This window comes from Bidens hawaiensis, unplaced genomic scaffold, assembly GCF_021521415.1.
Source record: "Bidens hawaiensis isolate Kalapana, Puna unplaced genomic scaffold, B.hawaiensis_p1.1 tig00000296_1, whole genome shotgun sequence".
NCBI lineage: Eukaryota > Viridiplantae > Streptophyta > Magnoliopsida > Asterales > Asteraceae > Bidens > Bidens hawaiensis.
The window spans coordinates 4,288,670-4,357,137 of record NW_027491024.1 but is presented as its reverse complement, the minus strand read 5'-3'; the positions used below and the strand labels follow the sequence as shown (position 1 = coordinate 4,357,137).

Below are 68,468 nucleotides of genomic sequence, written 5' to 3'. Positions count from 1 at the left end.
GCGAAGATTCGCCACTTCGAGTGGGTGTGCCGGATTCTGGGCATTGAGCCCTTCGTCGACCGCCTGATGACCTTCTACTCTTGGAGGTGCATCCAGGGGTGGTATACGCTGATAACCCGGATTAAGGGTTTAAAGATTTGCGCAACCGAGCGCAGTCTTCGCTCGTGGAAGCGAGAGTTCTTCTTCATCTCCGCCCGTGCCATCCCCCTTGCCATGAAATTTAAGAATGGGCAAGCTCTCCCAAGCCTTCACGCCTCCAACTACCAGGAGGCGGAATGGTTCTCGAAGATATCCCGGGTCCAGTCTCCGGTTTACCGGTTTGCGGAGTCCGGGATGGTGATGCTCGGGATGAGCCGGGTGTGGAAGGATGCGGATGCGCGAAAGATCCCGATCGTCCTCGAATACGGTTTGAACTCTGTTCCTTACGGTATGCTCTGTTTCTTTTTGTTGATTTATAATCTCTTCTAACTTCTTTCCTGTTTATTTCAGAGGGGAACGACTTGCAGTCGCTCCTGTATCCGCGGGAGGCTGACGGTCCCGCTCGGATGGGTACTCGTGCTCTAGATGAGAACGAGTTGCCCATCCTAGAACAAACGGCGGATCGGTTCGTGGAGGTCTACCCGCAAGGCCACGAGATCCTGAGCGCCAGGCGGCCAGGTAAGGCGCTATTCAACCCTCGACCCCTCAATGTTGAAACCTCTGCTGGAATTCCTCTAATCTTATGTTCTGATGAGGAATCCGCAGATGGTCCTCCGTTGGTGCGGAAGAAGAAGGCCGCCGGCGGGAAGGGGAAGGAGAAGGTGGCCTCCACTGCCGATCCGGTGCCTCGGTCTGACTCAGAGGCCGAGAGCGAGGAGGTGGCGGGGAACCCCGGTGGTGAGAAGACCACTGCTCCGGAGGCTGTGACGACTGTCACCTCCGGAGAGCCCCGGATGACGACGGTGAGCGGCGCAAAGAGGCCGGCTCCATCGGGTTCATCCCCGCCTGTCCGTACTTTCAAGCTCAAGAAAACCCGTAAGTACAAACTTTATTTTTAACTTCATAGTTTTCCATCTTTAATACTTTATCTTCCTTGTGCAGGCGTGGATGTTGACGCATTCCAGGGTGGAGCGGGGAGGAGTACCCCCCCGCCAATGACGGTAGGCCTGGTCAGCCTACCTGAGGCGATGACCCAGGCGGCTGCGCCTGCTTCCGCTGGTTCAGTTGCTCAATCCATTGAGCTAACTGTTCCAGCTGTGATGACATCACCGCCGGCTGTCAGTGCCATTTTTACCGCATCATTCACTGAGCCGGCGGTTACTTTTGCTGCGGATTCCGCAGCGGCGACCACGGCGGCCGCGGCGGCCTTCACCATGCCTCCTCCGTCATCGGCAACGACGGCCGATACTTCAGGTATGCATGGGGCTTCTCGCCAACCTCTGCCTCCTTCCCGTCTACCTGACCTCTTGGACGGATTTCCCTTGGGTTCAGGTGATGGGTTTGGCGGCTATCGGCCTGTTATTGACCCTACAGGTGCGTAGGGTTCTTTTGGCGTATTTTTTTTTTTTATATATCATCTTTTCCTAACTGCTTTTTTGTTTTTTGCAGTGTCGGATTCCAATGAAGTGTATGTTCCGCGATGGAACATCCGCCGAGGAACAACCCTTCGCACACCTGTGGAGTGCGTGGATTGGGCTCGTCACGCAGCTCCCAGTGGTGCGTTGGGGGAAGCCATGGCTAGCTACCAAGAGGGTAGGCTAACCAATGAGCTTCGGGTTCTCCTAGCCCGGATGCAGCCGCGCGTCGAGCTGCTTTGTCGTGAAAACGACAAGTTAAAAGCAGCTCGCATTCAAGAAGTAGCTCAGGCGCGGGCTGTCCGGGAGGAGAATAGGAGGCTCTCCGCCGCGGCCGCGGAGAAGGAGAAGGCGCTCAAGGCCCTTGAAGTTGAGGTTCAGGCTCGTCTCGAGGCCCGTTCCAAGGCTGCCCAAGCTGTTAATGAACAGCTTCGGCTGGCTAAGGAAACTGCTAGGAACGCAACTGAAAGGGCCACCAAGGCTGAAGCTGTTGCGGAGCCTCTACGCGTGGAGAATGAGGAGCTTAAAGCCAAATTAGAGGCTCTCCAGCAGGCTCATGATGCCTTGGCGATGGAGGACGCGAAGAAGCTCCAAGAGATCCTGGACCAGAGGGGCGTGGTTGACCATACTGAGCGGAAGCTAAAGGGCGTCGAAGAGGCTGCTGCAAAGGAAGTGTTGCTTGCCAACCTTAATAAAAGTGAAGCCGAACGCGCCTGTAATCAAGCTCAAGCCGCCCTCCAAGAAGCTCTGGTGGCCAAGGAATGGCTTCTTCGAGAAGCGTTGTCTCAGGTATGTTTAGCTTCATTTCTTCACGCTTTTCTTTGTAAATAGAAAAGGTTTTGATACTTGTATTTTTTTTTTCTTTTTGTAGGTTGTGCATCGGGTCTTCACGGAGACATCTTATGACGATGCTATGAGCACAGCCCTCAACGCTTCTCATGAGGATGGGGAAAAGGCCGGCTTCCTGCTTGGTCTAGGGTTTGTTGAGAAAGGCATCCCGCCTTCCAACTTCCCTTTGTATAATGTGGATACTGAAGCTGTTTATGACCAAGCAGTGAATCAGTATGCCTCCTTCCCGCATCCGGTGGTGGAGAAGGTAAACGAAGTCGCTGCTGCTGATGATGGGCTAGCTATTCTTAAAGCTTTCCTTGAACCGCCACGCTCTACTGATGGTGCGGGTCCAAGTGGAAGTGGTCCTGAAGCATGATCCTGAAGATCCCTCTCCACCATTAGCGTAGATTTTTGTTTTTGTATAGCTTCTTTTGTATGCGGGTATGCACCCAGCAATCTTTGTAATATTTGAATTTGATGGAATAAAGATTGTGTTAGTTCTTTGCCTTGTTTATTTTACGCCTGTTTTGATCTAACTTAGCAATTTCTTTAGTACTTAGATAAGTTAACTTTTGAACGTGGTAAATTATAAGTTTGTTTCGCTTCCTCTTTCATGATTGTGCGGGTATGACCGTCACTTACACTTAGTAGGATGGCTCAACTTTACTTATATCTGACCTGCGTGGAAGTTTTCCTCATCTTTTCCTTTGAAATTTTCTAAGTGTTCGGAATAAGTTAACCTTTGGACGTGGTAGATGATAGGTTGAAGTTTTGCTTCCTTGTTCGTGATTGTGCGGGTAAGACCGTCACTTGCACTTACAAGGATGGCTATACTTTACTTACATCTGACCTGCGTGTAGGTTTTCCTTAAAACTTGAGATTTTTAGCGTTGTGTTTATGCGGGTTTTGCCGCCTTCCACACGTAACGACTTACTTCTTCCCCCATTTATGCGGTGAATACCGGCACATCAGTGTGGGAAGTTCATAAGTATAAAGGTAAGGCTATCAACACATTGTGAAAGGAGAATCATTTCCATTAGAAGTGGCTCTAGGCCTTTTCTTTACAAGTTTGGAATTGATCTACATATAACATTTGCGTAATTGAGCTCCATTCCATGTTCTTGGGATGGGAGTGCCATCGAGCCTTTCGAGCCGGTATGCGCCCTTTCCCAGGACTTCTTTGATAATGTATAGCCCTTCCCAGACCGGGGCCAGTTTTCCTGGGCGTTCTTGGTTCGAAGCCTCGTTGTTACGCAGTATGTAGTCTCCTACATTGAAGTTGCAGAGTTTTACCCGCGTGTTGTAGTACTTTTGCATTTGTCGCTTGTAGTTCTCTTCACGCACTGCGGCTAAGTCTCTGCGTTCCTCGGTTAGCATAAGGTCCAACCGTCTTTCCGCATCATTGTCTTCTGGCTGAATCAAGACCCTTGGTGAGGGTAAGCCAATTTCGACCGGGACCATGGCTTCAGTGCCATAAGTGAGACTGAACGGGGTTTCTCCCGTACTGGCCTTCTTCAGCGTTCTGTTTGCCCAAAGGACGTGCGGAAGCTCGTCCACCCAGCCGAATCTGTGTTCCAAGAGTCTTTTCTTTATGCCTTCGACGATGCTCTTATTTGCTCTTTCCACCTCACCATTACCTTGCGGGTGTGCCACTGAGGTAAAGGTGTGGGTGATTTGAAGTTCTTTTAGCCATTGTTGTAGCTTCTTGTCAGCAAAGTTGGTGCCGTTATCGCTCACCAAATTCTGTGGAAGTCCAAAACGACAAATAATAAATTCCCAAATAAATTTTTTGATATGTTTCGCGGTTGTTTGGGCTAAGGGTTTTGCTTCTATCCACTTGGTGAAGTAGTCGATGGCAACACTAGGAACTGAACATTTCCTGCTGCTGTAGGAAATGGGCCTGTCACATCGATGGCCCACTTCTGAAATGGCCATGAAGAGGTGACTGGAACAAGTTCATTCTTCGGGCGGTGCGTGTTGGGTGCGTAGAGCTGGCAAGACCTGCATTTTCTGATGTATGCCAGTGCATCCGTATGCATCCCCGGCCAAAAGTATCCCGCGTTGTTTAGCTTAGCTACAACAGCGCGGGGACCTGCGTGTACTCCACAGATGCCTTCGTGTACTTCCCTTAGGAGGTAGTCAGCATCTTGGTTGTCCACGCTTCTTAAGAGTGGGCCAAGAAAGTTACGTCTGTAAAGGATGTCATCGATGAGTTGATAATTCAGTGCTTTACAGCGTAGGTTTCTTGCCTGTGCTTTTGACTCTGGTAGTGTACCTGCCGCAAGGTATTTTATTATTGGTGTCATCCACCTTTCCGTGCCGGTTTGGATGACACAAATTTCCTTGTGCGGGACCGAAGGTGTCTCGAGGAGTTCAATGCGGATATCCTTTCCTAAGTGGGTGAAGGCTAATGATGCAAGCTTGCTTAACGCATCCGCAGATTTGTTTTCACTTCGCTTGACGTGTATGACTTTGCAGTCGCTGAAATCGCGCATAAGGGATTTTGCTTGTGCGAGGTACAGGGCCATTGTGTCGTTCACGGCCGTGTACGTCCCGTTGATTTGATTGGCCACTAACATGGAATCCACGTGGGCTTCCAAGTTTTTCACTCCCATCTTACGCACAATTCTCAGCCCAGCCAAGAATGCCTCATACTCGGCTTCGTTATTCGTACTTGGAAAATCCAGTCGAATAGCGTAAGTGTATTCTTGGCCTGCTGGGTTGGTTAGTTTCAGCCCTGCGCCTGAACCCTCGTTACTGGCTGCTCCATCAGTGTAGAGTCGCCAGACATCATTGATGTCTTGTGCTGGAGAGGGTTGAGCCTCTTCCTGGCACTCTTTTTCCCGCGATGCAGGCACTTCCGCAATAAAGTCGGCCAAAACCTGGCCTTTTATGGCTGGTCTTGGCTTATACTTTATCGCGTACTCCCCCAACTCAATTGCCCATTTGGCTAGGCGTCCCGATAATTCGGGTTTGCCTAGAACGTTTGCAAGTTTGAAGTTGGAGAGAATGGTGATTGGGTGACCCTGGAAATATCGTCTTAACCTGCGTGAAGCGTGTATAAGTGCTAAGACTAATTTTTCGAGGGTAGAGTACCGGGTTTCTACGTCTGTTAGGATACGGCTGACATAATAGATTGGCATCTGGATGCCTTTTCGCTCTACTAGCAGGACTGCCCCGGTTGCTCTATCTGTTGCGGAAAGGTATAGGATTAACTCCTCTCCCGCTTTTGGTGCTGTGAGCGTTGGGAGTTCGATCAAGCGTGACCGAATCTCCTGAAAAGCTGCTTCCGCCTCTGGTGTCCAGCGGAAGTGCGTTTTCTTTAAACAGTTTCTCAACGTTGACACGAAGGGAAACGACTTATCCGCGTGGTTTGCCAAAAAGCGATTAAGTGCCACTAGTCGTCCATTCAGTGTCTGAGCCTGTTTGATAGTAGTAGGTGATTCCATTTTGATAATGGCTTCGACCTTTTCAGGGTTCGCTCTGAAGCCATCTTTAGTGACGATGACCCCCAAGAACTTCCCTTCTTCCATTCCAAAGGCACACTTGCTCGGGTTGAGCTTCATGTTTATCTTCCTGAGCGTGTTGAAAGTTTCTTCGATGTCTTTCAACATCGCTTCTGGGTCAGGGCTTTTGATGACCAAGTCATCCATGTAGACTTCCAAGTTCCTCTCAATTTGGGCATGAAACTGGTTGTCCATCAGGCGTTGGTATGTGGACCCGGCATTCTTAAGTCCGAATGGCATCATTTGGTAACAAAATGTGCCATCGGGCATCCGAAAAGTGGTTTTGTCCTGATCATCAACGGCCATGTGGATTTGATGGTACCCCTTATACGCATCCAAGAAGCATTTAAGGCGGAACGGTGCCAACGAATCCACCTTAAGATCAATTTCGGGTAACGGATAACAATCTTTGGGGCATGCTTTGTTCAAGTCCTTGAAATCTATGCACATGCGCCATTGTTTGTTATTCTTCGGTACCATAACGGGATTTGCAACCCATGTTTGATATCTACTAACGCGTACGATGCCTGCGTCAAGGAGTTCCTTGACTTGGGTTCTACACGCGTTAGTTTGTTCTGGCCCCATTACTCTGCGCTTTTGTACGATTGGCGTAACAGCCGGATCGCATTTGAGCTTATGCTCTGCCTTACTTCGGGGTACACCAGTCATGTCAGCTGGTGTCCACGCGAAGATGTCAGCGTTTTTCTGTAATAAGCGCTTGAGTAAGGTGCGTGTGGGATCAACAACTGTTGGGCCAATGGAAACTGCCTGGTCAGGGTACTTGCCGTTGAAGGCCCATCTTTCTGGCTCGGTGATGGTTGGTTTAGCCATCTTTGGTTTGGGTTTAGATGAGACAGATGCGATGCATACCTGGGGAATGCCGGTGATCATCGCTACACCCTCAGCTGTTGGCCATCCCATCATGCCGTGGACTGAGGATACCACGACGTTGAATCTTGCCATCCCGTCTCTTCCGAAGAGAATGTCGTATGTGTGGTGTGACTTCCTCATTACGACAAAATCCACGTCTTCTGTGCGTGAGTGATTCCCGTCCGTAAGAGTGACGGGGAAAGATAGGATGCCCAGGGGGGTGTTTGTGCTGCCATCGAACCCTTCCATCGAGGCGCAGATCGTTTCCAGGCGCTCTTTGTCTTCGTCATCTAGCTTGTCGAAGAACTGCCTGTACATCACCGTTGACGAGGCGCTGTTGTCAGCAAGAGTGCGAGAAGTGATGTAGTGCCCCAGCTGGCTTTTGATGACGATAGGGCCTTCTTTGCTGGGTCCTCCTGGCACTCGCGGGAAGCGCACCTCAGCTTCCTTCCACGCGCATGGTTCTGTCGTTCACCTTTTTCTTCCTCTGATCTTACCATGAACCATGTTGATGCTGATGTCAACGGGCTTTCGTCCGTTGCCTCGGTACCGGTTATCGTTCCTTCCTCCCTTCTTGATTGATGCCACCAGGTGTGCAAGTCTTCCATCCTTGACGAATGCTTCAACAATATCCTTCAAGGATGTACACTCTTCCGTACTATGACCTTTTGTCCCGTGGAAGTCACAGGATTTGCTCTGATCCGCATTGGGTCGCTGCCGGATCATTGGAGCTTTTGGCCATGGTAGCTTTTTAGTGGCAAATATCTCCGTGACGCTTTTGGTGAGTGGCGTCCACCGGTGTTTTTGGCTTGAAGGGTGTGTGTTATTTCTTCCGCCAACAAGAGGGTGAGAGCTGGATGAGGTGTCAAAGTTTACCCTTGACTGCCAAATACCTAGCTTCCTCTTTTTGTTCTGCCGGGCGATCCGAACATTGTTTTCTCTAGTCCTCTGCGTGTAGAGGTGTGTACTCTGGGGAAGATCCCTTCCCAGTTGCTTCTCCGTCTCGGCAAAGCGCTTGGCCGCCGTCATGATGGCATCCCATGTTGATGGCATGCCGTCCTTACCCGTCAATGTGCGGATAAGCTCTGGGTATTCGGCGCCCTGGATGAAAGCGGCGCGAACAAGATCTTCACTTATGTTGCCGAGACTTAGCTTTTTGGAGTTGAAGCGAGTGATGAAGTCTAGTAAAGATTCATCCTCTTCTCTAACGCAGTTGAGGATCGTCCACTGTTCTTCAGTATATTTCCTTTGCTGGCTGAAGTGCTGGCTGAACTTGTTCTGAAAGTCTGCCCAATCATAAATGTGGTGGACCGGTAAACGATCGAACCATGCCCTGGCCGCTCCAACCAGAGTCATCTGGAACATATAACACCACGTGGGTTCCGTCCAGTTACTGACGGTTGCCCCCGCAATGAATCTGTTCAAGTGGTCGTCTGGGTCGGATAGACCATCATAAGTGCCGATGTTGGACATTTGTTTGGCACTTCTCGGGGCGATTGCTTCCGCAATGTCCCTTGCGAACTTAGACTTTCCTGCATTTGCAGCAGTTGGTCTAAAGGTTTTGGAGAAGTCACGCGGGTTTCTCTCCGCATTTGTTGGTTTAAAGGCTTCCCCAAAATTCCTTGTCGGTTGGAAGTCCGTTTCCTTACGCTTCCCTTTTGCCTTATGGCGAGGGTTTGCGTCGGTATCGGATTCTTCCCGCTCATCGTCTGAGTACTCGCACTCACTGTTCATATTGAGATGTTGGCGAGTACTGCCGAATTCGTCAGCCTGTTGAACTGAACGCAAGCGTTCATCCAACTCAGCTTGGAACTCTTTCTGAAGTGCTTCGGCCCACGCCTTAACTTGATCTAGTGTTTGGCGAGGGACCCTCGTTCGTTTCTCCAACTGGGCATCAGTGAACCCCAGTGGAATATTTACTGCACTTGCCCCGGCTTGGGTAACCGGGGTAGTGTTCGTAAGATTTGTATAACCGCCGGTGTTCCCCCCAGTTGCTGGGGTTGTGGTTACCGGGGTTTCTTGGTCGATTACTAGCCTTGGGACCGGAGTAACGTTAACCATTTCTTCAGAAATTTTGAAAAAACTAAGAATTAGTTCTAGCTTTTATGCACGGATGGCGCCAATGAAGAAACACTAAGTGACCCGGGGCAGATTATGGATAATCTGGGGGTTAAGTAATGTTTCCCACGAGGATGAGGTTCAGCAGAGAAGGTTATTCTTCAGGTGACCTGCAAAACAGACACCGTAAGCTCGTCACCGAGAAGGGGGGGGGGTTCCTCCTTGTGACCACCCTCCGGCGTGAGAATCAGACTAGATTGCTCTGAATATAAGTGTATATTAAGAGATTGCTAGATAAGAATGAGATATCAGATGATGTCCTTACCATTCCAAGGTGTTGGAGTATTTATAGCCGAAGGTAGGTTTCCTCGAAGGTACAGCCGGCTGAATAGTATTCCTGTTCTACCAACAGTGGACTATGCACAGGCCATGCTGGTTGGTGGATAGATTACGGCCGACAGTAACAAGGTCGGCTGTATACTGTTCCTTTACTGCCGGCTATGCACTGTTCCACCAACTGTAGGCTGCGCACGTCCCATAGTAAGGGTTGGTGAGTAGGCAGCGGCTAATAGTGACAAACAGTACTAGAGGGTGCTCCTCCTCGTACTGTTGTCGGTGAGCTGTCACCCTGTGATTGGTTCATGGGCTGTTCTGGTCAGATCGTCTGTTCTGCCCATACCTTAGTAGGTATAGTACAAAAGATCTTCCAGAAGCATACGGACTGGCTCATTTAGGCGGGAGTATTCCCGCCTTGCTCATTCCTTCATGTGACTACTGAAGTAGCTAGTGCCTTGTGCGTGTAGCCTTGCTGTTAGTGCGGGTAGCCTTCCCTGATGGCTTGTATCCGCAACTGCGGGAACAGGCGGGGTACTTCACCATTGGGAGGCTTTCCCTGCGGGTACAGCTGGCGTACTGCGCGTAAGGTTTTCTCTGAGCATGGTGGGTCCTGCTGGAGCAGTTGGTCGTTGCGCAGACGTCCCTGTTCAAGGTGAGTCTTGCGGGTCCAACTGGGCTCTGCTGGGACCTACCTCTTCAAGCACATAATTAGCTTCTGAAATATATATGTATAAACAGTTGGTTATTTTTTTATTTTCCAAGGACATGATTAGCAAGATAAAAGGTAGAAAAACAATACAATTAACTAAGAGGTGGAGAATCTTTTGTCGTCATCCACTATGCACACCTTTGCTAAACAATGATAAGGTCCCAATCAGTATGACACCTTTGCTAAACAATGATAAGGTCCCAATCAATTGTATTCTTCCTTCGTTTTTATTATGGAAATTTTTTTATTCTTAATTGTGATTTTAAATTAGAAATAAATAATCTTACATTTTGTGTATTGGCCGATAATAATCTCATCTTTAAAAATCTTCGTCAACGGTCCAACATTTCGACTATTTTATACTCAATTGACATCCGTTAAAAAACATTAACGTCGTAAGGTTTTTTTCCGAATTTCATACCGACGTGTTAAGCTTTTGATCGGAAGAAAGATACAAGCCAACTGATGTATACCTTATCTCAAAACGGTGATCCAAATGGCTTAATTTTTGTTAATTGAAAACTTAAACACCCGAATTGAAATATTGTTTCGCCGTTTGGATCACTATTTCGATATAAGTTTTACATAAGTCGACTCGATCGTATCCTTTTTATTTTTGCATTTCGCCTTAAAATCTTTGACCAGTGTGTATGTTATCATAGATTTATCTTGTTTATATCATTGCTCGACCAATCAATAAATAAGTTATACATTTTTCATCGCTCCATAAATCAAATAAAGTAATGTTTAGCTAAATTTTACTGCATTTATTGTAAATGAAAAATACCAAATATGATATGAATTTCACGTTTGAATTCATTACAAACTACACCATCATACTTAACATTCATATAAAGCTAGATACGTGGTTGCGTACATGTGATTCTCATATTGGTGAAGAATGTTAATATGGTTTTGTTTAGAAGATACACACCTCTATTAGGTATTCGTACAGTCGAACTCTTGAGTCATAACCCGTGTTCGAGTCCATATTCTTGCATGTTTGAGCCCTTGACTTCAAACCAAAAAACATGGAAACTATTTGGACAATGTACGTTAATAAACATAGGCTTTGTGCTATTACAATCATAGTTAATTGATGCATAACACTAACAATTGATTTATTTGTAATAAATTTAAACAATTTGAATAATTTAACATAGTGTAAAATAATGAAAACAAGGTGGGCATTTGAATCCTTTTTATTGAACAAGTTATATGGATATGCATGGAATAAAGTGGAAGGGGAGGTGGGGTGGGGTGGGGTGGGGTGGGGTGGGGTGAGGGACAATTAGTAATGGAAGTTGCATGGTGTATGTACTAAAAATTAATTTATAAATCATCAAAGTTTACACCATGGTCCTCATAAAGATGGACAATTTTTTGTATAACATTAAAAAGGAAAGGTGATATATTTAGGCAAATGGAATATATGTATATGTATTATTATTAAAATAAAATACTTTATTTCCGATTTCTTTTAATATGCTTAGTTATAAACAAGTCTGAACATCAATATATAAACTACTGAAAGAATTTGAGAGTAAAGCGACTTCTTTACTTTTTTTTAACAAGTGAATTTCCATATAAAATAAAAGGCAGAAAAGTTATATTTGTAATTGACAAAATCAAATTGTTATTTACCATGTAAGCATATGATCTATTATAAAAGTCTAAGAAACTATTTGGAAACAATAAGGTTGCTTAATAGTAATCTACAAATGAATTTTATTCTTTTACATTAAAAAAATACCCTGTATAACAACTTAAAATGATAACTTTCTAAACCCAAATCCTATAAAAACTTTAAACCAAACATTTTCTTCCATAGTTCTTTAGTTCTTACTAGTTACAAGAATACAAGTTACAACTAGTTTAAAAGACGCTGTGTTGTGGGCATTTAATGGATTGGTTTCGGTTAAAAGCCGGAAAACTTTGATTCAACCGAATGCATATATTATTTCCTGTTTGTTCCTGGCTAGCAATTTGAAGAAACGTGGATCTACTCACTGGTAGCAGATCTACTTTCCTCGGGTGTGATTATGCTATTTCACCGATGGTTCTTCTGGGTCTGTGTTCTTCCACCTACAAAATGAACAGCGCCGTTACTTACCCCTCAGAAAGGGACAGAGGGGTCCTCTTTGGGGTAACCCTCCGGCGTGAGAATCAGTATATTTGTGGAGAAGATAATAATGTGTGTCAGAGAGTCTCAAGAGTATTGCTGAATAGCTTAATACCCCCTGATTGTGAGACTGTCTGTTTTGTATGTAACTGACTGTGAGTGAATGTGATTCAATATGATTGAATGTGTTATCCCTGCTTGTAACTGTCAATGATTGAGTATGAATGTGTCATCAAAGTGGAGTTGATGCTGTACTTATAGTGCTAGGGTTACCACCGGTTGGGCTCAACCTCGTTGGCTTCCTCCAATCGCACTGCGCCACGTGTCCTCTGGGACACCTGGCGCTTTCTCGTTGGTTGTAATCACGTGGTAACACATGTGTCATGCTGAGTTGTCGACCTTTCATTTGGCAGCTATCAACATCAGCATATTCTTTCTCCTTAAAAAGATGCCTTCTGGAAGGTTGTCTGACGTGCACAATCAAGGTTGCCCTAATCCTGATTTGGATAAGGACGAGGTTGATTATGCGCACGTGTGATATGCGCCCATCCTGAGGATGCGCGAGGTCTTCTCTTTATTCTCACGCGCAGATATTTCATGCGCAGATGTGATATGCACGAGCATGTGATATGCGCCGCGCGCTGATGCGCTGCGCGCATATGTGATGCGCGAGCATGTGTGTCTGGGCAGATGTGATATGCACGAGCATGTGATATGCGCCGCGCGCTGATGCGCCGCGCGCGTATGTGATGCGCGAGCATATGTGTGCCTGGGCATATGATGCCTGAGCATGTTTTGTATGCGCCATGTGCATAGGTTTTAGCTTTGTGCCTTCATAATGTCTTTATCTTGTGGGTTGACCCGCCTTGCTCGGTGTTGAGGCGGGTACATACCTCTTCAAGCCCCCCCAGTCTAATGTGTGTCTTAGTTCGCGCGAGCGCGGTAAGATGGATATTAGACTTACTGATTTGGTCTTTAAAGGGGTTTTGTCGTTTTATTGGTTGTTTCCGTCGTTGCGCGAAGTTCTATCCATTTGGTTGAAAACGAAGGGTTGAAAACGAAGGGTCGAACACGTGGTTAGTTGGTGGTGACGTGCGCCGTAAACATGTCAGACGTTTCGTGTGCTCGAGGTGCTACAGTTGCCTTTCACGTCCCCTCACACAGCTGTCTTGAACACGTGTCGCGCTCGCATTGGTCAGCACCTGCGAGTGGGGGCGCGTCTCTGCTCCGTGGCAGGTCCGTTACGTTTTTATGTCCCCTCAACAGTGTTAGGGACACGTGCCGCGCCCTCGTTGGCTTACACCTGCGAGTGGGGGCGCGTGAAATCCCATCAGTTACCACTTTTCTCTCTCCTGGGCCTATAAAAGCAGGCCCTTAGGAAATTTTTATCTTCATCTTCATTGTTTCAAATTTTCTATTTTCTGCCTTTCATATTCTGAATTGAGTATATTCATCTTTTCGATTTTTCGATTATCTGCTGGTGCAGTTGTATGTCTGATAGTTCAGACTCGTCTAGCCCCTCAATCACCTCCGTTGCCTCTCGAAGACGCCGTGTGAAGTCTGTGGTGATGTCGACATTGAAGCAAAAGGGGAAAGGGAAGAGGGTTGTTGAGACCACATCGGAGGAAGTAGGGAGGACCAAGGCCACCAAAAGGTGGAATGAAATCCTCTGCAAATTGAAGCAGGCCGATCTCGACAACCTCATCGCCTCTCAGGGCTTTCCCACCCTGTTTGGCTGCATGTTGCCTAGGTCCGGGCAAACGGCGGCGGACCCGCCTGCCGGCTATATATCCCTATATAGCCACTTTTTCACCCACTGCAACCTTCGTCTCCCGATGACAAGGTTTGTGGGTGCACTGCTGAAGTTCTATGGGATTCATATATCCCAAGTCCATCCGTTTGGACTCGTGCGCGTGACTCACTTTGAGTTCATGTGCAAATCCCAGCGCGAGGAACCCACTCCTCGGCGCTTTCAATATTTTTACAAGCCCAAGATCCAGGACAATTGGATCTCTTTCATTCCTCGCAGTCAGAAGGTGAAGTGCTCCACTGTTTCATTCAAGAGCCTTCATGACTGGTCTGAGAGGTTCTTTTACATAAGGGCTGGTGTGATCCCTATCCGTATGACCATGCGCTCTATCTCTTCTGCGCCTGCGGATGAGGGTGTCCTCAAGAACCCAACTGGCGCCTGGGTTAAGAAACTGACCGCCGAACCATCCCCCGCGAAGAAAATTTGCGAGGAGGCGCTGGTGGGGGTCGGCATGAGTAAGCTATGGGCCGACAGCGCGCTTGAGCCCGTTATCCAAGTCGACGGGTTGTGTAAGTTTATTTCATTGCTTTATTTTTTTCTGCGCGAACATAATTCTTTTGCTGATATCACTTGACTTGTTTTTGCGCAGTCACCAATGATTATGTCCTTGCCGCCTATGATGAACAAGTGGAGGGTGGCTCCGTCGCGCTTGGCGCTGGGGAAGTTGGTTTCCCAGATCGCTTCGATGACATGTTCATCCCAGTGGATCTGGAATTTGACTTTGACAGTGACGCGCCTGGTAAGCCTTCGCACTTATGCTCATTCCTTTAGAATACCCAAGTTTATTAACAGTTCTGTTGGTTGTTTTTGTAGATGCGCTTGAAAACTACGAGCTGGAGCTCGCGGAAGAGGAGGAGGAGGAAGAGGAGGCGCCCCTACTAAAGCGCAAAGCTAAGGGGAAATCTGGCGCAGGGGCCAGTAAGAAACAGAAGAAAAATGACACCCCTGTTGCTCATCCCCATGCTCAAACGAAGGGACCTAAGGAAACCCAGGTGTTTACCACCAAGGTTTCTTTAGCTTCCCTGCCTGTGAAAGTGGGCAGACCTCCTGTCCACTTGAGGTATGGTGGCGTCACCTCCTCCGTTCGCGCGGCTGAAGAGAGAAGCAGTGCCGCGCCTGCAACAGGTATACTTTGTTTATCTTCATCTGGCTGAATTGTTATTAAACCTTTTCTCCTTTGAATGTTTGCAGAACCTGCGACGGTAGCAGATCGGCCACAGGCGCCACAAGGTGCTGAGGCTGCGCCGGGGACTGCTTCGGAGTCCCCTGTTCTACCCTCTGAAAAGGGTAGAATGAACTTTATGGCGATGTTCGCCGCGTGAACAGAATTGCGCCAAGGTATGTTTTGCACACTTGTCTTCTTTATTTTTCTTTTGGATTCAGTCATAAACCATTTTTCCTTGTTGATTTGTTCATAGGAGTTGTAGCTGGCGTACAAGTTGCTGGCGACACTCCTGGCGCCGTTGGCGGCGCCGCTGGTTCTGGTCCCGCTCCTGCTAGTGTTGATTCTCCCCTTATTGGGGTTACAAAGGAGCAGGAAGCCGTATTGCGCGCCGAACTGGCGGCGTCGAGACCTCCCTCGCCTCCTCCTACGCGCAGCCCTCTCCGCGAGGCTGGTTTGGAGCCCCCCAGGTCGCAGGAGAAGAAGCCTATTCAAGAAGATGAGGAGGATGAGGGGGCTCAAGCTGAGGACTCCTTGGGAGACCGCGCCAGCCCTGCGATGCCACAAGCCTTCTCAGCGCATACATCTGGTGGGGCTGGCGCTGACTTTTCTGCTTCATCCCCGCAGGTATGTTTTAATTTTTTGCTCCGCTGCGCGTGCCTCCATATAAGTATGTTTATGACTTATAACATTTCTTGTGTTTTGTAGGAAGGTGACCACGTTTATCGCCCGAGATGGAATATTAATGAAGACAGTTCCTTCCAATCCATGGGCGTATGCGAGGACTTCTGGGCTCATGCCGTGCCTCCTACTGAAAGGAGGTATCAGGAGGAGCGCACCCGCGCTGACTTGCTCAACGATCACATTTTCGCTGGGTCAGCTTTCTTTGCTGCCTCCCAAGAGCTTCATCGCGATTATATTAAAGTACGCGATGCTCTTGTGGCAGCCCAGCAAGAGGCTAAGGTGGCCGCCTGGAACCTTTCTGATGCTCGCGCACGAGCTGAGAAACTCCAGGCGGAGCTCAGCGAAAACCGAGCAAGTGCCAACACCGCCTATATTAAGCGCGGGCATGAGCTCCAAGCTGCGCGGGAGAAGCAGCAGTTGGCGGAGGCCGAAGTTGCCAAGTACGCGCGTAGAGTGCGTGTCTTGGAACAGCAGGCTGAGGCGCGTGACCAAGCTATCGTCCATAGTATCACTGAAAAATCATCACTGGAGAGCGAGGTTGCGTGCCTGAAGAGGGATTTGGCGGCCGCGCAGGCCGATAGAGATGAGGCCTTGGCGACGGCGGCGTCCAGCCAGGAAGCACTTGGTGCTGCGCAGGCGGAGAAAGAAAAAATATTGGCGGCAGCAGCGTCTGATAAGGAGGAGCTACAAAAGACTAAGGAAACTGTTGAGTTATTAAACTCCCAGGTTCCTGTCCTCGAGACGTCTGTTGCTGGCCTCGCGCAGGATCGCCAATGGCTGGTGTCACAGGGCATAACTCGCTGCACTTTGGCGATGAAATATTCCGCCGAGTTTCAGGCCCTTGTGATGGACTGCAATGCCGCCGCGCGCTTGGTGGGCCGAGCTGAAGGGTTTACGGATGGGTATGACTATGGCATGTTGAAGAAGAACCCATCCGAGTACCCTTACAAGAGCGACGCGGCCTGCGCGGACATGGCCGCGGTGGGGGAAAAGTACATGAATACTCCCATCCCCATCCTTATGCAGGTACCTTGACCTTAATGATTTTTAATTGACTAATTTTTCCAAGTGTTTTGTACTCAATACTTTTCTAATGATTTTGCAGATAGCTGCGCTTGCTGACCAGCCCGACCTCGGCGCGCTAAAGAAGTTGCTCGATGAATGCGAGAGGGCTGGTAGCGATGATGGTGGCGCGGGGGATGTTGCCCCTGCCAGCGGCTCTGGCGCTGCGAATAAATCTGCTCCTGACACCGTCGTGATAGAAGACTCCAATGAGGAGGAAGAACTTGACTATGGTCAGTTCGGAGATGAGGAGCAGGCCGCGTCAGATGCTGCGGGAGATGATGAAGGTGATGAAGTGGCTGACGTCGACGTGGAGACTTGAGAAGCCCTTCATCAAATTTTACATATTTAATTTTTTATACTTGTAATTTGTAACTCATCATACTTGTAAATTTCAATCCAATGGAATGAAACTTGTTTTCTCTTTTTCACATCTTGCGCATTTCCATTCATCTCTTCATGTTTGCTTGTATAAATATAAGATATGCTTGCACGTTAAAATAAGAACAAGGTTGTAAGGAAATTATTCACTTAACCTCTGTTCTATTTTGTTTGTGGTTTCGCAGTATCTTGTTTATGCTGACATGCGCGCTAACTTTTCATTATTTCTTTTTTGCGCGTCGTTGTCGCGCGGTATTTATATGGAAGTATGAGTTTAGCCATTACATGTCAGCGTGTGTTACTCAGATATCCACTATGATTCCGCGCGCGACCTCGACCTGAGACCTTAACATGATATGGCATGTACTTTGCCTTAGTTGTGTTTAAGGATTTTTATGATCAGGCTGCGCGGGATGTAAGATGGATGTTTGTGAGTGTTTTGAGCTAAGGCTCTTTGTTTTGGGCTAAGGCCCTGACGTTTTTAGAGTTAAGACTCATTAACGTGTTTGAGATAAGGCTCGTAAGTTTGGGCTAAGGCCCTGGCGTTTTAGAGTTAAGACTCGTTAACGCGTTTGAGCTAAGGCTCGCGCATGTATGTTTTACTTCGCTTTGAAGTCAATATAGTGTTGTCATATTGTTCCAAATTAATAAAGGAAGTGTGAAACATGTATGCAAAGGTAATAGAACAAAGATAGCGCGAATCATCATTCATGATGGCTTAAAAGCCTTGATTACATATTTGAACATTTACATGAAGCATTTTCTAAGCTGTGCTGCGTTCCACGCGCGCGGTATCTTTTTGCCATTCAAATCTTTTAAAGTGTACGCGCCTTTCCCCAAATCTTCTGAAATTTGATAAGGTCCCTCCCAATTGGGGGACATTTTTCCTGGGGGTATTGCGCGACTAGCTTCATTGTTTCGAAGGACAAAATCATTTTTCTTGAAGTGGCACTCTTTAACGCGCTGATTATAATATTTTTCCAGCTTTTTCTTGTATCTGGCTTCATTGATGATAGCCGCTTCTCTGCGCCCTTCAAGCAAGTTAAGGTCCAATCTTCTTTCTCGCTCGTTATCAGTTTTGCTCATCATGAGAACCCTATGGGATGGGCATCCAATTTCTGCTGGGATCATAGCCTCTGTCCCATAGGTTAGGCTGAACGGGGATTCGCCATTGCTAGTTTTGCTTAATGTCCTGTGCGCCCACAGGACATTAGGTAACTCTTCGACCCAAGAATGGGATTCTCCCTCCAACCTTTTCTTCAGCCCATTTAGCAAACTTTGATTCGCGCGCTCCACTTGGCCATTCCCCTGAGGGTGGTAGACCGAAGTGAAGATTTGGTTGATGTGCAATTCTTTGAGCCAGCTTGATATCTTCCTGTCAGTGAATTGTTTGCCATTGTCGCTCACAATTTCCATAGGAAGGCCAAAAAGGCAAATGATGTGGCTCCAGATAAATTGTTTCATCGCCTCAGCTGTGATTTTTGCTAGTGGCTTGGCCTCAACCCATTTTGTGAAATAGTCTATCGCCACTACCAAAAATTTCACTCGCCCTTGCGCTTGCGGCAGGGGCCCCACAATATCAATGGCCCATTTGTGGAAAGGCCAGGCAGAGGTCACCGGAATCAAGTTGTTCTTTGGCCGCATGGTGTTTGGCGCGTAGCTCTGACATGCCTTGCATTTTTGTATTTCTTTTAGCGCATCCAAGTACATGCCTGGCCAATAGTAGCCCGAGCTCATTGCCTTGGCAACCACCATGCGCGGGCCAGCGTGTATGCCGCAGATTCCTTCGTGAATCTCCCTAATCACATAGCTTGCTTCTTCAGCATCCAGGCATTTCATGAGCGGTCCAAGATAAGAGCGTCGATATAATGTACCATCAAGTAGTTAATAGTTCTGCGCCTTGTGTCTTATCTTTCTCGCCTGTGCGCGATCGTCCGGTAACGTCCCCTCCTTCAGGAATTCCATTATTGGAGTAATCCAGGATGAAGGGGATGTATGAATTACAAGGACCGATTGCGTTTGCACTGACGGGTTGCTCATCACTTCCACCCTGACATCTTTGCCAAAGTGATCAAAATTAGTTGATGCCATCTTACTCAACGCGTCAGCGGACTTGTTTTCGCTGCGCGAGATGTGTATGATTTTGAAGAAGTCAAACTGCTCAACGATCTTTTTTGCCTGCTCTAGATATAGAGGCATGGTGTTCTCCTTGGCATCATAAAGGCCATTGACCTGCGCAGCTACCAAGTAAGAATCAACATGTGCCTCTAGCCTTTTAACTCCAAAGTTGCGCGCAATGCGCAGACCAGCCAGCAGGGCTTCATACTCAGCCTCATTGTTGGTACTTTTGAAGTCCAACCTAATAGCATAAGTATATTCATGATTATCAGGGTCCACCAGTTTGAGGCCCGCGCCGGACCCTTCGCTGTTGGAGGCTCCATCAGTGAATAGCCTCCAAACATCTTCCTCATCGTTTGCTCGCGGAGGGTCTACCTCGCGCTGAGCTTCTTCAATCTTTCCATCTGGGATTTCTGTGATGAAATCCGCTAAAACTTGACCCTTTATTGCTGGACGAGGCTTATAGGTGATCGTGTGTTCACCTAATTCCAGCGCCCACTTTGTCAGCCTTCCGGAGAGCGCGGGGCGTCGCAAGACTTGCTGGATGTTGTAACCAGTCAGAACTTCAATAGGATGACCATTGAAGTATCTATGGAGCTTGCGCGACGCGTGTGTTAGTGACAAAACTAACTTTTCCATGATGGAATAGCGCGTCTCAGGGTCTGTGAGCACCCGACTCACATAGTATATTGGCGTTTGGATCCCCTTGCGATCCACCAATAATACTGCGCCGATCGCGCGGTCTCCAGCTGACAGGTACAATGTAAGGGTTTCGCCAGGAAGTGGAGCTGTGAGCGCGGGCAACTTTATGAGACATTCTTTTATCTCAGTGAAAGCTTGCTCAGCCTCAGGCGTCCACTTGAATTGGCTCTTCTTCAAGCAGTTCCTCAAGGTGTTAACGAATGGAGTAGATTTGCTGGCGTGGTTCGCTAGGAACCTGTTGATTGACACCAATCTACCATTCAGCTTCTGAACCTCTTTCATGGTGGATGGTGAAGGCATGTCAAGGATGGCTTCCACCTTTTCAGGGTTCACCTTGAAACCATCCTTAGTGACCATTACACCAAGAAATTTCCCCTCTTCTGCGCCGAAAGTACATTTGCTCGGGTTGAGCTTCATGTTAACTTCCGTTAGGCGCTGAAGAGTTTCCTCGATGTCTTTGAGCATTTGTCTCTCCTCCCTGCTCTTGATCACCAAATCATCAACGTAGACTTCTAGATTTCTTCCGATTTGTTCACTGAAAACCTAATCCATAAGTCTCTGATAGGTGGCGCCCGCATTCTTTAAACCAAAGGGCATTTTTGTGTAACAAAAAACACCCTTGTCGGTCCTGAAGGCCGTCTTGTCTTCGTCTTGTGGTGCCATTTGAATCTGGTGATAGCCTTTGTAGGCATCCAGGAAACACTTGAGCTTGAATGGCGCCACGGAGTCCACCTTTGCGTCGATGTTTGGGAGGGGGTAACAGTCTTTCGGACATGCTTTGTTGAGGTCCTTGAAGTCAATACACATCCTCCATGACCCGTTGCTTTTCTTTACCATCACAGGATTGGCTACCCACGTCTGGTATCGGATCGGGCGGATGATGTTTGCGCGCAACAGGTCCTCCACTTGCTCATTCATGGCCTTCGCCTTTTCATCCCCCATGATTCTTTTTTTCTGAGCAATTGGCTCCACCGACTTGAACGTGTTAAGAGAATGTTGCGCCAAGTCTCGCGGGACCCCTGTCATATCGGAGTGTTGCCACGCGAAAACCGACGTGTATTTTGTGAGCAACTTTTTCATTCTCAATCTCGTTTCGTCTGAAATGGTAGCGCCAATTGTGACCGTTTGCTCTGGGAATTTTGGGTTTAAAATCCACTTCTCTGGCGCATTGTCAGCCATTGGAAGTTTCATTCTCCCTTCCCGCGGCGTGCTTGTCACTGCGCACAAATGATCGCGGTAAACAAATGTTACGCCTGTTGGTGTAGGGAACCCCAATGCGCCGTGCGCTGGCGACGGCACAACATTAAATTGGGCAATCGTTCCCCTACCCAGGATCATATTGTGGCATGACGTGGTGGGCAAGACCAAGAAGTTGACAACTTCTGCTCGCTTGTGCTCATCATCCCCCATAGTTAGTTCAAACTGAATCTGGCCCAGTGGATGGATGATTTCATTTGAAACACCACAGATTGGTGCGTTCACAATTTCGAGCCGCGCTTGGTCTGCCGGGTCTAACTTTCTGAAACACTGCTCATACATAATGTCAGATTCGCTTCCAGTGTCCACCAGGACCTTTGACACTTCGTAATGAGCAATGTGTGTGGTGATGACGAGAGGACTGCTTATTGAAGGGCCTCCCCTGATTCTTGGGAAGATGACTTGCTGCTCGCGCCAATCTCCGTGGATTTGCGCGCTTCCCTTTTTTGACGTCTGCCCTTGTCGTCCTCCCCCAGCCACACAGATTCTTTTGTATTTCTTGCTGGCAGAGGCTCCTTCCGGTTGCTCATCTTCTATTCTTTGGTTTTTTACCAAGTGAGCCAGCCTGCCTGACTTTACATCCTTCTCGATCGCATCCTTTAAATGATGGCATGCGTCGGTGTTGTGGCCCGGGGACCTGTGAAATTCACAATATTTGCCACTGTTTTGCGGTCCCTTGTAGTGTAGTTGCTTGGGGGGCTTGAATTGGACATTCTCAGTACTTAACACCTGTGAAGGTGTTTTAGTGAGGGGTGTCCATATTCTTGGCAGAGGTCTGCTAGGATCTCTGCCGCCCACCCTCTTGTCACCCTCCCCGCGATTACGAACTTCTTTTTGGGGCTGGGGTGAGGTTGGTTGCGCTTGTTTTTTCGCAGAAGAAAAACTTGTCGGCTGCAACCTGGACCATACAGAGTTCTGTTTGGCCCTCTTCTCTTTGCTGCGCGGTGATTCTGCCTGATGCGCTCTTTCTCTTGCCCTATCTTGGGCAATCTGTTTCTCATTTCTCGCGAAAACTCGCGATGCCTCCATTAACTTGGCCCACGTGGTGGGCAAACCATCTTTGCTTACGAGAGCCCGGCGGAGTTGATCACTGCGCGCGCCTTGTATAAAGGCCACGCGCAGGAGCTGCTCAGTTATACCCCCGATTGCCAGGGATTCCTGATTGAAACGAGTGATGTAATCTTCAATCGTTTCATCATTCCTGCGTATGCAGTGCATGATGTCATCAGGATCGCGCGTGTGCCTGCGCTGCTGTACGAAGTGGGCTTGGAACTTTTCTAATAGTTCCTCGAACCCATAAATTTGCCCTGTCGGCAAGCTCTCGAACCATACCCGCGCTGCGCCCGTGAGGCAGCGAGCAAACATATGACACCATGTTGGCATCGTCCAGCTCTCTAGGTTTCCCGTGTTATAGAAACCTTGCAAAAAGTCATCTGGATCTGTTGTGCCATCATATTTGCCCAGACCACTTGGCATCTTTGTCTTGTGCTGGATGGGAGCCTGCGCGATGCGCGCAGTAAACTTTGAGTGTTTTACCAGGATGGCTGGTCTGTAGGGCGTGGTTACGTCCACTTGCCCTCTGACCGGTGGGCTGTACGGCATGTGCAGATCCAGATCTGCTCTGGCTCCAGGCGCCATGTTCACAGGCGCGCGGAGCTGTGAGCCTCCTGCATGAGTATCCCGTGTCTTCCTCATGCTATGCACTTCTTCATCACTGAACTCAGTGTGTGCAGTGTGAACAGAATGTCCTTCTTCCGGCGCGCACGGCCTTTTTGTAGTCTGCTTATCAAAAGCTTGCCTTTGTGTTTGGTCGGCTAGCTTTTTCTGCTTGACCATTTCATTGTATTTTTCCATCAGACGCCGCTGCTCGTTTATGAGCCATTCATTTGGATCATTTGTTTCCTCTTCTGGACCCATTGGTCCTTTCAGTTTCGCGCCGGCCATATTTTGTAACGTGAGATCGTTTGGAGGAGTTTCAGTCTGGCCGTGAGGGGTTGTGACGAAGGGACGGTTGCTGGTGGTACGCGTAGAATCACGCGGAACCCTCAGAACCTGCTGTCCGTCGTTAACACCCTCACGTTCAATATCCTCCAGAGCTTGATCAACGTTACGAACTCCAGAAACCATGGTGATTGTTTTTTTTTTTTTTTTATATAGATCTGATGAGATCTGATTGCCGTTTGTAACAGTGGATGGCGCCAATGAAGAAACGTGGATCTACTCACTGGTAGCAGATCTACTTTCCTCGGGTGTGATTATGCTATTTCACCGATGGTTCTTCTGGGTCTGTGTTCTTCCACCTACAAAATGAACAGCGCCGTTACTTACCCCTCAGAAAGGGACAGAGGGGTCCTCTTTGGGGTAACCCTCCGGCGTGAGAATCAGTATATTTGTGGAGAAGATAATAATGTGTGTCAGAGAGTCTCAAGAGTATTGCTGAATAGCTTAATACCCCCTGATTGTGAGACTGTCTGTTTTGTATGTAACTGACTGTGAGTGAATGTGATTCAATATGATTGAATGTGTTATCCCTGCTTGTAACTGTCAATGATTGAGTATGAATGTGTCATCAAAGTGGAGTTGATGCTGTACTTATAGTGCTAGGGTTACCACCGGTTGGGCTCAACCTCGTTGGCTTCCTCCAATCGCACTGCTCCACGTGTCCTCTGGGACACCTGGCGCTTTCTCGTTGGTTGTAATCACGTGGTAACACATGTGTCATGCTGAGTTGTCGACCTTTCATTTGGCAGCTATCAACATCAGCATATTCTTTCTCCTTAAAAAGATGCCTTCTGGAAGGTTGTCTGACGTGCACAATCAAGGTTGCCCTAATCCTGATTTGGATAAGGACGAGGTTGATTATGCGCACGTGTGATATGCGCCCATCCTGAGGATGCGCGAGGTCTTCTCTTTATTCTCACGCGCAGATATTTCATGCGCAGATGTGATATGCACGAGCATGTGATATGCGCCGCGCGCTGATGCGCTGCGCGCATATGTGATGCGCGAGCATGTGTGTCTGGGCAGATGTGATATGCACGAGCATGTGATATGCGCCGCGCGCTGATGCGCTGCGCGCGTATGTGATGCGCGAGCATATGTGTGCCTGGGCATATGATGCCTGAGCATGTTTTGTATGCGCCATGTGCATAGGTTTTAGCTTTGTGCCTTCATAATGTCTTTATCTTGTGGGTTGACCCGCCTTGCTCGGTGTTGAGGCGGGTACATACCTCTTCACAATTGTTAAAACATAATGCAACATACATAAACCCGAGAGTAAATTTATTTGGTTTTTGAACTAACCAAACTACAGTTTAATTTACAATTCTTCTTTTGTTCTTTTTTTTTTTTTTTTTTTTTTTTTTTTTTTTTTTGCTCCAAATTTTATTTATTTGATTCTTAATTTCTACTGATGAAACATAGATATTACATCAATATAGCAGGTAGGCGGGCAACAAGCTGCGCCGCCACCCCTTTCTTAATTTCTACTGAGTAAATTTATTTGGTTTTTGAACTAACCAAACTACAGTTTAAAAAAAAAAATTCGATTATTTTACACACCCCTGACCTGACGACTACAATACTTAGATATTAAATTATATTTATTAACGTAACGTGTGTATTTTAAATTCGCATATTGCTGTTTCTCCTTACTTCTCCATTAAGCTTCCACGTGTCCGTACACGGCCACCATCAATCTTCATACAAACAAATTATTAATAAATAAACCCATCAATGGCGTTAGAATGGGTGGTTCTGGGCTACGCAGCCGAGGCCGTGATGGTCTCTTACTCACCATTCGGCCCAAGGGCTTAGTCGCTGTTATTCGCAACCTCCTCATTTTGCCTCTTTCTCTTTATGGATATTTACTGGAAGTACGAGAATCGGCCGAGTTGTGGTTCGCCCGATTCGTGTACTCCCACCGAGCATTTGCGACACCAGAAGTCGATCATGAAGAGCCAGGGTAACATGTTGTTGATCGTTACTGCTTTGGTGTTTCATTGGTTATTGTTTTCTGTCACTCGGTGGTTAAGATCGATCAGTTGAATAGCCGGGTTGAGAAATTGATGCGGTCGGGTTGAGTTTATGGAGCGCTTGTGTTTGTTTATGTTTTGATGTTTCTGTTTAATCAGTAGCTTTTAATGTTTCATTGTGTTATAGATGTTCATTTCATGTCTGTGTTGATTGAATTTGATCCTTAATTAAGTGTTATGGCATTTAATTTAATTTAATTAGTTAGATTGAACCATCTATATACAAAGACTGCATTATACATTGCTGGTTTATAACTAACATATTACAACCCGTACTAAGTCTAAAAACCAAACATAAATAGAACTAGCAAACAGTTTCTAAATATTAGGAATCACAACAACAACCCTAACCTCAAACATAATTATCAAGATGGACTCTGAAAAAGCTTTGGATGGGTAGCGGCATAAATAGAACCAGTCGCATCGATTTTCAAGTGCGAGAGAAGATGCTGCACGTCGGCTCTTAGATTTTCAATAGCTCTTCCACATAAGGCTAATACATCTGGTCTCGCTTTCGAATTTGGTTGCACAGGTCCTCCTTGACCTTCATAATGCACAATATGATGACTGCAAACAAACAGTTAAAAGAATCTTAAATGTTGTTCATGTAACTTTGATCATATGATGGTCAAATCAAATCTTACAGAAAGTCAATAAGGTCAGTTATTTCAGACGCTTCAACAGGAGTTGATGGCTGCGAGTTCCTCCCAAATACATCCACCATCATGTTCAACAACAGTTCTAGCGTCTGCAAAATCGAGCATACTTGGTTATCTGACTTCATGTTTTTCAGGTTTTTGTTTCACAATGTACTTATGACTTTCTAAAGAAGTTACCTTGCTGAACAAGTTGTGAGCGTTGGCTAACCTCGGCAGCAGCGGGCCCACAATCCGAAAGGCTATTCTCAGCACTGCAACTGATTTTATAGGCCTTAGATGGTTCACAATAAGATGTGTTTTATCCAACCATTCTTGTGGAAGATTACTAAAGAATGAATGAAGCAAAGCCACCACATTTCCTGCATTATCATAAGTTTATAAATTTCTTAATAATTATTACATCATAAAACTTCAAAAAGTATGAAAAACAGATCTTACCAATTACAATGGAGGTATTGTCTTGAGCAGCCCATGTAGGATCCAACAACCGAATCCAACTCACTAACCGACCTCTTACCATCAGTAAGCCACCAGCTCTCTTTAATAACGCGTGCCACCTCAGCATACAGCTGTGTATGAAACTCAGAAGGAAGCTGAGCCAGCAGAAGCCCACACGCTTGAATCATCAAGCATGACAGTTGCTGACTCGCGTAACCGCTTCGTGTAACAAACCCCATACCCGTAACACCTTGTCTACATCTACCCAAAGAATCCGTGCTCCCGCCTGAAGGCGAAGCTGGTAAAGCCGAACCTTGACCCGAACTAGTGGTAGATGCATGGTAACCATGGTTAGATTGAGTTAGAGTCGGTTGGATATGAATAATAATCTGAACGAGTGAGGTTACAATCTGTTGTGCGGTTACTGGGAGAGATAGGATTTCTATAATCGCGGTTTCTAGAACAAGTTGAGTGTAGGTCCCAGGATCTTGAATTTGATAGAACGCCTTTTGACCTTCGAAAGTGTTGGTTGACCCGGGTTGACTAGCTGTTGGATTCCGGTTAATAAATGTACGCATACCGTTGTTTAACGGGTCTGCTTTTGAGTTGCATTGAGGGATTACATTATGCACGAGGTTGCATAAAAGAGATGCGAAGTACTCGAGTGGTGGACACATGGCGTTTGATGAGTTAACGTGCTGCGGGAACGATTCGGAAAATGGCATCTTTTTAATATCAAGCACGTTTAGTATACGGAAAATGAGTTTTGCAGGAAGATGTCCATAGAAATATGCGAGTATATCGCGAACGAATGTAATGTTTAGAGGATAATAATGAAGGAAAGTTGAATAGAATTGCAGAACTCTATCGGCTGCTTCAGCAGCATCATTTTCAATAAGCCTATATATGATCAAAGGGATAACTGGGAGTAAACGTGCTGCGATATCATCAAAAAACGTTGGATACCTGAAAAGGCAAAATATTTATATAACATATGAAAAAAAAAAGAATCGATAGAAAAAAAAAAAGATTTTTTTCATGATGTCACCTTTCCTTCCATGCCAAATGATTGCCAAGAGCCTTTTGTAGTTCAATACGTTTAAAACTTATAGTTTGAAGCCAATGCTCGGGTTTGCCACGGTTAGCAACATAAAATTTTATCCTTTGTTGAAGCACTTGTCTTTCAAGTAAATTAACCTGCAAATATTATAATATAAACTTTTTAGCATAATTAACTTGGAACAAAAATTAAATGCCGTGACTAATCATTCCTAGTTAGGTTTAGGATGGATCTAAAGTAACAAATCCAAAACCGAATTAATCAACATAACCAAACCCAACCAGAAACTGACCTGTTCAGTTTTTGTAATTTTCTAAAAACCTTATCTTCGGTTCAGTTTCAGTTTTGCTTGTACCCAGAACCCAAAACACCGAAGCAGAAAACCAATACAACAATAAAACACATATGTATGTACGTATATATAAGTATGTTTGACATCATTTAGACCTATTGTTTCAGGCCCAAATTCATTTTTTTGGGTCATTTTTTTGGCTAGATTATTTAAAGCCTAAATGGGCAAAAAAAACCCCTGAAACCGAATGATATTCAAAAATCTAAAAATTGAATTTTCAATTTTTGGTTCGGTTTGAGAGCCCAAAACCGACGCGCGCGCACTTAATTCCTAGTTACATACCACAATATGCAAAGCATGTGGATCATCATCACGATCAATCAAAGCAAGAAGCAAAATATCCAATGGAAGCAGCTCATGGTTCCAAATAAAATATGAAAGATTTGCACATGCCTTCATTATAAGATCCTGATAGATTAAAAAACAAATTATGTCAAATAAGTAATAGTTACCACTTAACCAGAAATGTGTGTGCATATGATTAAAAGATCACCTGCAAGGGATGTCCATGTTGTGACTCTAACTGCATATTATGCAGAAGGACGTCCACCATTGAATATATACTTGCAGTCACCTCTTCAGGTGAAAATTCTCTCAGAACACGACCCTGTAACAATTAACAAATAAGAGACCCGATTTAATTAAAAACTAAATCATAGCAATTATATTTTACAATATTACCAGATTTGCACTGTTTATGTTCTCGGGGTGACCACGCATTAGCACCCATGCTCCAGCACACAGATATTGTCGGTGTTGAGGAAAACTTGTATTAATATAAGTCATGACATAAGTAGGGTTAGCTGATGGTGATAACAGCTGTGTACACTGATTGATAACAGTTGCTTCTGCCTGTGAATCAGCACATAATATCTTACATTTTTGTTAACAAACTAAACATTCAATGTCATTGTTTTTAAATTAATAACTAAATAAAACCGACCTGCTGCCATGCTTGAATTGCTAGGCCCCGTTTATCTATCCTGCCAATTAACGCATCACATAAAACAGGTGGAAAGTAACGAAGGGTTTTCGCGGACCAAGTATGTTGACTGGTGGCCAAGATTTGTTCCAACATCGTTTGAAGATAAAGGTGTTCAGCATCAGCGATTCCACGTGTCTTGATAATAATAGCAAGGTTCACTACAGTTATGCGGTTTAATGTTTCTGTGAATTCAGTGGAACCCTTTCCTTCTTTTCTCACAAAAAAGAATTCTCTCAGTGATAATATGAGATTCATGCACAGGTTTTCTGCCAACCGAAACACGCTATGATCACCGCGTTTCCCTTTGAAAGTTGAGAGAATTTTGGTAACATCATACATTAATGTCTTGCTCTTTCCTTGATACCTAAGTTTAAACAAACAGAAAAATATTTATGTAACCAATACTCACAAGTGAAAATGAAATTATGAAAGATGAAAAAGATTAATCACCTGTAAAGGGAAAATAAACGGTAGTTGAGGATTTCAAGTACCAAAAGAGTAGCTGATGGCTTACTTAAGATAGCAGGATTCTTCTGATGCAAATGCTACAAAATTTAAAAACTAGATAATTAGTCATGAAAAAGTATGAGTATCATAAAACAATGGAGGGAACGAACTTACACTTAAATGTGAACGAAACAACGAATGAGGTTGTATGAGTAACAATCTAGTATATGTTTCTACCATTGCAATGTTAGGCACGTGCTGCATTTAAAAAGGCAAAATATGAGAACATGGTATTATATATTTTAACTAGAAAGAGTAGTATATGTATATATTCCATCTGAAAAGCGAGTTTCAGACACAAATTAATTGAAAATCCTGACAACAATGAAATTGGCACAGGAGGAACTTCTCGCATCATTGTTATTCTCTCATTAGTTTGTAGATTTGGGCCCGGTAGTTCTGCAAGGCCCGCAGCTGTTAACCAGCCCATTACTGTATCAGAAGCAGGTTGTGCCATTGTGTAAGAAACCACCCAAAACATTCCAACTGATCTCTCATCCATGTTCATGTAATCTATCATATGATCCCCTAAAATCAACACAAAACAGTCAATCAGAGTATTTTAATCATTATTTTGTGAATAACAGATACACCATGTAATACGTATATATACCTTTAGTTACTTGTCTCCACCATTCATCTATCTGTTTCCCTTTTTGAAGCTGTTCACTATTTAAATAACGCGTTTTGTTTAAAGTATAAGGTGAACATGAAGCTTGAAGGGTTAAAGACTAATTAAAGGTTAATCAAAAAAATATATATCTTGCATTGACCACTAGAAAGTTGTTAAGCGGACCAATAGAAGATATTCACTGTTCACCTAGTTGCTAAATGTAATTATGTAATTATATAAATTTGAGCATTGTTGTTTAATTTTCATTGATGATTGATCTTCAGTTTTCTTTGTTTATAGTATCGATGAACAAAAAAACAAGAAAATTATGTTTGTATTTGTTCATAAAATTAAACTAATTATTACAAATCGACCCGTTATGTTTTATACTTTATTTGTCGGTTCGCTTAGTTACTAACTTACTACAGGAAAGTGTACTTCAAAATTATACTTGGATATTTCATTGTCGTTTTTATCTATAATTATTATTTAATTAGTTATAAATTGTTAATTACTAAAGAAGAGTTGGTCAGAAAAAAAAATATTTACCATAGAACATAACTATTCACATGAAAATGACGTGACTTAACAATTAATATATGCTAATTACCTAAGTCTACATTTAACAACCATAAGGTCATCATTTTCCCAATATATACTATAATCATTTTGGTCGTCAATGTATGTCAAAGACACGTAAACAAGTCAGGATCTAGATCTTAAACTTTCACACTCAAAACAATAAAATGACTCAAAACAATAAAATGGTAAACTCACGCGGCATGCCTATAAGTATTCTACAAAATCTATTAACCAAATTACATGAGTAACAGTGGTGGATCTAGACGAAAACTTCAAGGGTAACGTTCAAAAAAAAAAATTCTCCGTATTTCATATGATGTAAACGAATTTTTTTACCGTATTTCATACAATAACCAATTTTTTTTACCTTATGCCATATATTAATTTTTTTTCTTAACTTGGTGTTGGATCATTATCATCATTTTCTTGGATTTTTGTTTAAAAAGATTGTTAATAATACTTTGGTGTTTCATCTTCTAAGTTCTCTAATTTTAGAAGAAACAAAATATAAACCCCAAATCTCTAATCAAATTCAGTTTACATTATCCAAATATTCAACAAAACATAATCAATCAATCAAATATTCAATTGCCCATAAACAAATCCAAATTAACCATTTATATAAACAAATTAACAATTACAATTTTATATAAAAGAAGTAGAATACCTAAACTGAACAAGTAGAAGTCGAACCGTAGAAGAGAAACTCAAGGAACCTCGGTCGTCGGCTACTCGGCTGCGGAGTGGAGCTCCGGTGACAGAAGGAGGGAGCAAGGGGTCGGGATATCGTGAGGTGGACAGTGGCTAAATGGAAATTTGTTTTGTTAAATGTTAATGTCCGACCTAAACCAAATGGGCATCAGGGAACAACGAACGATAGTTTTATTTGGTTTGGGCTTTAAATTGGTTGGACTTTAATCGGTTTTAGCTTTTAATTTGGTTGAGCTATAAACAAATAAGGGTAACGTTATATTTTTTCAGAGGTAGGGAAATACATAAATCAAACGAATTTTTTTTCACTACTAACAAAAAGTTGCTAAGTCTGCACCTGACGAGTACGTAATGATAATTATTTTCTAACTTTTAATTAAGTTGAATGTTGTTTTTATCCTTATATTATTGTTGGTATATGTCGAATTTTGCTAATATAAGATAAATTGTATTTCTTTTATATTTTATCTTATTACTTGAATGGAATAGACACCTTCGGTAGATTCAAAATTTTCGAACAAAAACGTATTAATTTACGCTATGTATAAAATTTTGCATATAATTCACATTCAAATTGATGGTTACGTCCACTATGGTCGAGTCTTATTCTTTCCTTAAAGTGTTTGCTTCACGGGTCCTTTTTTGACTTTGTCTAGTACATTGAATTAGGGATGGCAATGAAATCCAAACCTGATAAAAAAAACCCGAAACCTGACATAAATGGGACGGGTAATACCCGATCCATTAGGGTTTGTGACGGGTTTGGGATTAGTTTTAAAATTTTTCACGGGTTTGGGATTTATAATATACCGGATTACCCGATAACATAAATCCATTACCCGATTATATACCCGATGTACCCGACATAGCTTTTTATATTATATATAATATATTCCAAATTCCAAATATATTATTTGTTGAAACTTGTTTATGTTAATTATTTGAGATATTTTATCTTTATGGTAACCATCTTTGAAATCGATTAGTTATATTTTGTCAAAACCCGACAGCCGGGTATACCCGACATGTGTTTTATCAAAATTCGATAGGAAACCCGAAATCCGATGGGAAAACCCGAGACGAGTAAATACCCGATTAAAACCCGACGGATTTGGGACAGGTTTGGGATGAACTTTAATAACCGGGTATGGGTTTGGGAATACCTAAATCCGACCCATTTCCATCCCTACATTAAATACTAACAAATACTTATTACTAAATGCTGAACTAACAATGAGACACATAAAGGCGACTAACGATGATACGTGTGTATGAAGTGGGTTTTAAAACTCTACATTTCGTTTATCGCCGACCATCACAACATATAGGTGAGGGTGCAATGCACCCTTTAAGATCCTTGCTTATTCCTTGTTACTAAGAAAGTAAGGAAACAATATATAAGAAGAGTCAACTTATATACCACTTCAAGGTTTGTTCATTCATATACGTGAAGGAAACTTTTATCTATTTCTTTCTTTCAAGTTGCTTATAAACTCATTACTTTACGTATTGATATCCCATTTATTTTAACTACATGTGAGCTCGTCGCAAAGCTCTCGTAAAGGAGTACACAAATGCATCGGTAATTAATTATATAACTCATATAAATATAACTAATTATGTTCACATGTAATGACTTAATTTGAATTTTTTTTTTTGGAACCAACATTCATTTTGTTTTTATTAACATTTAACACAAACCAAACTACATCTAGATAATGGGTAAGCGAGCAACAAGCTGCGCCGCTATCCCCCTTTTGGATCGCAAAGCCTATTCTACTAAATATAAATCCTTGGTTCCTCGGGCTCTGCGAGTCACTGTGGACCACCTTCTGCACCCGTTCCAAGAAGCGAACCGCCTCGGGAGCTAGAGATCCAAAAGTGTCGAAGGCAAATGGAATGAACACGTGCTGATTCTCCAAACACGCTGCCTCATGCTTAACAACCTTCCTAGATTCCGTCCTCAAAACAACTTATGTTCCAACAAAGTACATATATGACAGACAAATACGAATAATCATAAAATATGTTTCAAAGAACTGTGCTTGCAATGTGACAACAACCAAACTCCTAAACCGAATTAGTTATATATATGTTGTATGTATGGTATACATCTTATTACAACATGTTTTATTAAAGTTACACTATAAATTGATGAATCAAGCACAATAGTAGCCAAGATACCAAGTGGTGGAGACCACTAATGACAAATAGTCAAGAAACCACAACTATCATATGCCCATACTTCTCGAACCAATTTGATAAAAACAATGTGAAGAAGACTGGAATGATTCAGACAACCAGAGACCATGACCTAAAGTCCGGAATCATTAAACAGTATCGTAATTTAAAGAAACAAAAACTTTATATTCTACATACACATAGAGACATAACTTATTAGGCATAAAGGGTTCCTTCCCCTCTATCCTACAATGAATACAATATCTAACTCTACAATCACAAGCCTTAAATATTGAATCATTCTTCAACCTTTGCAAACCTACAAAAAACAAACTCATCCCCCCTTCTCCTCAAAAGGGTCAGGATGTAATGAATGTTGAAAAGGAAAACCTTGAATAAAACTTTTCTTTTATCTTAATAAATATGTTTATGTTTGAAAATCTACGGTTCGAAGATCGCGTAGATGTTGCAAGATTTCTCGAAGAAGTTCCATCCCTTTCTCGCCTTTGTTCAGTGACCCGACGCAGTGTTTTAAAAACTCTCTATCGGCTTCCAAAGCTTGTAGCCTTTCATAAACTTGATCAACTTCATACTCGATGTCCATTCGCTTTTTCCCGTTTTCCAACTCGTTGGAATGGAACCCGTTTGCTTTTGCCACCATGTCGTCGGAATGGAATTCGTTTCCCTGATAGAGATCTTCTATAGGTCTCACATCTTCAAAGTGTTGATCATCTTCATCACTCAAAACAAAAAGCTTCTCTTCTAGAACCTTAATTTGTTCAAAAATCGACAAACGTTCTTCTTCAAAGTCCGCTAATGATGTTTCCAGCTCGAGCACATTCCGATTCCAGCTTTCTTGATTCCCGTTCCATTCTTCGGTATTTTCAATCGTCATTACATTATACTCGGAATGACTAGAAGAAGATGAACCCGAACGTGACCTGTTTTTCATGCTACCTTTTGAAACAATCATTCGGTCCTTGGCTTCATAATCTGCTACTTTATTCTTATACATTTCCAATTCCTTTTCCTTTTTATTCATGAGTTCATTCAAGAGCTGCAAAGCTTCTTGGTCATATTCCGATTGTTCTTCCATCATTCTTTGATATTGTAACGCCTCCATTTGCATTGCCGCCTTCTCTTCTTGCAGCCGAGTGATCATCGCCATCGTCTCACTGGCGGCAATGGCAGAAGCACTTCTCTCTTCCTCTAACTCGGCTTTCAAAGCGTGTAAAGCCGATTTTAGCTTCTCGGTTGTGTTAACTGGATCTCCACCTTCCATTTCACTCATCAAACTACCATCTAATGATTCTTCTGCCCTCGAATCCTTTCGCTCAAACATAAAAAACTTCTTAATTGAAGTAGGGGTAGCGGGAACTTTCTCATCTTCGTTCTTGTTAAGGGTTTCACTCGAGTTCTTCGAATCAAGAAAACCTTATGGAAAAAACAAGATTATTGAGTACATGTAATAAAAATTTAGGAACTTGCATTGCAAGAAAAATAAAAACTTTACCATTTTCAATCTTTAAATGCAAATCATGTGAATAACTTGAAGATTCTTCAACACATGTTTCAAGAACATGAATCTTTGTTTCTAATGAAACCTTTGATTCTTGATCATCAACTGCAAATGTAAACGTTAATAATTAAGCAAAAAAATAGATATCCAAGAAACTAAAAAAATAAAATTTTGCAAGATAAACATTACCAAAATTTGGGTCCGGCTTCTTTGTATCTATGGTAGTTTCTTGAACCTCTTCATTAACAATGCCAGATTTTTCTTTAGATTCACTAAACTTTGCATGAAAAACAATGGAATTCTCAGTTTCTTCAAGTTCCATGGATTCAAGCCATGGTGTGTGATGTTCTTGAATGATCACATCTGCTTTCTGATAATCTCCAAACTCATGATCTTGTTCTTGATTAGCTTCATAAATGCTTTGACTTTCCTCAGAGTCAATCAGTTCTATTGGAACCAACTGACTACCACTAAAATCAAAGAAAAATTCAAGATCTTGTGGAAGAAAATCTGAAGTTGAATCTAACTTTTCCTCAAATTGATTCATACATGTTTCACTTTCACAAAGTTTCTTGTGAAGCTTCAAACCACAGCAAGAACACTTCAACTTATTCTCATATTCATCAACTCCATCACTATGTTTCACTTGGAAGTCCAAATGACAAGAAAAACAATCTTCACAAAAATCCTTGATTTCTGCCAACTTTTTATGACTTGGGCAGAATCCGAGAACCGAAACCTCTTTCGAATGAAACTCGCAGAGAAGATCGCGGTGCAAGCTAACCTTTTGGGGTTCGAAAAAGCGATGGAGGGTGGAACACCATAGACAAGGTGATTTTAGGCCACATAGTTGTGAAAACTTGATGATCATAAAAGAAAAGAGTGAGTTGATGAGGAGAAGAAGTATGAGTGTCCATTCAAGAACAGCATAGATGAGCACAAATGTGATTTTGTTTGTGTTCATGTGTATGAATGTAGCAAATTTGTTGGCAGCTGCCATTGTGATTATTGTTTAATATTTACAAAGAGAAATGGGAAAGGGTGGGAAATGAAGGGGAAGTTGTATTCAGAAAAAGGGGTTCCATTAATGGAGACAGAAAAAAGTGTAGGGGCCTTTTTGAAATACTAGCCATATGTTTAATATTTTAATATGGTTATAAGATTCTTTGTGCTTCCCTGGAATTTGGTTAAGTGGGGGGCCAACAACAAAAGTAAGGACCCACTAAAGATACTACATCCTATAAATCTTTTATTTATTATATCTTTTAAATTTTTTATTTTAAAGAAACATTGGTTAATTTATAATGTTAGAAACAAATTTACTTTATTTTTTGGAAATGGCACATAAAACGTAGGAGATTTGCCTACCTGGACCGTCGGTGGCGGTGTTACCGACCAACTTGAACTACCCAATAGCCAAATCGAAGACACTCCTAGTATCCTAACAAGATATCATGTTTTTACAACTGGTGTTCAGTTAATTAGAAATGAAAAATAGTTTTGCTTAAATAAAAACAACTGATGACTTTAAGGTTGCTAGAATATTTTGGAACCGAAATATGTGTTCGCCCAATAGCAATCCATATACATGATTCTTGAAGAGTGATTTACATGAAAAAAGAGGTAACATGAAGCTGATACTGAAACAAAGTTTTCATTGAGGCATTTTGTGTAAAACGAACCGAACGTTTGGTGAACTGTTCGTGAATTGTTCGGCGGGAAGTTCGTTTATTTAATAAACGAACGAACATGAACAAAAAGTTTGTGTTCATTTAATTAAACGAACGAACATGAACACATGTTCCGTTCACTCATTTATGTTCATGAACGTCCGTTTATGTTTGTTTATGTATTAATAAAAAAAATAATTAAATATTATTTGGATGAGTCATCTAACTAAAGTTTTACATTTGTTAATTTGTGTTCATTTAAATGTTTTCATTTATGCTTGTTGGTGTTCATATATGTTCTTTTATCTTTGTTCAGTTATATTTGTTTAGATTTTAAACAAACGAACATAAACGGACACAAATGTTCATTTTTTAAATAAACGAACATGAACATGAATATTTGTTTGATTAAGTGTTCGTGTTCGTTTAAAGTTAAATGAATGAACACGAACATGCTTTTGCTCGTGTTTGTTCAATTCGTTTACATGCTTTCATTATACACATTGATGAATACATCGGTCTTAATCTCTAGGTTTTGCCGATTTTATTTGTGTTCGTTTGTGTTCATGAACCGTTCGTGAACACATTAATTTCCTTAATGAACGAACACGAACATAAAATCTTGTTCGGTAAGTGTTCGTGAACACATTATTTCATTAACGAACGAACACGAACAAGGCCTTGTTCGTGTTCGATCGGTTCGTTTACAGCCCTAATTTTGTGCGATCAACCATACCAAGACTTATTCAAATTAAACATTTATATACGAAATGACACTAATGGAAATGTTGAAGCGTGATGCAGATGAAGTTAACAAATACATACCTCTGAAGAGAAAAATTGCAAACTCACGAGTCACGAGTCCATGTTATTTATTCACTCCCACGTGGTTCATGTCAGCCCAGCAGCCCAATAAAATTACAAATTTGATAGGATGACCCTTAAAGTCTATACCTTTTGGGCCGACCCAGAAAGTGTTTATATCTATTTATATTTTAATTGTTGTTTGCAAATTTTCTCTTCAGAGGTATGTATTTGTTAACTACTTTTAATAAAAAAAAATAAAAATATCTTGTGATACAATAACGCCCTGAAACCTGAAATTGGCTTGTTTAATATAATGTAACTAGTTTGATCCTTCTGTGTTACGGGAGTTTATTTAAAGTTTTGTTTTCAATCGTTTTGTTATTCTATAATGATTATTTTATTTTTAAATGTAGTTTTGTGTTAATTTAATACATATATATTAGTTTGTTATTATTATTTTTTTTAACGTTTGGGTTTTATTAGTTGAGATGTTTAGGTTTTTTAGATTTTTAACGAACATACATAAACGAACACGAGCATGATGATTTTTTTAAAAGTACAAATATGAACACAAATATTTGTCTAATGAAAAAGAGGCGTTGATGTAGTTGACGATTGTGGGTGGTATTGGAAGTTAACCGACGATGGAGATGAACAGGGGAGGCTCGGAGGGTGTGCGAGCCACACCATCGTCCGGGGCACATAAGTTTCGGGGGCACAAACTTTTTTTCTACATGTTACATATATTTGTTTTTTGGTGTTAAAAATAAGTTAGTTGTAATAGTTTATGAGATAATTACATGCTCAGAATGATTTCTACTTATAATAAATTTGTCGATAAAAGTTTTATCCATGTACATTAACGAATAAAAAAGTTTCGATAAGGCCTACGGGCCTTTTTATTTTGGCTCGGCCGAGGTATTTAAATTCTCAGAGACGGCCCTGGAGATGAAGACCAGCAACGAAGAACATGTAAAGCAGATAAATTAAATTAGGGTCTAATAATGAAAGTGTTTATCAATAAATGAGATCTTATAAGCCATTTAAGGGCTATTAGAGTTTGGTAAGAATAACTCGTGAGATTATTCTTTGATAATTAAGGGTAATTTCACAAATAAATGAGATGTTATAACTCGTTTAAGGGTTATCTGAGTTTGGTGAGACCCGTGACCTGTGAAAATTATTCTTTGCTTATGAAATAGTTTTACAAATAAATGAGATGTTATAACCTATTTAAAGACTATCTGGGTTTGGTGAGACCCATACCCGCGAATTCGGGTCAAATGCATGAGAAGCCTCCATTTATAAATCAAGCAATCTGGTGGCTCTAGAGAATGGGGGGAACAACCTGAGAGCGACACTTAGGATTTTATGATAGGCAATTATATAGATAGTTAGATACTAGTTTTTATTATCCGTATTATGGGGGTTGTGTTTTTTTTCCGTGTCTAATATTTATAATTTTTTGAATTTTAATTTTATTTAATGTAACAAAGTTAATAATTTACTTAATGATTGATGATGAAAGGGTTTCACAAATAAATGAGATGTTATAACCCGTTTAAAAGTTATTGGTTTGAGACCCATGTCTCGCTTATTTATTTTATTTTTTTACTACAAAATTGTTTATTAATATAAATAATATTTTTTTCTTAAAAAAAGTGGATATTAATTTTTATTATATCCCTATTTTATGGATTTTTATATCAAATATTTGGTGAGATTAATTTTTAATATAATGTGATGTTATAACCCGTTTAAGGTTATCTGGGTTTGGTGAGACCATACTTGTGAATTCGAGTCAAATGCATGAGAAGTCTTCATTTACAAATAAAACAATCTGTTGGCTTGAGAGAATGCAAGAAACAAACAGAGAGCTTTTAAATGTTTCATTTATGTACATTTAAGATTAAGATTCTTAGTTCTGTAGTTTTTCTTTTCTTTTCCTTTTTTTGCGCACAACATGTATTGTAATTTATTTACGTACTCATATGTTGTTTTACATTATTCGCTTATATATATATATATATATATATATATATATATATATATATATATATATATATATATATATATATATATGGGAGGGTTATTTTGAGAACCATGGTGAGTTTTAAGAACTTTAAGAACTCAATTTTGAACCACACATTTAATTAAATGATATGAAATATGTGGCTGAGATTAAATTTAATTAAAAAATAAAGCAGGAGAGAGAATAAGTATTTTTGATAATTACACAAGTTTAAACGTTAGTTACACATGTGTAAAAAGTCGATTCGGTGTGTAAAAAATACCGTAATTTTTTTACATCACTTACACTTACGTATTACACATGTGTAAAAAAAATTCGAAAAAAAATTTGTTACGTTGAGTTCTTTCGAGTTCTTAAAACTCAAAGTGGTTCTCAAAAGAAATCAATCCTATACACACACACACACACACAATATATATATATATAAATGAAAACATAAAAGTCATACGTGTCGTGATGTGGTCGATTCCCCTTTTTATGGAGTCATCAGATTTGCTTAATTTTTAAATGAAGCCTTCTCATCCATTTGACCCGAATTCACAAGTATGAGTCTTACCAAACCCAGATATTCCTTAAACGGGTTATAACATCTTATTAAATTAAAAATTATTCTTACCAAATTATTGATATGAAAATCCTATATAATAGGATATACTAAAAACTATTATATGTTTTTTTTTTAAAAAATATTATTTATAATTAAGAAACAATTTTATAGTAAAATAAATAAGCGGGTCTTGGGTCTTACCAAACCCAGATAACTTTTAAACCGAGTTACAACTTAGTTATTTGTGAAACCGGCTTTATAGTAAAAAATAAAGTATAAGCGGGTCAGGAGTCTCACCAAACCCAAAAATTTTATACCGGGTTATAACATCTTATTTATTTGTTAAATCCTTTCATAAAAAACCCCTAAGTATATTATTAATTCTTTTATAATAAATAAAATAAAAAATTCAAAAGATATATATATATATTGAAAACGAATAATGTAAAATAATCCCCGTAATACAGGGATAAAAACTAATATATATATATATATATATATAGGATTAAATTCAGAAGAGAATTCAAGTTATTGCGAGAAGTGTGAGAAGCAAATCCAGCCCATCAGAAATTTTCTTATTTTTCCTTTTTAATTAAATATAGGTGTATACTTGTAAAAAGATGTTTTATTTAAAATGAACCAGAGAATCCAGAGAGAACTTGTATAGAATATTGAATAAGATCAATCCTAAATGTTTAGTACATCAGAATATATATACAAGAATATAACCGTCACATATAGTTATGTATGGTATTGTATATCTGGTTTATAACACTCCCCCTCAGATATACATTATTATACACTATCAACATTATACTACTGGATAATGTTGGCTCGGTTCTTCTAGACCGATATTAACTAATACTGCAGGATTAGTTATGCTACCAGTTGCCTCTTTAAAAACCTTACTAAGAAAACTCAGTGGGACAAAACTTAGTTAAGGAAAAAGAGTACAACGTGTGTATATTTCTCCCCCCTCAATTGAACATAATATCTAAGTCTTTGGAAGCCAATCTTCTATCGATGTTGCTTGACTTGATTTTAATGTAGTCATCTCCAATCGGAACTACGCAAGTTATCATTTCTTCATATATAGTCTTTGGGTTCTTCATGATTTGGTCTAATCCACATGCCTCTTGTAAGTGTTTGATTATTGACATTCATGAGTGAAAACGTAGTTGAGTTATAGTCGAGCTCAGTGCAATTCTGGTGGATATCCTGCATAAACATAACATGGGACTCTGTATTTTTTTTATGGAACAAATCCATGTATTGAGTCCTTAAAAATATTAACATATCATTTAATATGCTTAATGATGATTGCATTGTTAAAAACCTTGCTAGGAAAACCCGGTGGGATAAAACCATAACTAAGGTAGAAAGACGTGCATCGCGTATTTCAAATAATAAACAACATGCTTCAGTATGATGTTAAATCGGTACTTCAGGACCTATATGATTAAACCTATATGATTAACTAATGCTACTAGATCTTAACTGATGCTGTTGGATCAGTTATGTTGCCTCATTAAAAACCTTACTAAGAAAACCAAATAGGAAAAACTTAGTGAAAGGAAAAAGAGTACAACATGCTGAATTAGAACTATATTTCACTAGCACATATATTGAGAAATTAATGTTAATATTGTGGTATCTATAGATACATTAGGGCATTAATCGCGTTTAACCATGGTACTTCTGGACCAAGTACATCTTAGCCCTCTTCTTGGGGACCGTAAGGATCCATATGTATATTTAGCGATCAACCAATTACGAGTGTGCTTAGTAAATCAAGATTTCTGGTATAAAATATGTTAAAATCTTCTGGATGTACTTAGATTAACGAACAAATATGCAATTACACATATACTCAAACTGCTGGTTGAGGATTAATTTAGTTGCGTCAAGTTATTATGTATCAAAATTTTCTCTTAAATAGTTCGACAGAGTCTCTCGATGATGTAGGACATCATCACTGTAAACTGCGATTACATGAACTTTTAAGAGAAATATTTTGATATATAGAATATTAAAGTCATTTTATTGCTTCAGGCATTTTTATCCATTCAGAGATATTCATGTAAATGTAATGTTCAATTGTTTCATACAACAATACGGTGATAACATCCATAACTTTTATCTGAAGTCGTTCTGAGATTGTGAGGCCGATTAAAACATATAATGGCTATCACATCCACTATTGGGGAATGCGTTTCCTCATAATCAACTGCTGGGATTTGGAAAACAACCATGTGCCACAAGTTGTGCCTACATCGCAAAATCTCATTCTCTTCGTTCCTTTTTTTAAGGACACCCATTTATAAGCTACTGGTTTGACGTCTATGGGTGTTCGGACTACGGCTTCAAAAACGTTTTGCTTGTCATATTCAATTTAGCCTTCTAGGCATCTTGCCATTTTGGCAATCATCTCTATGTATTTACTCTGGTCTTTCAGAGTTTTTAGATACGTAATCTTCTCATCGATTACATCTATTTCTATAGAGTATGCAAATATTTGTTTATACACGTGTTTAACTTCGGTTCCATATTGTACTATTTTGTACATAATTTGTAGATATCTTATATCGATTCAATACCGGTGTTTCTTGTGGAAACTTTATAAACTAATTAGTCTACCATGGGACGTATACCTCTTCAGGGGTTTTACTATTTCTTCTAGAAATATACTAGTCTCTTCTATGACATTTACCCCCAATTGGGCATTATATCAATAATCTCTTATATGGTTATACATGTAACCTCTTCTGGGGTTATACCAACTGCATTATTTTGCACATTTCATTTCCGTGGGTTTTATCTTTGGAACCAATTTGTCTTCCACTCTTTCTTTGCATAGTAATCTTATTTGGATTACTTCAAATTGAACAAATGAATTTGATACTGGTTTATGTAACTTTGTCACTCTGCCTGTGTTTATGAATACATCTAGCAACTCATTAGTTACTCTTTACAAAGGTGTATGACATATTTGACTTCAGATTTATACTGACCTCTTCCGGGATCTAAATTTAATATTTGTGATGCATTTTATATTATTTCATGTAGTACCAAGCTTTTCATTATTATCTCCCCCTAAGACCGGGAATACCATCATATATAACTGACAACTAGCATACGGAGGTGCCATAAATATTTCTCCAGTCTTTATGTAGAACATATTTGACTCTCTTCTGGAGATTAGTTATGACGGGGAGTTTTTACTATCAGCAGGTGGATATTATTTAATTAGGGTAGCGATATGCGAAATGACATGTCCTCACGTAAGAGATGATTATTCATATCTTATGATACGCAATTTAGCTATTAACTGTAATATCTAAATCATTCACCCCAGAAGTTCAACACATATTTCGATAGATATATGCCTTTGGATTACTTATGAGTGCTAGGTAGCACTTCAAATTATTTAGCGCTCATCATTATGTTATATAAATGACCTATTTTGTCATCAAAGTGTATTTGAGCAATAACTTCTTGTTACTCATTATAATATTAAGTTATTGATAATTAGAACTTTATAAGTATTAAGTTCTCATATAATAGTTCGAATGTTTCAAATTCTATATTAATTTTTGGATTTCACCCAATTAGTTTACACGTAATAAAAGAATCATTGAAAAACATGTGTCACCACAATAATGGTTATTCCTATCTTAATACCGTACCCACCATCTAGGTTGGTTTTAATTTAATATAGAAATTATAATAGCAAGTTATCGGTTACGGGAATTTTATTACATTACAATATTATTATTAAGTCGTAACGGTCACTCTTTAGTAACCGTCTCTACTTTTCTCGATCGTAACCGCCGATCTTCATGGTATCCAATCTGCAAAACCATCGACAAACTATACGGTCGCTTCTGCAGAAAAACAGGCACTCGAAATTCCGTCGTCGAAACTATTCGGGCTCTAAAAGACCAATGACATAATTTTCCGGTTATCGGAAAGTTTTGATTTTATGAAGTTGTTTCAATTGATTATATCATTGACGATGTTTTTTATTTCAATTTGAAGATATTAATAATTGAATGATTGAATGAATTTGAATCTTTCCTTTATTTTGATTTCAGATTGGAAACCTCTATTTTTGTGTCTGTTTCTATATTTAGTTTTTGGTTCAAAATTGAACAATTTTCCAGAAATTGTTTTATGAATTGATATATCTATTTGGTTCGGCAAACTAATGTAGTTATTCTAAATATATCACTAACCAAAAACAAATTTGTGTAAAGGAATGTATCATACGAATGGAATCAGAAAGTGTGTACCCGGATTGAAGAAAAGAAGATTCTCACGAAGAACGGGCGGATGAATTCGTGTAGAGATTAATTCGTGCTGATAACGTAAAATGAACCAGAGAATCCAAAGAGAACTTGTATAGAATATTGAATAAGATCAATCCTAAATGTTTAGTACATCAGAATATATATACAAGAATATAACCGTCACATATAATTATGTATGGTATTGTATATCTGGTTTATAACATTATTATTATTTTCGAAAACTATTGAATTTTTGAAAGTTTCATTTTGTTATTAGTTTTAATAAATCATTTATTTGTTAAATAATATTGAAAACATTATAAATCGTTATTATCTCAATCCTTTGATTTGATTTTTTTTAGTTCTTTATTTTTTAATATAAAAAATAACCAAGATTATTGTTTATCTTATCATCCTACATTATACTATAAGATAAATATCATACGCCGGCGTCACAGATTTGTTTGTAAAGACTTGTATTTGATATTTATAATATTTATTTGGTGTGTTAATTGATTATCCATGTGTAGTGGGATGGCTTATTTTTTATGTTAACTCTTCAACACACTTCCTAACTTCCTGCGCAAGTTCGAATTTTTTTTGGTTAACTACCAATATATGAGAATTTTTTTGTGGGACTTGATGATGTTACTTGGTTCTCTCATGTGAGCGACCTGATTTTCCACTTGTATCAACTTATGATTCTAACCTCTGAAACATAATTCTAGAATATCAGTTTATGACATTTAAATTCAGTTCTGAAACATAATTTTAGATTCAAATTCGAATGAAGGTCGGTGCCACTGATTGCTTTTTTTTTTTTTGCAAATTCAGGTTCTTTTTTAGTTTTATATTTTTCATTAACTATTTTAATTTGACGAATTTGTTATTAGGGTTTATTTCTGGAGAGATAACGAACTTTAATTGATACCGACCGAATTTAAATTGACCTGCCTCCGTAACACCCGTGTTTTATCAACACCCGGGTTTTACCCATAAAATAAACATAATTTTTAATTTGTTATTTATTTTTATATCATAAGCTACATGAGTGTTGCTATTGTTATGGGCGTATACTAACTTACTTTTGAGTTTAGTGTTGGTACCTTAACAAAGCTAACCGTCACCGACCAAATTCGTATAATTTAGATCATAAGTTGTACGTGTACCAACCCCGTTCTGAACATTTACAGATTTATCCAAATTATTTAGTGTTAGTGTCGTAACGAACATAACTGTTACTAACCGAGTTTGTATCGCCGTGTCACCGCAACACGGTACGTTTTTACCTAGTTCCAATCAAAAACTAAATAAAGGATTTATTAAATTATATGGTTATTGAAAAGACAATTTCATTTCAATCAAAAACTAAACCACGAGTTATCATATCAAAGCACCTTCATGCTACTCGACTCAATAACCATTGTCTCCACATGTTTAAATCAAAACATATCAAATAATAATCGTCAACTAATTTGAACCGGAAGAATATCATATCTTAGGGCCTTATGTTCAACCTTCTTTTATCACTTGTCATCACACAACTAATATTATACCCAACAATACCATCCATTAATTTATGTACAACTCTCTCAAAACCTACATCTATTTTTTTACATGTATACAAGAAAATAGCAACGTTAAAAAAATGATACATATAACATACACAACCTATATCGCAGAACCTACAAAAACATAAACATCCTAGACTGTCACACCCCGACCAAAGGCGACGGAACATGCCGGGGTGCAACGGATTGCCCAAAACACAAGACACTATTAAAGTGACAATATTTAATCAACTCATTTATTTTCTAAACCAATAACCAACACATCTTGTTCATACAACACAAATTGAATACAAGTAAACTAATATATATTGTTCGTTTTGCTAATATCCTAATAGTCTTGATAACGTTTTTCGTCAAGTCCTCAAGTCAACAAAAGTCAAACCTGTAACATTGCATAAAATAAAGTTTGTCAACACAAAGGTTGGTGAGCAATTTCATAGTTTTGAACAATAATAATATAATAGAAAATTCCACAACTTGTATACAAAACAATAAATAATAGCAATAATTTGGATAAATGGGATCGCTAATAAGCATACATTAGCGACACCGCCTATAAGAGAATACCAAATAGATTCGAATTTCTATGAGATCGTTAATAAAAATACATTAACGACACCTTGCTATAAGGGGATGCCAAATAGCCTAGGATTTATATAGTTATTGTTAATAAGAACACATTAACGACACCTTGCTATAAGGGGTTGCCAAATAGACTAGGATTTATGAATCAACTAACCAAAAGCGGTAAACACATTAGCGATTAAGCATATAACACCAAATCGAGCATTTATTTACGTAAAGTATACAATAAAGTTTGTGGTTTACAACTCAAGTATAAAGCATTTAGTTTGAATAAGATATGCAATATCACCCCCAAAACGAAAGATGGAAAACGGGGTATGAAAGTACTCACATTTCAAGAAATAATCTTGATCGGTAAAAAGGACGGGTAACCGGAAAGATGAAGTTTAACGAGCAAGGCCTAAACGAAAGAAAAGCCCTGTATTAGGAAGTTGGTCTAGGAATTCTTTAAAATAATATAATAAATAATATGAAATGCAAACAATTTAAAGTTTAAGGTTTAAAAATGTAAATATTTAAGAAATTATAATACTAGTCTTTTTAAAATGTAAGTTTGCTCGAAACCAGGTTAATGTATCTAGCCCTTAATATTTACTCAACCTATGTTAAGTAATAAAGTGGGAAAAATGCAAGAATGCAAGTCCCTATATAATATAGATTCTAAAACGGGTTTTAACGAGTGTTTCGGGTTGTTGGTTCGGGTCTTGATAATTGGTCAAACCCCAAAGTCAACTTTCCAAAATAATGAAGGTTATGAGATAACTCAATAAAATTAATAAGACTTAACCAAGTATGTAGTTTTATTGTTTTAGAACTAACAACGTCCGTTAAGCGAGTGTTCGGTTTTGTCGGTCCAAACTTTGTTATGAGATCAAGTTGGATCCAACATTTCCAAGTACTTAAGAAAATAATTAAAAACAGTTTATAACGTATTTTTAAAGATTTATACAAGTCTTGATATCTAAAAACACACTTGTATGTCTTAAGCGAGTGAAATCGGTTTAGTTTGGTTTGGTTCAGTTTCCATCTCACAATATGTTCATAGATGGTTTCCACATGCCCAATATCTAAGAACTTGTATAATAATGTACAAATGATAATACATTAAGTTTTACATGTAAAAAGTTAACAATAAAGTCTTTAAATGAAAGTTTGGTTTTCGGTTCGGATATTGGTTTGGGTTAAGACCGAGGTAAGACTCTACAAACCCATAACCATAGAACTTATAAAAATGATTTTAGAAACTTAAATATAACAATAAGCATGTTTAAACAATTATTTTGGCTTTTATCATCTCATTTGGTTTAACATTTGTAGAATCATGATAAACAATCAACTATTTTCCCGCATCCTCAGCAGATCCACTAGTATCAGCACCAGAAGATGAACCATGAGTTTGTTTCGGCTCACTTCCTCTAGCACCTGATTCATCTGGATCTTCACCATCATTTCTGAGTTTCTTCAAAGCATCTTCTTTACATGTTAGTTGTAGAATTAGATCCTCATGTTCTTTAATTTTCACCCCCTGATATGTAACAATCTCACGGAGGGCCTTTGTTTCCTTTTGACAGAACAAGACGTACCCCATCAATCTTCTTTGATTTTCCATCAAACGCTCTTGAGCCTGACGATCAGCAGCCATTTGATTCTAATAAAGATGAATCAAGCTAAGGAGCATATCAGTTTGATGTGTTGCTGGCATGGTATGAACAGATGGATGCACCGGCTGGATCGGACCTTGAGGACGCGTAATCTTCATAAATGTAACATCCAGAGGTTGATTAGGCCTCATCATTAGTGTTGGAGGAACAATTGAAAGACTAGTAGGAGGCCTTGGTATATCAGAAAGTACCGATTGAGGAACCATACCAAGCCTCTGATTATGAACCAACGTCGTCGTTAATGTAACTTCCGGGGTGCTAGTAGTAAGCTGCACCGCCGGTCTTTGAGGAGCAGACGACCGTGGAGGTTGAACTCCAAAAAGAAACACCAGCACCAGCCATCACACAACGTTTGGATGACCCTTCACCGGCCACCTCTTTCCCTTTTCGTTTACGTTGAGTAGCTTGAGTAGCAGCTGCATCAATCTCAGCTTGTTGTTGACCCGGATCACCACCATCACCATCACCACCATCATTATCTTCACCACCATCACCATCTTTCCCACCTGGACCTTCTTCACGCCCAGAATTCGAATCGTCGTGGATCCAGCGATCATTAGGAGGACATACATAATCCAGATTGGCTAGATGACCAATCAAGCGCTTATTTCGAGGATGTGGATCCTTTCTATACGTCTTCATACGCCTGATGGTATCAGCCTTCATGTGTTCCAATGGCAACACATCATCAACTACACCTTGATTAATCACCAAGTTTGAAATCAAGTCTTGGACGATCAATTGAATAAAGCGCGGATACATTAAAAATTTCTTGCGTCTATTCACCACAAGACAATTCTCCTTTAGATGATAAAAAATCATCTCAGAGAAGTTGAAGGGCTTGTTTAAAATCAGAGCAACAAATGCGGATTGTAACATGATGCGACACTCATCAAAGCCGCCCTTTCTTCCACCGAGGCAATGTATTAATACATGCAACAGATACCTGTATGTGGGACACGAGTATACCTTGTTGTACATGGACATGTCAAGATCACCAGCGTAAAACACACGATTAAATAGTCCTCTAATCAACCCTTTGTCAAATTCACATGGATTATCCATGGTATCCCCAAACTGCAGAACCCGACGGATCACATCATGAGTAATCGTGATAGACTGTCCTTGGACTTCAGCTACTATATGATTCTCGGACTCGATGTAGCGTGCCGAGTTCCAAAAAGGACGAATAATGCTGAAATGAACAGTCGAACTTGCCATTACAGCATAATGAATAGGTGAACGTCTGAATAAAGCTAATAATTCCCCAAACACATCTTCGTCAGCAAAGTTCGTACCGACAAAAGCACAAATTTTATGCTTCTTGTCGTACGGAAGCAACGGAAGATCTTGTTCTTGTTGTTGTTGTTGTTGTGGTGCAGTAGCAGGTGGATCTTGATCCATATTGTCAACCATAACTGATAATACATAAACCCGAGACTTAGTAACATAATATTAAGTTTCAATAAGAGATTAAAATTATACTAATTTATAAACTTTTAATTGTATAATGAATTAAAATTTCATTCGTTAAATAATATGATTCGTTATAACGAATTGATGATTCATTATAACTAACTGATTAATTCGTTGTCGAGTAAATATTACGAATTAGATTTAACGAATCAGATGTGTAATCATAACGAATTAAGTATTGATTCGTTATCAATCAGGATGAAAAATATGTTTCGTTATAACTTAGTAGCGAATTGAACACGAAGTAGTTTCAATTCGTTACATTATAACGAATGGCCAATAATTAGCTCAATGTTTGACTAGTCGTGTCCAAGTCAAAATTATCAAGAACTACAAAAGTCAAAATTTCTATCTGATTTCAATACACACATAATTAACGATGTAAAGCCGAACAAATGATCAGTAGGATCTCGGAAACACATCGCAACATGATTCGTATTGACCATGTGCATCAATCGTGGTATATATTAGGTAAATTATAGGTTTTATGCATAACTTAAAAATCGATAATATAAACAATTAATTAATCCCTAAGATGTTCATCAATACTGACGAAAATCATTATGCCATAATCACCAATACCTTACGATTCTGAATAGATGATCAAAACAATGTTTCGTTAAAGTCGGAAATTTCAGAAAGTTTTGACAGAGTAACGGTGTATAAAGAAGAAGAAGAGGAATAGTGAAGACAAATAGGTTTAACAAAACCCTATAAGTCACAGCTTGACACAGTTTTCAAGATAGCGAATTATCTGATTTGTTTAAATTTGAAATAACGAATTAGTCGTTCGTTATCTTAATTGTTACACGTGGCAAACGAACCGTTACACGTGGAACACGAAACGTTAAATGATTAACACTAATAAATAACGAATTAGAATCAATTCGTGCTTGATTCGTTACGTTATGCAAAACGAATTAGATGTCATTCGTTATAGAGTGGCGGAAGCGAATTAGGTTAACGTATTAAATTGTAATTCGTTATAAATGACCCCAATTCGTTATCCATAAATAACGAATCAGATTTATTTAATTTTAAATTGAATAAATAAATCAATAGTTAAATAAAATAATAAATTAACGAAATCCCGTATCCCGATGATCAAATACCTTAACGTGTTTTACGATAAAAAACATAACTTAAAATGAATTAAATAATTTGTAAAGGAAAATGAAAAATCTTTTTGGTATTTTGCGTTTTTGTTTCAAAGTATTTACAGGTAAAATATCCGAAAAATTAAAACATAAAGTAGAAAAATGTTTTTGTGTTTTTGTATGTTTTCAAAACCAGTGCATATTTTTGTATTTTTGGTGAGTTTAAGCAGAGAATCATATTGACCAATTTGCCCTTCCATCAAAGTTTTATATTTCAGCGATATTGTGACTGGCGTTAAGTCGGTAATTGATATTGTTGTCCACTTAAATCTTATAACAAACTTTCAAGCGTTTTTGTGATATTATTAAATGTTCAATTAAGGCACATAATATCATAAACTATCAGCCTCTAATCTCGATTCAAGCTTAATTTGATATTTACCATATCATCCCAACTTGATTTAAACCATTATAATGCCGATCAAAATTTGAATATATAGAAATTTTTGAGCAATGCATCAAGTTTCCTTCACTGTGAGTGAGTATGCACGATTCAATCTGTCGGCTTACATACATTGTATCCCCTGGGGTCCGTTTCTTACTGGTATTGAGATGCGCGCAAGGGAGGTACACATGTATGACCAACAACGGATTTTGATCAAGTTAGTAGTTAAGTTTGTACGATGTACAACAGTGATAAAGTTTAATGACTTTGGGTTTGCTCTAAAAGCGATTGAAATATTCATGCATATAAATACCCAGATGATTAAGCCGCATAAAGACTCACAGTGTCCAGAATCCTAATGCTTGTTAGTTGCATTATTTTGTTTTTGGTGATCAGACAAATATAAGGTTTGAGTATGACAGGCTATTACATTTTTTCCATCCTTACTGAAATTTTTGGTAGAGACTAACACCTCTTTCAATTTGGCTTTTATTTATGTTTATATCACATACTTTACTCTAACAGCTTGTTTAAGACCTATCAATGCACAAATGCAATTAAGCACTCAGTCTTTTAAGCCTATTTCTTTTTGGATATGGGGTCAAATGATCAATGTACTATCATTTTCTCTTTTTCCTTCAAAACTCAATTTTTGAGGAGCATAAAAATAAATTCAATCGCCCCAGTCACTTTCAGTCTATAGATTAATGGCTATCCTATCAATCTACAAGTAGATAACAGAGGACCAAAACATGCATGCATGTTCCACAAACTTAAATAACCGACATAGTTTTCAGAGAAAGAATAAAGTAAAAACACATAACAAACGCCCCAACTACGTTCCATTGTTAGGTAAATGGCTATCCTGAAAATTTACAAGTAAATATCAGGACCAAACATATACACGTATATGTCCATCAGATGTAAGTAATTGACATAATTTTCAGCGAACGTATGCAAAAATCTTTTTGGATTTTCTCTTTACATATTTAAGAACACATTCTTTTTGTACTTTTCAAAAATTTATAAACACAAAAATTCACAATCTTTTTGGCTTTTTCGGATTTTTCTATACATACGAAAAATTCACAATCTTTTTGGCTTTTTCGGATTTTTCTATAATTCACAATCTTTTTGGCTTTTTAGAAATTTTTAGAACAAAAAGGCACAATATTTTTGTCTTTTTCAAATTTTTAAATGTTTTTGGACAATATATTTGTCTTTTTTAAAATTTTAAATGTTTTTGTTTTTTCTCTTTGCAAACTGAAACCACAATATTTTTGTATTTTTCAAATTTTCACCCCTTAAAACCAAGACATAAACAAAGTAAAAAAAACTAAAATAAATTAAAAATAAAGTAAAATAAACAAAACAAGGTAAGATAGTTATCCTTGTTGAAGGATATCAGCAAGAGTCTTCAGACCGTTTAAACCAAGTAAAAATTTAAAATGAGTTTTGTCAAACATTTTGGTAAACAAATCTGCACGTTGAAAATTCGTGTGCACTTTTTCGACATCGATAAGTTTCCTTTCAAAACAATCGCGTATGAAATGATATCGAATCTCAATATGTTTCGTTTTTGAATGTTGCACAGGATTTTTGGTGATACTGATTGCAGCAGAGTTATCAATAAGAATTGGAGTAGTAAGATATTTCAAACCGTAGTCGCGTAGATGTTGTTGAATCCACAAAACCTGTGAACAGCAACTCGAGGCTGCCACATATTCTTTCTCGGCGGTTGAAGTTGAGACCGTTGTCTGCTTCTTACACTGCCAGGAAACAAGCCGGCTTCCTAGAAATTGACAACCCGCTGAAGTCGATTTAAAGTTGATCTTGCAACCTCCATAATTTGAATCGGAAAACGCAGTGAGTTCAAAGTTATCGTCCTTGGGATACCATAACCTGATGCCAGGGTTACCCCTCAGATACTGAAGTATACGTTTAACCGCTTCCAGGTGAGTCAGTCGGGGACTGGATTGGTACCTAGCACACAAACAAACTGCAAACATAATGTCCGGTCAAGAAGCAGTTAAATACATTAAAGAACCAATCATAGCACGATAGAAGGTAGGATCAACGGTATCCTCCAATTCATCCGGTGATAAAATGTGACCCATGGGGAGATGAGTTGAAGGGCTTTTTTCGGCAGTGATCTTGAATCGGCTCAAGACGTCATTCACATATTTTGTCTGATGAATGAAGATTCCTTTGCCAGACTGGTGAACCTGCAACCCTAAGAAAAAGTTCATCTCTCCCATCGAGCTCATATCAAGCTTCGTTTGCATAGACTTCTCGAAATCCTTACACAGCTTATCATTTGTTGAGCCAAAGATAATGTCGTCGACATATATCAGGACGTGGAGTAGATCATCACCAAAGATTTATAAAAGAGAGTGCAGTCGACAGTTCCTCGCTTGAAGCCGTTATCTGTCAGATGGTCGGCAAGCGTGCCATACCAAGCTCTCGGGGCTTGATGGAGACCATATAGGGCCTTGTTTAATCGGTAAACGCGGTTCGGATAATCAGGATCTTCAAAGCCAGGAGGCTGTAAGACAAACACTTCTTCATGCAATTCTCTATTGAGAAACACACTTTTCACATCCATCTGATAGACCTTGATATTCTTATACACTGCATAGGCCAAGAAAATAAGCATAGCTTCCAATCTAGCGACATGAGCATATACTTCAGTGTAGTCAATGCCTTCTTGCTGATGAAATCCTTGAACAACAAGTCTTGCTTTATTTCGGATAATCACCCCATTGTCACCCTTTTTACACTTAAATACCCACTTCGTAGGAGTCGGCTTCTGTACTCTAGCAGGTTTATCAATAAGATCCCATACACCCAATCTTTGAAATTGTTGCATTTCTTCCTGCGTTGCCTCTACCCAAGATGGTTCAGCAAGAGTCGTATGAATATTTGATGGTTCAACTTGAGAAAGAAAGCAAGTATATTTAGCCAGATCTATCACCCTGAAGTGTGCATAGCAGCATAAACACATAAAATATAATCATCTCCAGAAGAAGCAATCCGATGACGTGTTTGTACACCTACATCAAGATCACCAATGATGTTTTCTTGCGGATGATAAGAATGAATCCGAATAGTCGGATTTTCAGGCACAACAACTGTTTCAGATAAATTAGTGAGATTATCTTCAGCATCATGAGATGATTCACCAGTCTCATGTGTTTCAGGAAGAGGAGATGAAGAAGAATCAACAAAATAATCATCATCAGATGATATGGAGATTACATTAGAAACATCGAGTAGATCATCTTGTGTGGCATCTTGATAGATAGGACTAGAAGCTCTTGGTGGTAAAAACTGATCTTCAAAATATGCACGCACCAAGTCTTCATCTGGTTGATCAACTATTGGAGTAAAAGAGTTGAATAAACTCTCATAGTCAAACATCCAATCAGGTCCTTTACCTTGAGGCAGAGTGGTATATTTTTGGCTGTCAACATGATACCATTCCTCCACACAACCTGAAGTAAAATTAAAAACTCTTTTCTTAGGAGATGCATAACCTAAAAAGTAGCCATCATTAGCATTTTCATCAAATTTACCCGAGTCTCTTTTCAACATTGTACATGGACACCCAAACGGTTCCAAGTACTTTAAATTAGTTTTTATGTTGTTTAAGAGTTCATAACTTGTCTTTTTAAGCTTCTTAATAGTCAAAACTCGATAAGTGTATAACAAGCAGTATTCACAGCCTCATTCCAGAATTGAACAGGAAGCTTAGAATCTGCAAGCATTGATCTAGCTGCTTCAATCAAAGTTCTGTTTTTCCTCTCAGCAACACCATTCTGTTGTGGTACATAAGGAGCACTGTATTCTCGATGAATTCCGTTTTGAATACAAAAAAAATCTAATACAGTGTTTTTGAATTCAGTACCATTATCACCTCGAATTCTCCTTACTTTTTGCTTGTATAGTGATTCGATCTTAGTGATTAAATTTTTAACTAGAACAGGTGTTTGATCTTTCGAACTCATAAATAAAACCCATGATTAACTTGAGTAGTCATCAGTAACTACAAGAAAATACCAATCCCCAGCGATACTAGCACGATTCACTGGACCAAACAGATCCAAATGAAGTCGTTCTAATGGTGCATCAATGGAATTGAATAACTTAGAAGGATGTGACTTTTTCTTCTGTTTGTCTTTCTTGCAAGCAACACAGTGTTCAGATAATTTTAAATGTTTCAAGGAAACATCCTCGACCAAGTCATTAGCCATTAAATAATTCATCTTTCGAACATGAATATGACCCATCCTACGATGCCATAGAATAGAGTCCTTCTCAGTTGCTTTAAATACGAAACATGTTTCAATTGATGTAGATACCTTAAAAATCATATTTAAGACATAAATATCATTCGATCGAGGTGATCGCATGACAACCATATCCTCGAGAATGACATATCCCGGTTTTAAAATAATGCACTCTTTGTCAGTGAATACAGTCGTGTACTTATTGTCACAAATTTGCGACACACTTAATAAATTATGATCAACTTTGTCACAGTACGTGATATGCCCATTTGAAACTTCACCCTCTTGTGCTATCATACCCCCAGAATTTCCAGCAAAAGCAACATACCCCCCCTTGAATATTTCTAACATTTGTTAAGAGGTCAAGATTTCCAGTAGTATGACGAGAACATCCACTGTCCATTATCCAGTTCTCACCAGACACGGTCTTGGATGTACCCTACACACAAATTGAAAGTGATTAGTTCAAAAACGCAGCCCAAGCCTCAGTCTTGGGCACCTTTTGAGTTTCATGATAAGAATCAAACTTAACAGCATTCAATTGTTGTTCAGCAACTTGGGAATAAGTTACAGGCCTTTTAGACTTTCGTCTTAAATAGGCCGCTTGAACGACATTTTAGTTCACGTTCTTACAAATTGGTTCGGTTGGAACAAACTTTGGTTTTACATGAACAGATGTTTCATTCACATGAATTACTTTACGTGGATTCACATTAGAAAACATTATATGAGTTTCATCATCACACAACAAAGGTCATTTCAAAATCTCCTTTATCATTGGAACCGGTTTTGATTGGTCCTTGATAAATGGATGAAGATTCTGAGACTTCTTCTGTCCACAATTTCTTACCACATGACCTTGTTGACCACAAAGAAAGCAACTTCTCATGTCCACACGATAATGTTGAGATTTGGTAAAAACTGATGCCACAGAAGGTTGATGACTCCCATTTTTAGTAAAACTCTTGGCCAAATCATCAGACGACACATATTTATTTTTCATGTAGAAATCAAGATTAGAGCAGTTTGAAAACTATGCAATGTGTCGGTTCCAGTTGATTTTACAAAATGAACTTTCTTAGCAGTTTTTAACAGTTGCTTAGCTTTAATTAATGGATCTGATGTGTTCGATGTTTTTGCACAAGTAAACTGACGTTCAATATCTTGTATCCTGGAAGTTTCATTGTGAAAGACACTTTCGATCAATTCTGGTTTGATAATACTAATCGGAATGTCTTTCTCAGTGAACATGGTGCCCAAACCTTTTAACTTAAACACACGACCCATAGAAGGTTTACTTGCAACAAGATGATGAAACGAAACAAATCCTCATCCAAAATCTTTGGTTTTTCAGATTTCTTTGCTTTAACCTTATTATGTGTTTCCTTTTTCACTTGAGTCGTATTTGAACCATACACAACTTCCTCAAATTCATGAGGTTCACATAAAATGTGATTCGAACTGGAATGTCCTGATTTTTGTGTACAATTTCTGGTTCAAATACATCCTCAACAAGTACTTTCTCAACATTATCTTCAACGAATACCTTTTTGCTTTGAATATGAGGTTTTTGTGTTGATGATTGAATAGTCACATTGTCATTTTTAGCAATTTTAGATTTTATGTCAACAATCGGTTCATTCATAACATTTTCTTCTTTTCCAGCAAAAGGATTTGCTGTGTAATCGTTGTAAATGGTGGTGGTATTTCAATAAAACCAATACCTTTCTTTGAATCTTTTTGTTTACCAGACACCTCAATAATTTCATTCAATAAAAATGACGAGTTTCTAAATTTGCTCAGTTTATTTTTCAAATCAAGAACCTCATTTTCAAGTTCGGTTATTTTGGAATGATTTTTCAAGATTTCTTGAAATTTTTGATCATTATTTGTCATTTTGACAGACAATTCAGCTTTAAGATCATGGTTACTAACATACGATGCTTCAATTTTCTCCCTAGATCTCATTTGAGATTCTAATGATTGTCTATAAGTGTCCTTAAGTGAAGTAATTTATTTTACCAAACTGTCATTATGGGCTTTCAACGTTTCTAACTTAGGCTTGTTTGTCTCACAAGTAACACAAGACACATTAGCAGATAATTTAACAAAGTTAGAAGAAGAAGGACTAACGTCATCGATCTTAGCCATGCATGCAAATGTAGTTGGCTACATACGATAAGAATCATCAGAGTCTGAATCAGTGTCAATGTCAGATGATAATTCATTCCCATTTACATCTTGAAATCTTTCATGTGTCTCAAACGTAGCCAAATTTGCTTGATTCTCGTTGCATAACAAACGTTGAGACCAGTTAGTTCCATCAACAGCAGAAAGTAAGGCTTGTGATCCTGAAGCAGACGGTTTACCACCAGATGGTTTATCAGCATTATCACTCTTTCGAGGTCCATTATATTCTTTCTTCGGTTTATCACACTCTTTCGCGAAATGACCAAATTCTTGACAGTTGAAACACTTGACTTTTAGCTTATCAAACCCAATCTTCTTGTTTAATGCAGGTAAATCTTTACCAGTTCTTTGCATAAACTTCTTCACTTTTCTTACGATCATCGCCATGTTCCACTTAAGATCCATGAGTTCTAAATCAACAGGATCTACTTGATCATAGTCTTCATCAGTCAATTCACTTGATGCAATTTTACTACCAACCAAATTCTCATATGAAGTCATAAAAGCAAAAAGAAATGAAAAGTTCTGTTCGGCGTCTTTGATGTTCACATTCGGCGGTGGAGTAAATGAATTTGCAGTAGCCGAAGTTCCAAAACTACCAGAAAATCCAGAACCTCCAGAAATTCCAAAAGTAAAGAAACATGCATGTGGATCATTATAAGTTGTTGTTGAGTTTTCATGTGCATTTTGACTAAGGAATGCAGTGATTGGAGCAACTGTCAAGCTTAAAGGCATGCTACCACCATAAAAGGATGGATCATCTTTTGATGATTTTGGACACTTTAAATCATATTCTCGAGCTTAAACTTTTTGCATAAACTCAGAAGCAGTCAAATCCTCATTCTTGAAATAATTATTCTCTTTCAACACCATCAGAAATGTTGAGTAAGAACCAGGTAAAACATTTTTGACTGTATCAATCTTATCAGATTCAGAAGGTTCAATCTTTAACTTGTCCATTTCAGCAATTAAATGATTGTAACGAGTAGTCATTTCCTCAACAATTTCACCTTTGAGTAGATTAAAGTTTCTGAATTGAAACTTTAACATCACCTTTTTACTTTCCTCAGTGTTACCCATACTTCTCATTCTGATGTGTTGAATCAAAGATGCAGAAATCTTGATACTTCCCACTTGATGAAATATACTATCTGGTAAAGCCATAGTAAGAGTCGAATAAGCTTTTGTTTTAATCTCCAATGCCTTTTTCTCCTCTTGAGAATATTGTGAAATAGCTTTAGGAGTAAAACCAATGGTCTCATCTCCAATCATCGGTACAATATAAACTTCATCAAGACAATAGGAACAATCAGGATGAACAGAACCAAGATGAGCACGAAAACGAGGTTCCCATTTAGCAAAGTCACTAAATTTTATCAATCGAGGACACTTGGAATGAGATCCACCATTTTGTTGCATGAGTGCATTTTGAGAATCTAACACATAAAAACCAGCCATCTTGATAGTTAACAATCAATCAAATTTTAAGGATTAAAAATGAAAATGTTCTAACGAATTGAGAACATTAGGTGTAACGAACTGAAATAACGAATCAATTGTACGAATTGGTTGCTATGTGAGTAACGAATAAGGAACAGTGAACCACAAACTTAGTCAACAAGTCAACAAATAAGATATTAACGAATCAGACTAACGAATTAGATTAACGAATCCAAATTCAATGTAACGAACCAAAGTAACGAATCTCTGAGTCAGCCTAACGAATTAGATTAACGAATCTCTGAGTCAACCTAACGAATCAGAGTAATGAATCAATAATTCAGAGTGACGAATCAAGGAACACGAAGTAGCTACAGTTGATAACGAATCAACTACAGTTAGAGAATCAGGTTGTTAAAACGGTTCTAACAAACTTTGCCACGTGGCACGAATTTGTTAGTGACTTAAGTAACGAATCAGACTACGTGTCTGACGAATCAGGTCAAACGAATTAACTTTGATGACAAACTAAGGTAACAAATTACTTAAGATTAATGAATCTTCAACAGATGATGAAGATCTTCAAATCTTCATCATCTATTTCCAGAAACCTGGAAATCTGATGAACACAAACACCCAAACCAAATCCATAATACACACTCGATATCCCACCAAATCGTACACCTAATATCTTAAAACAATCGTATACTCAACACAAATCCAAATCACCACATCTCGTCTACCAATTTAACCAATTCCGAACCCAATTGAATAAAAAACATCCTCTGTTTTGGACAACTTTAGATCCAAACCAAAATCAACACACAACCAATCCAATTTCCAATTCTATTCATTCAAACACTCCTTATACCTTACTCAACACAGATCCACCTCAAATCAATCCATTAACACCTAATTCAAGTGTTAATCCAACCGAATTCACAATTAAACTAAATAAACACAAACTGATATTTACAATACTCTAATTAACAGTCTATAACACCAGATCAAGAGCAATTCGAACACCAAAAGCTCTGATACCACTTGATAGAACCTCAGATCTGATTACAAAGAACACGGATCTAAGGTATTAATGCGATTAACAGGATCTAGTTCATAGATTACTCTTATATTGATGTATATATGTTATATTAGATATATTATATGTATTATGTATATATATTATGTGAAGTTTGGATCGAAAGAGAATTTGACAGAGTATCAATACGTTAAAAACCAAAACTTAAATTAACAGAGGAATGAACCTCTATATATAGAAGATGGAGCTAGTTCGTTACACATGCCGTAACGAACTAGCCTCCACTTCGTTACATTACAGAATAAATAAGAAACATAACAAACTACATCCCATTTGTTAAACATCCTTAACGATGGGAAGAACATTAACTTAAATGTCTAGTTCGCTAAACATCCTTAACGAACTAGACTTACTTTAACGAACTAGTATATAAAAATAATAATAACTTTTCTATTATAATAATAAAGACAAAACAATAAATACAAAGACTCAAGACAATAAACCGTGCACTAACAGTTGCATTTTCAGATAGATGTGAATTACTTACCTCTGATGTTAGGTCGAAAGGGCACTGGGATTGTAGCACTGATTGTTAGTCCACCAGATTGGTGAGGAGTTAGTGACTCACCTTGGGCATTGTGATTGACTTCTTCGAATGATGAGGCCCATTTAGGAACCCATTGTAGCCAACTTTGTGTGTCATGTTCTTTCTCCCCCTCACTAAGTTGAGTTGTATAAAAGAATTCGGTTTCAAGGAAGTCACAATTCAGTGTGGTGTACTCATGGTGTTTTGTTGGACTATAACACCTATACCCCTTTTTATTGACACCATAACCCACGAATACACATTTTTCAACACATGGATCTAGGTTGTTCCAATTTATTTTTGGTATGTGGACAAACACAGAACACCAAATATTCGTGGTTGTAACGTGAGAGAATGTGGGAGTTTGATAAAATCTGAGAGGGCTTAGAGAGGTGTTTGGCAGTAGCGAGAGCTTCAGGCCAAAAAGATTTAGGGACTTGGGATTCAATTAGGAGAGCCCGAGTTATTTCCAAAAGGATGCGGTTTTTTCATTCAACGGTGCCATTTTGTTCGGGAGTGTGGGAGCATGACGTTTGGTGAATTATTCCCTTGGTTTGACAAAATAATTTCATTGAATCGTTTATGTACTCTCCACTGTTATCGGATCGAAGAACCTGAATGTTTGTTTTGAATTGTGTTTATATCATGGCGTAAAACACAACAAATTTATCAAAAACTTCATATTTATGTTTTTAAAAAATAAATCCATGTCATGCGAGTGCAATAATCAACAAATAGAACGAAAAAATAAAAATTTTGTCCACCAAAAACTTTTGCTGCCCCCACACATCCAAATGGATAAGAGAAAAAGGTGAATTGGTCCTTGTGTTATTTGGTTAAAAGTATGTCTATGGCTTTTAGCTAAGGCACAAGTTTCACAACTTAAAGGTTCATTTAACGAAAATAGTTTTGGAAATAAAATATGTAAATAACCGATCGACAAGTGTCCTAGTCTTCTATGCCATAACCAAGTCCCTCTATTGATAGTTCCATGAGCCAACATCCCAGTACCATGTTGTGTTACTTCTTCTACATAATATAATCCTTGACGTTCAGTGCCTCGACCAATAATCGCCCCCGTCCTTATATCTTGTAAGATACAGAAGGTCGGGTGCATTAAAATGGAACAATTTAGTTCCTTAGTCACATGGATAATAGATAATAGTTTGTGTGACAAAGACAGAACATAAAGACAGTTTGAAAGTCTTAAATTGGGTGAAATTTCGATTGTTCTCCCCCCTTTACGGGAACCATTTCCTCATTAGCAGTCTTTATGTGATTAAATTTGGGTTTAGAAATCGAAATTATGTCCTTTCGAAAGTCATGGTGTCAGTAGCACCACAATAAAAAATCCAAGATTTATTTAAATTCTGACATGTGTCAGCCACATTAACTTCTCCCTATGTTTTCATTTGGATTGATTTTGCAAAAAAACAGGATCCCGGGGGGCTTTATTTGTTATCTTAACCTCTTGACCAATATAACAAATAATTTGATTTTTAGGAGGGTTTTCATAACTGTTGGTTATTTCAGGGGTTTTATTGAGAATTTTTAAAACTAATGGATCAACAAAAATAGGATTGCAAATAGAAGGGGTTGATAGGAGTCCTCAAACCCAAAACCTGTTTCGAACTCCAACTGAGATGTGGTTCCTTCTCCGGCTGCGCCATTCCTCCGAAGCCACCTATCCCTCCTCCGGTATCATTATGGTTATTGTTTTTGGTGGCTTCTAAGTCGCCTACGGCTTCTGGGAATTTTCCCCTTTCTTTATTAACCTTCATACGCCCATCATTCCACCATTCCGGGAATCCGATGAGTTTGAAACACTGATCTTTGGTGTGTTTTGACATGCCACAATGAGTGAACTTTAATCTAGACTTATGAATCTCATATGATGAACCACTCGTACCCTTGTAGCCAGAACAACTCTTTGACAGAAACCCTAGCCATTGGGTTTCCGTATCATGAGACTTATCGGCAGCCAATCCGTACTGAGATGAGCTATCGGTGAGGTTTTGTTTTGAGGTTTGGTTTTGGTTGTTTAGGCTGTTCTTGAGCAGATAGGTTATTTGCAGCGCGAGCTCATCATTGTTATTTTCCAACATGATGGCTGTTCACGGAAAAAAAATGTTTTGAAGTAGGATTTTGAAGGGGCTAATGTCTGTTGAAAATGATAGCTAATGAGTGGTTCCGAGCAGGATGATCCTAAGACCAAAAACACTGCTTTGATACTATGATTCAAAGTGAATTCATAATTGTTTTTTGTTAATCTTTCTGTATGTTTCAAAGGAGGAACAAATACTCCCTAAATACTATGAAGTAGAAGGTTTAAGAAAGGACAATACAATAGTAAAAAGATAATGGACCCTTAATTCATGGATTGCAACGGTCAGTGATTGCTGGCCCATAGCTGTGATATCTTGTAAGTTAGGTAATGAGATCATTATGGATTTTCCTTTTATTTTATTTTATAACATAAACCCTATATGTGTGTGTATATATATATACATATAATTTTTATTTATTGTAAGGAAGTAAATAATATACTTAGAATTTGATAATAAAAGAGTTTTATAAATAAATGAGATGTTACACTCGGTTTAAAAGATATCTGAGTTTAGTGAGACCCATGATTCGCTCATTTATTTATTTTTACTACAAAATTGTTTCTTAAAATAAATAATATCTTTTTTAAAAAAATGTTAAATTTTAGTATATCCCTATTTTATAGGATTTTCATATTAAATATTTGATAAGACTAATTTTTAATATAATGAGATGTTATAAACTGTTTAAGGGCTATCTGCGTTTGGTGAGACACATACTCATGAATTCAGGTCAAATGCATGAGAGACCTTCGTTTAAGAAAAAAACAATCTAGTGGCCTGAGAGGCTAGAGAATTTAGGGAGCTTTCGTTTTTATATATTTAAGATTCTAATTAAATAAAATAATATATCTATTTATTTTAATATAATAAAATAACCGTTGATACATGTCATTTGGAGATTTATTCATAGCTTAAATTTTCCACTTAATATATTAGTTTATTTTTAATGAAAACATATTTATGTCAATGAAATCATACATACCAATTGTTTCTTAAATCAAATAACTAACTACCTATATTATAGGGATTAAAAATGTGTTGGTATTTATGTCAAAATATGGTCAAGTTATTTTAAAAAGGGGGACAAAAATGAGTAGGATGCGAAAGATTTGTAGCCACAAAAAAATCCCTCAAAAATATAATGAAAAATTAATAAAAAATATCATAACTCAAATTTTAATAAAAAAAGAAAAATGTAAAAACACAAAAATGTTTCCACCGTGTTCATTGTTCTTAAAAAAAAACTCGAAAAGACACAATGGTGAGTGAAAAAGATCATTGTGTCTTTTTGTTTATCACTGTGTTTTGTGCTTATTTTCGTCATTGATTGTATCTTTTTTCCTTGATATTGTTTCTTTTTTTTTCTTTGTACAACATTGTGCTATATTAATGCGGCATTGTGTTATGATCTATTGTGTATTTTTTTAGTTATAATTGTGACTTTAGTGCATTTTCGTCATTGTGTCTTTGATCTCGGTATTGTGTTCTTTAGTTATTTTTTTATTTGCTTTTTTTGGACGGGAATGATGACAGAAATATTTTAGTTTTTAAAATTTTTTCCTTTTTTATTTATATTTTGAGTTATGATTTTTTTATTATTTTTTTGTATTTATTTTGAAGGGGTATTTTATGTGGTAATAAATCCTTCTCACACTTCTTATTTTTGTCTCCCTTTGAATTTTAACTTTACTCTGTCAATATAATCAATATATTTATGTCTTTTTATTAAATCAATTTATATACACTTTTAAGTGTAAGAGCTGAATGTTGTAAACTTTAATGAACGATATTAATAGGTCTAACATAGTAAAGAATAAATTATGGATGAATAACAATCTTATTCTCACATATTCATTTAACCTCTAGGGATATATTAAATTTTTATCCATATCTTTTGAAAATATAATACAAAAACATCTTTTATTCATGCTAATTTATATACGAGTGATCTTTTCTATGTCATTAATAATGAAATATCTTATAGCTTGTGTTAGAATTTGTTATTCCATTAAAAAATATTACAACTTATAAAATCAATATGTGTATCTTTTCATGATTATGTAAAATTGCGTGAGAATAAACCACATATTAGTCTGAATATTCTATTAGAGATATAATTTGAACTTATAAATTTATTTAATTTGATAAAATATAGTCTTTTTTAAAAACAATTAATCATTTAGTCTTTATAACTTAATTGTATATCTTTAAACATTACGTGTATTACACAGATTCTAAAACTAGTTGTCTAATAAATAAAATTAAGATTTCTATAAAAGTACATATCTATATCTTAGATGATGTTATTTAAAAGTGTTAACATTTTAAAGTTTATATATTTGTTTTTAATATTTATAATTTCTAAGGTGAAATTATGTTTTTCATTTGAACATCTTGTTTTAGTAATTGAGTTCATTAGTTTCAACTAATTTTATTTATTGAGAATGAAAGATAAGGATAAAAACAATAGGATGACATCAATAACAAAAACATGTACATTTAAGCTAGAGTTATTGTTTTGTAGACCAATGTTAAGTCACCAGTTATGAGGGCTAAGCATGGTTCGGTTTGGTTTGGTTCGGTTTCAGGTGAAACCGAAACTGAAAATTCGTTTTTTCAAATATACTAACCGATCGGTTTTGGTTCGGTTATATTCGGTTTTTGTGTGTGTGGACATTGCAAAAAAAAAAAAATTCAAAAAAATGAAAACACATATTAGATTCAAAACACTAAAATAAGCATTTGATACATGGAACCAAATGAGTACAAACTTGAAAGAGTACTAAATTTAAATTCAAAAAAGTTCTTAATAAAAAAAAACACTAAAAGTTTAGTCCCAATTTTCATTCTTCATTTTCTTCATCTTTAAAGTTTACTCCCAATATTCATCATCTTCATAATCTCCACAATCTTCATCACCATCAACGGTAGATCCTTTTGGTGTTTTGTTTCCGATCATAACATCTAAAAACAACACATATAATTGTATTAATATTTAAGTATGAGTGAGAATTGAAAGTGACTGCTGAATACTATTAGGTTAAAATGATTGAGTCAAATAATATTATATGTTAAATGGGCCACACTTGGTAATATAAAACAAAGACTTATGGACCACAAAGTTGGCTAAACAATTAAAATATACAAGTGGATCCTGAAGCAATACGATTCGGTTTATATGTCGGTTCGGTTCGTTTTTTTTTTGGTATTTTAGAAATGGGTAACCGAACCGAAACGAAATTTTGATTGTTCAAATAAACAAAAAAAACCCGTCGGTTAATGCTTCGGTTCGGTTTTTTCGGTTCGGTGTTTTCGGTTAATTCGGTTTTGGTTCGGTTTTTTCGGTTTTCTGCTCACCCTATCAGGTAATACCTACATTCACAAATAAATATCAACCTATGTCTTTAACACGAATACTCAATCTTCAAGAGAGGGAACATTCTATTACATACCAAGATACCAGCAGACTGTGAACTGTTTTTTAATGATGCAATAAGGCAATGTGTAGTGGGTTATAAATTTGAGTGATATTGGGCGAGAACACCGTCCCCCAGGCGATAAGTGTTGGGGGGAGGGGGCGACGCGTTTTTGTCGCATGTGATAGTTTTGGAAATAATTTTTATTTTATTATTATGTGTGTGATGTGTGTGTGTGTATATATATATTAATCGGGCTACAATATTTTATTATTATGTGTGTAAATGTACCGCATCAACGGGTCGCGTAAGGTAGTGCTCTTGGTGCTGCTTGGATAGTATTGTTCATCTCTATAACTCAACTGTTCCCATTCTTGTATCATGGTGTTTCCTGGTTCACTTGTTTCCTGACCATCTTCGTCAGCAAAAGTCGCCCCGGCCTCGTACCATAAAGGAGAGTCGGTCTCATCGGACGTGTAAATGCCCAAATCGATCTCCAATTGCGTGACCGAAGTATTATACCATGCCCCACTGATTCTAAACTCAATAGCCTCTTCGTTCCACATATACAAGTCCTACGTTTTTATTGAAAACGAGGCCAAAAATTCCTTAGTCAGTTCGGTTACTGATTTGCCCTTTTGTCTAAGAACACGCGTCCATGGACCTTTCACGAAATTTTTGTATCTTCCCAATTGGTGTACTCACTGCAATGTGCCGGCACATGCATAGAAGTTCAGTTCTGGGTGTCGGTTTTTAAATACCCAAATATTTGTCGGGCGATCCTATCTCGCATCGTGTTCTCAAGGAAAACCAAGAAAGCATGCTCGTTATCCTCATATTCATCCGTCTGCAATTTTAGAACAAGATTAGGCAGATAATCACGAAATTTAACTAAAAATATGGAACAGATGATGAAGCACGACCCCGTGCTTTTAGAGGCACAACCCCATGATAATGAGGTTATGGCAGATTTGACTACTTTGACCAATTTTGACTCTGCAGTTGACCACATGACGTGTTTTGTAGAAACACAACCCGTGTTTTTAATCCGAAATTTGAAAATGTTGGGATTCGAACTTGCATTTCAACCCGGTTTTTGACAAATATCATCCGGGTTCGATTTTCGTGGTATGGGTTGTTCAAAACCCAATCACGAATGATTTTTCTTCATAAACCCTTTCAATCCTGAGTTCTAATCGGGTCAAACCTTATTGAACAAATCAAAACCTTCAATAACAAATGGGTATGATATTCAGATCTGGGGTCCGATTTTAACCTAGAATGATGTATTAGACTTATAGAATCATTAAATTAACATACCTTTTGTTGAGAATCAAATGTTTGAAGCAAAGATTGTAATGAAGGGTGTGAGGTCGCAGTTTTTCGGATGGAGGCAGCGTGTGTTTTTAGGGTAAGTTATGATAAGTTTAGTATTTTAATAAAAATTTCGTAACTGCACTGTAGAGTGGGGCACGGCCCCATGCTTTGAGAAGCACGGCCCCGTGCTGCAAATAGTAGTCAGTTCCCTTTGTCTATTTGTTTATTTAACGAGCTGGGTTGTTTTTAACTAATTTTTCTTGAAGGTTAAGTTTAAAAACATAAAACCCTACGAAATTCCATTAACTTTTCCAAAAATTACACCGAAAATAAAACAACACGAACCAAGAAACATGAGAACTAGCTTAAACGATAACACATCCTAGGAACACAAGACAACGCTTATCCTACTCGAAACTACTAACGACCACCATTCCCGAACAGGTATTAAATGTGTGATGGGGCTCTCTTTGCTTCCATGAGCTCGGAGAAAGCTTTTTGTCTAGCTTCCCGATTTATCGGTTAAGGAAGTTCAGTTTGAAATCCACATATTTGTTGTGACTTTCAACAATGTGGAGGTTTTCGAACATCAATATTTCGACCTTATTAGTTAGTTGGATCAAGCGAGCCTTTGCTTGAATATTGCTCTCGATCTGGTCTCTCACTATACTTTGAAGCATCATGATTTCTTCTTCAAGGTGTGAAGAACTTTCACCATTTTTGAACTTCCTCACTGTTTTCAATTCCATTCTTTTGTTATCTATTTGAGGAATTTCTAGTTTGGTATGAATGGAATAGTGAAGATGGCTTGTAATATGTAGAGAGACTGAAACGTCGAGCATGGCCCGTGTAACAAGTTACACGGCCCTGGGTTTTTGAGGGAATAAATGTTTCAGAGAATTGTACGGAGTCAGCGTATATCATGCTGAAAATTCTAAGGTGATCACGGCCCTGTGTATAAGGATGCACGACCCGTGTTTTAGCCATTAGAATTTTATCTTTGATTTTCAGCAAAGCACGAGAGCAGGAATTTTCAGAAAAGATTTAAGATGTTAATTGAACAGTTTTAATGTCCTAAAATTACTTTCGTTAATAAAGGGT

General features: G+C 38.8%; 1 protein-coding gene and 2 pseudogenes across 2 annotated transcripts; 1 reads left to right on the top strand and 2 right to left on the bottom strand.

The window, feature by feature from the left end:
- Nucleotides 1–24,896: 24,896 nt before the first annotated feature.
- Nucleotides 24,897–25,243, top strand: LOC143620329 (uncharacterized; annotated as a pseudogene).
- Nucleotides 25,244–25,433: 190 nt separating this feature from the next.
- LOC143620319 (mediator of RNA polymerase II transcription subunit 23-like) lies at nt 25,434–30,593 on the bottom strand (annotated as a pseudogene). Its single transcript, XR_013151321.1, has 14 exons — nt 30,587–30,593; nt 29,810–29,911; nt 29,444–29,724; nt 29,311–29,394; nt 29,140–29,234; nt 28,648–29,053; nt 28,386–28,556; nt 28,198–28,311; nt 27,987–28,112; nt 27,341–27,489; nt 26,293–27,258; nt 26,032–26,213; nt 25,840–25,943; nt 25,434–25,762 (listed from the first exon to the last, which is right to left on the bottom strand). The product of XR_013151321.1 is annotated as a mediator of RNA polymerase II transcription subunit 23-like (transcript).
- A 2,891-nt stretch (nt 30,594–33,484) lies between these two features.
- LOC143620763 (myosin-binding protein 2-like) lies at nt 33,485–35,988 on the bottom strand. The gene is made up of 3 exons (XM_077092388.1): nt 34,992–35,988; nt 34,797–34,895; nt 33,485–34,717 (listed from the first exon to the last, which is right to left on the bottom strand). Exons 1-3 carry the CDS (start codon nt 35,800–35,802, stop codon nt 33,711–33,713), a joined length of 1,917 nt encoding a protein of 638 aa, XP_076948503.1. The 5' UTR covers nt 35,803–35,988; the 3' UTR covers nt 33,485–33,710.
- Between the last annotated feature and the right edge of the window lie 32,480 nt (nt 35,989–68,468).

Coding starts and splice junctions, on each gene's coding strand:
- LOC143620763 (XM_077092388.1), bottom strand. CDS start 35,802: ATGGCAGCTGCCAACAAATTTGCTACATTCATACACATGAACACAAAC. Junction 34,896..34,991: donor GAAGCCGGACCCAAATTTTG/GTAATGTTTATC, acceptor TTGATGATCAAG/AATCAAAGGTTTCATTAGAA. Junction 34,718..34,796: donor GCATTTAAAGATTGAAAATG/GTAAAGTTTTTA, acceptor TTTTTCCATAAG/GTTTTCTTGATTCGAAGAAC.